The sequence below is a fragment of the Ruditapes philippinarum genome, unplaced genomic scaffold, assembly GCF_026571515.1.
Source record: "Ruditapes philippinarum isolate M1 unplaced genomic scaffold, ASM2657151v2 ctg105_1_1_1_1, whole genome shotgun sequence".
Taxonomy (NCBI): domain Eukaryota; kingdom Metazoa; phylum Mollusca; class Bivalvia; order Venerida; family Veneridae; genus Ruditapes; species Ruditapes philippinarum.
In genome coordinates this window covers 122,091-183,038 of record NW_026866838.1, presented here as the reverse complement: position 1 = coordinate 183,038, position 60,948 = coordinate 122,091, and the positions used below count along the sequence as shown (strand labels likewise).

The following is a 60,948-nucleotide window of genomic DNA, read 5'->3' as shown; positions in this document are numbered from 1 at the left end:
ACAATATTGATAATGTTAACTCTCTTTTTTTTGCTGCAGGTGATTATAATAATGCATGTATTTTTTATCATGTTGACAATACTAATGTCAGAAACACTGCCATTTATTGTGAAAGATTTGTGATCAGTTTTTGTATGGATTTTGTTTTTTAAGTTCTTGATTTAAACATGTTTCTGTGGATTCATTGTATATGCATGTATATTAAAAGATGACAGGTAATGTTTTTAAATCCTTCTGACCAAATTCCCTGTCATTTCTCCATAGAAGAACGTTAAAATCCCAAAGTTTAAACAAAACACCTTTTCCATAATAATAGCCATAAAACAGCTACTTTAAGCACGTGTTTAATGTATAAAAACACGAGAAGCGTAACAAATAATGAGCACGCATGCGCATTATGTAAATAGGCGGAGTCCATCAAATCGGCTCATTTAACGTATAAATTTAATACATGCAGTTGAGTTACAGCACTGTATGGAAAACACTTTAGCAAAATTTAAACAAAAAGTGCGATTTCATTGGCAGACAGACTTAGGCGAACTGTAAAGGTAGGAATGAGTTTGTACACAAATGCCTTTTTCCGTATTAAAAATTTAATTTGTTTTTGATATTTTTTTATCTATAACATTTTAGCGATTTAGATTTATTTTATTTTCTACTCTACTCTAATGGATTTATTTTTTCGGAAAATTTGATAATTGAATCTATATTTATTTAAGAAAAACTTTGCTTTAGTGCTATTGTTAACTGATGAAGTTTCATGGAGGGCACTGTAAGAATTTTTGACATTCTTAAAATTAAATTTAGTTAAAAATAACCACTTTTTGGCGCTAAAACGTCTTCGGTCACGCAAACGTCGCCGCCGTTTGGCGAAGTAATGGAAGTTACATTAAAAAAAAAACATAAAAAATCAGTAAATTGTTTTAGGTAGGAGAAAAGCAGTATTCGTTATTTCAATATAATATGTCTATTAATGTATTTCTATGCGCCGTTTATACAACTAAGCATGACATATAAAATGTTAATTTATAAATTCATGCAAAAATGAAAATACAGACTCTAGTTTGTAAACACAAACTTACGAATGAATCTACAGTCAATATAATATGCTCACAATTCAAATATGTATATTAAAGGATTAGCTGTAAAAGTGTTGGCTCAGGGTCTTCTGTTTGACAGACCCTGGTTGTCTTTACTAACATAAATTTGCAATACCGTTATTGCAGAAATTCTTTATAATTCAAACACTGATTCCAAGCGGAACGGAAAATCTTACTTAAGCGGAAATAGTACTTACAGCTTAGGAGTCGATATTTTTATTAATATGTCTTGTAGTTTGTAGAATATCAAGAAATGATTGTGGGTAAAATAAAATGAATTAACTAGAAATCGAAAGAAAAACGATCTTAAAAATGAGCATGAAATCAACTCTAAAATTAGGGATCTGGTAAAAGAAATTGAGTTAAAAACGAATAACAATATTTTAATGGAAAATCTTAAATCTGAGAAGGCAAAACTTTATAATATTATTGACAAAAGAATTAAAGGTATCTTGCTAAGGGATGTTTGTTTTTTGTTTGTTTTGGGTTTTACGTCACATCGACACAGTATAGTTCATATCGCGACGTTCCAGCTTTACTGGTGGAGAAAGACCTCAGGTGCCCTTCTGTGCATTATTTCAGGCACGAACGGGCACCTGAGTAGAACCACCGACGTTCCGTAAGCTAGCTGGATAGGCTAAGGGATGGAAAGTCAGAGAAAAACACAAACTGTTTTGCAACCTTGTAAAGATAAAGGCAGAAAAAAACTAATAAGCCAATTTAAAGATTATATAAATAACCGGTTTAAACTGCCCGGCAGTACTTACGCAGCTGACTGTTCCACGGTGGCGCCCCTCTGTGTTCCTCAGAAGTATGTCTTTGTTGTTTCATACTGTTTCAGTGACACCATTGTTTGTATCCGCTGTTGTTTCCTCGTCTACGGTAAGTATCTTCCCTTTTGCCCCTAGTTTTTGCACCTTTTTTTCCCGTACTTTAAATCCCCTTTCCCTGTGCGCTTTTACTTTGTGGGCCTATTAATTAATCAATTGCTTTTGATTTCTTTGTCGGTTACTATTATTTCCTTTTATGTAAAGATAACCCTGCCCGTGACCTGGTTTGTGCCATGACTTGTTTAGGTTTGGGGTCCTCCTGTGCTCTTGGCCGCTGGTTATGTTGCTAGGTCGTGTTTGGGTTACGTTCAATAAACGCCACTTTTCCTTGTTGGTATTAACCATATTTTATTTGAAACAAATCAAGTCTCTTAACTACTCTGATGATAACAGAAATCTTACGGAATTTCAAAAACAAAGTATAATTACTTTACAACCAAAGGTAGACAAAGACACTCTTTCATATATAATTTCGAGTCCGTTTTGTTTAATTAATGTAGACTACACAATAGCGTCAAAAGCCATTGCAAATAAAATAAAAACCAATTATTATTATTTGTCCGGAGCAAATAGATTTTTTATTAAAGGTAGATATATCGGGGAAATGTTAGAAATTAACAAAGACTAATGCATATCAATAATAAGAAATAGTCTCAGTCCGTCTGTCCTCTTCCGTCCGTCCATCCGTCCCACATTTTTGTCCGGAGCATATCTCAAAAAGTATTTGAGGTATCAATTTGAAATTTGTAAGGTGGATAGATGATATTCAGGAGGAGTGCATTGCATAAGAATAATAACACTACCGTGCATAATTTTTCAGTTATTGCCCTTTTTTCAAACATAATAATTGTCCAAAGCATAACTCAAAAAGCCTATTAGATATCATTATGAAACTTCATAAGTGCATAGATCTCACTCAGGAGGTGTGCAGTGCACAAGAATAATAACTCTTCCCATCATAATTTTTAAGCTATAGCTCTTTGTTATTTTTCATATTTATCTTTACACCTGAGTGGAGCATAACTTAAAAATCTGAGAGATGTCAACATGAAACTTCATATGTTGATAGATCTTATTAAGGAGGAATGCTGTGAGCAAGAATGATAACTCTACCCTGCATATCTTTTTAGTTATTGTCCTTTGTTATTTTTCATACTTTTTGTCCGGAGCTTATCTCAAAAAGTGTTTCAACTTGAAACTTCATAGGTGGATACATTTCATTGGGTAGGAGTGCAGCACACAAGAATGATAACATACCCTGCATTATTTTTCAAGTATTGCCCTTGTTATTTTTCATACTTAATTATTTAGCATTACCTAAAAGCCTTTGAGATATCAACATGAAACTTCATAGGTGGATAGATCTCATTCAGGAGGTGTGCAGTGCAGAAGAATAATAACTCTACCCATCATAATTTTTGAGTTATTGACCTTTGTTATTTTTCATACTTATTTTTTGCCTGAAAAACTCTATATAATAAAATATAAAAATAAAATTTTGCATCATTTACTAAAATTTCATTAAAAAAGAGATGTTTATTTTCCAAAAAATATATTAATTTGTACGAAATGATACACGCAGTTGAAAATAAAATCTGATCCGACGCAGTTGTATTTTTGGCAGTCTTTTCAACAGAGATAATTTTGGCAATATATGTCTATTTTACCGAATAAACACTTGCACTAAATAAAAAAAAACATCAGATAATTAGCGGTTTATAGCAATGTTCTGATGCTTTTGATTATTTAGAATGCATTGTGTCATGTCAAATATATCATTTAATTTGAACGTTTAGTACTGGTGTAGTTCTCCAGGAACGATTGTTAGGAAACTACCCGCCTATAGACCCTTTCATCAATTTGTCGCCCTTGGATGACGTCTTCGGGGGATACGATGGACAATGACGATACGATTAATAAGTACAATAATAGAGGGATATAAAGATCTTAATCCTTTCTCTTGTAAGATTGGCAGATTGAAATTGCCTAATTTTGTGTAATTGAATAAGATATTACATAAAAAGAATGGTGAAATGAATAAAAATGTTTGCTATAAAAAGGTTAACGATTTGTTTTAATAGTAGATCATATTCCTGGGTAACTGATCATGATTACAATTTTCGTTAGATTCTTAATAATGAAAATTTTATCAGGCAGTTAAATTGTACTAACTTGCTTATACTAGAGATATAGATAATATATCTATGTCTCTGCTAATATACAATACCAAAAAGATATTTTGAGTTTCAAAAATGTAAAGGTTCTGTAGCTTCGCAAAACGGCTGCGTAATATTTAATTGCAAGATAATGGTTTATCAAAAATCATTTTGATTTAAGCATTACTAAGACAATGAAAAACAACAATATAAATATACGTTATTTCAAAAAAAAATGTAACGGCATAAAAAGTAAAAGTTATTTTGAATGTACATGACTGTATACTATTTGTGTCGGCAAAAAATGCACTCTCAAAAAATCGTATATCACACCAATTTAAGCTGGTAAAGTAACATTTTCAACTTTTCAATTCATACTCTGCTTATCAAATATTTAAAAAAATCACACACAAAAAAAAAACAAGTTGTGAAACACGTTCACAGAAATTCGTGATAAACTGAATTATAATTTTCAGTATTTTTGTCTGTGCCAGTTTGTAGGACTCTGGATCGAGTATCAAATCAGTTAGGCATGACCAATAAAGTCCCTAGAATGATCCATAACAAAATTCGGACAATAAATATTTGGACAACTAACAAAAGTGACGTTATCTGATGTAATGTTATAACTCTAAAAAATGCACCCTGTTAATTAATATGTTACTACCAGTGACGCTTATATATACACATCTATTTATCTATGAAATAAGTTACTGGGAAAAGGTCTTTATTTTTATAATCATAAGAATAGATTTTTAATATGAAAATTATCTTATTATCGTCTGTTTCGAATCTAAAATAATAAAAGTCAATGCCACATGGTTTTCGTTCTTTCCGGAATATTTATAAAATTATATCCTTCACTGGTTCTTTGAAATATTTTTATACGGCATAATGAAAAAGAATCAGTAAGTATTGTCACAGAGTGCATTCTGTTATTGTTCTGTTAAAGCTTGAAAAACCATCATAAAAGACATTGGCAATCTTATTTTCATGTTTGTCACAAATACGCCAGAAGTTTGTAAATGACAGAAAATAACACAAAAATGGCCATTTAAATTTTATAATAGGCAGTTTCAGTGTGTATGGGTGTTTACAAAATATAAAAAATTTGATTTACTTATTAGCTTTTTATTCAAGAATTAGAAAACCTAGAATCTAGAAAATCTAGATCTAATAAATATATTCACTTTGAAATTTCGCTGTTTCACTCCGTAGCGAGAATTTATCTCTATCTTTGTTTTTGTATTTTTTTCTATTGTCTTGCTATTGAAATTATGTATGCATAAATTATTACGTTATATTCATAATTGAACGATCAGTATTTACGCATTTAACTTTCAATAAGCTAACATTCTATGCGACCTGCCTAGTTTTATCCCCAATTTACGTCACATCCGGCAAGGGAAGAAACTCTTCCCTGACTGCTATCGCTTAAATGAAAGGGTCTATATGACTGAAATACTGTTGGAAAAAGTCGTAAAATGAAACAAACAAACATACAAACAGTTAAACATGTTACTTTATTTATCATAATATCTGAACTAATATCCTATTTTTTCCTGTATGTTGAATATTATCCATATTTTTTGCAAAAATAATATAGAAGTCTATGAACTTGATTCACAAAATTCATTTTGGAAAGCTACGCTATTAGTAAACTGTGGTCTGAATGTTCTAGGTAATTAATGCTTTTTTTGTGGTATTCTCTACACTTTAGCTTTACTTGGGATAAGGACCTCAGGTGCGCCTTTGTGTATTATTTCAGGCAAAAGTTGCGCCTGCAGAGAACCATCGACAATTTAAAACTAGCTAGATAGGTTTTCCACACTCAAGAATCAAAAGTCCCTGGGGGTTTTCAAATTCACAGCAGTTCAGTGCAAGTGATTTGTAAACATCCTGGCCTCGGTTGGACACACCTGTCTGATTTAAACAATTTAAAACTAGCTAGATAGGTTTTCCACACTCAAGAATCAAAAGTCCCTGGGGGGTTTTCAAATTCACAGCAGTTCAGTGCAAGTGATTTGTAAAAATCCTGGCCTCGGTTGGACACACCTGTCTGATTTAAACAATTTAAAACTAGCTAGATAGGTTTTCCACACTCAAGAATCAAAAGTCCCTGGGGGGTTTTCAAATTCACAGCAGTTCAGTGCAAGTGATTTGTAAACATCCTGGCCTCGGTTGGACACACCTGTCTGATTTTTTTTAACATAATTTGTTAACCTAGCTGTACAAATCAGTAGTTTTTTTATAAACTACTGGCATGAAGTTTTAAGGTAACACATATTTTATTCAATTATAAAGAGAATAACATTTAAATTTCTTGTTGAAATGAAATATTTCCTTACTCTCTAAGATCAGTTTAACTTTGATATTTCGTTCATAAAGTCACATTAAGTGGTGTGCCAGAGAAGTTTAAAGTGTAAACAGGTGGTAATACTCTTTGATGTCATTTTCTGCAATTTTTTGTTTTGACCTTTGCTCTCGACTAAAATTGTATACAAGGTAAAATGTGCGCATTCATAATGATAAAGAAATCGCAATAGGCGTTACTATCATTCTTAATGCATAATTAAATAGCTGAACCAATATGCTGCCGGCAGCGAAAATACAACTACGTCGTGTCATTTTTTATTTTCAACTGCGTCGTATCATTTCGTATAAATTAATATTTTCTGGGGGAAAATAAACATCTCTTTTTAATAAAATATTAGTAAATTATGCAAACTTATATTTTGAAGTTTATGGTAAACTGTGAAAAAAATCTATATATAATTTCAAGGACCCAAACAAAAAAAGATAGGAATGAATCAGTATCATAAATGATAAACAAATTTACCATTTATTCACAATTTATTATAGATGGAAATGACATGCAAATTCAAATTCAAAACAGTCATGTGAGGCAATAACATGATTTATATATTGTCAAGAAAATAGAACAGTTATACACACAATTATTTCAGAAATATTTTATGTTTGTAAGTCAATATAATAATATTCTAGTCTGAATTAAGAAAATGTATTCTTTCTTTTGTAGCAAAATACAAATACATAGCAAGTTCTCTAATGACTATGCCTAAGCTTGGTTAAGAACATCCCTATTCTGGCACGGTATACTTCTACATCTATACCCATTGCTTAACCTGACAGTCAAAACTAGCCAAATAAGCCAATGCATTATAAATAAATTGTAAATAAATCAGTGAACTGGTAATGAATTGGGTCCATTTACAAACTTATTATAAATTGTTAATAAATCAGGTTAACAAATGGGTAATGAATTGGGTCATTTTCTTGACTTAGTCAATGATTTGTCAACAAATCAGGCGAATCAATTGGCAATAAATTAGGTTCGCTAACCAATTGATTCATTAATGAATTGCAAATAAATTGTTAATGAATCACTAATAAATTGTATTCTTTCCTCTTCCATAAACCGAACTTCATTGTATTAACGAATCATTAACAAATCAGACTTGATTGCGAATATTCATCTAATGGATTTTGTGTCAATTCCGGAGAAAAATAAGATGATAATAATAATAATATATCTTGATAAATTTTATTTGTTTTTTTTTTATTTTTTTACAAACAAAAGCTGACTAAATAAATAAAGAACAAACAACAAGAAAAAATGCTATGCCACCACATCATAACATTGAAAACTCTAAATCATAATGTGCATAGATCATTACATAAATATATCCCTGCAAATAAAACAGGTAATGACCTCATATCATTTTATAAATATCTCTACATTTCGAATTTCATTATTTAGCTACGATCATGACCTTCTGGAGCAGGGCAAATTTTAAAAGATATAAAAACAAATATGTTACGAGTTTGTCATATTATAATGATATGGGAGTTGATATGAAACTTAAAATTTAAGTTTGGAATGAATCCTTCTAAAATTAAAAAAATCCAATTTTTTCGAAACAAATATGAGCCAAAAGGGGAATAATTCTGGAAATATTCGTGCTAGTGTTAGGAATATATTCTTAGTTTTAGAAACTAGGGCTTTATGTCAGTCTGAAATCATCTTTGCCTTCCTTTTCAGTGTCTGTCTGGACCTATACACTTTTATTCCTATAATCATTAAATATTTGAATGTCTATACTGAGGCAATGAATGTCATGCTCTGAAATAGAAAATAAAATTCTCATAAAGAGTGACATATTTATAAATAAAGAATCAAAATTTTAACTTAGACTTCTGACATATCACTCTGCAAAAAAGAACAATATATTTTTGTTCTATTTGCAATACAATCTGAATACAAATTTCAACTCAGCCATTGTAATCAAATACACTAAAGGACTCAAACACTTTGGACTGTGCATGTTCTTTTGAAAAAAAAACCAGCAGTATATTTCACACAGTCTGATGACAGATAAATAATTGTTCATAAAACAAACGGGTGAATGTTCGATTTTATTTTCAACAGAGGAATGAACAAATATTTTGTAGCAAGCCCACAGTTTTTACAATGTGCTTCAATTGAATTTAAAACGAAATTGAAAGGCTATGACATTGAATTACTAAATGTACATAGACAAAATTCAGAATGAGAAGTATTATTATTTATCATTTACTTAATATTTAAAAATTAAAAATGATTAATATATATGCATGTAGCCCTATACTTACGCTTCAAAGACTGATAAATGTAATTTCCTTGGAACGTCCCATAACTAATAGCCAACTCTTCAGGATCAAAGAAGCCGTCCATCTGCATTTTATTATCTCCCGTTCATCTGCTTTTTATCATCTCATCAAAGATGCTGATTTTTACGTTCTGTCCTTTCTTTGCTGCTATTTTCAGTTTTCTGCGAGATAACTAAGTAAAAGAAAAATAGTCTTCTGAAGCTACTTTAAATAAAAAAAGAACATCTCGTTTCATCGCATTCAAATGTGCAGATGAGCTCAGTGTGAAACAATGCAGATTTATGTTTTTTAAAATGGGCTGTACATAGATTTCCTCATAAAAAATTCATGTACATGCGTGCATATTATAAAACTTGTATCTTGTATCATAAATATTTTTCAATCCAAATCAAATGAATAATGACGTGATGCCATTAGGGCGTGGGACGAATCGTCACTAAAATGGGGCGAGTCGTTATGGGGCGAATCAATCGTTATCCTAATCTGCACCTCCAGTAAATTTTATTTCTTTGTCACCTAACATATGATATAGATCTATATAGAAGGTTAAAACGCTGTGTAGAACAAAAAGAATATTCTGAACTTACCGTCTATCAGTAGTCTAGATGCCTCGATTGTTTTGTATCCATATTTTTGTGTAACTCCACAAGTTTTCACCTTCCAAAATAACCGCCTTTTTGCTATGCATAGAATTAATGCAAGGAAATGTTATTCCTAGCTACTATAGTATTGTATAAAGTTCCTAATTTTGCAGCTGCAATGACAAAATCTGTTGTAAGTTATTTTGTTTCTGACATTAGTTATATCCAAAAGAAAGAAAACTGTTTGTATGGTAAGATATCTTTTTTCTGAAATGGCACAAAATTTCGTTTCCTATCAATCTTGTTACGTTGTCGGCTGATAGGGGAAGCTTGGTAGGCTGCAGTTCCCTGCAAGATCTTATCGTTCAATCGCGCGGCTTGGAGCCATGCTGTTCAAAAACAGATGTAAAGTCCGAGAATATTAAAGGAATAGGAATGGATGGATTGATGTCTGTCTAATATAAATATTCATCATTTAAAAAGAGGTACCATGACAGTTTTTCTGTTGACATCAACCCTATAAGTGAGAAATTCGTGTTTTAAGACACTATTTTTTACTTGAGAAATAAGTTCATGGGCGCCGCCATTTTGGCTTTCTGTCATTCTCGCGAGACAGACGAGACCGAGATTGTGACGTGTAACACCCACTTCCGGTATAGGTGTACACGCTGGTACAACTGAAATATATCTTGATGAAGAACTTATTAATCTTATTGCGTACATTATATATTATTTATGAAAACATCATATGGAACTGAATTGCTTTAATTAATTAATTGAAGACGCCGCGACATTAATTATCATTTGTCCGATTTTCAAGCTTGCTGATGATCCCACCACATGATTTAAGCAATGACTGCTTAGTTTTCAAAGATAAACCATCAATTTCATTTGGGTACTATGAGAAACTTCTTCAAATTGACGATATATCCTTTTATTTTGTACTTAATTTTCGCTAGACAAGCTGTCCGAATAGGGTACATCGCCGGTCATATGTATCTTTTTTTCAGCGTAAAATATCAACTTAATCCAATATGCAGAGATCTGCCATTGACGCTAAAAATGAGAATGGCGCAGGAAAATCGGCAGCCAGACTAATATCGTATGAAAAAAAACTGTCCGTTAGGTTATTAAGGCACCCAGTCAGAACTGGTACCAACAGCAACAGGTTGACCATTCCCCTGTAATTACGCATATTCTCGGGTTAACTTATCCAGTTCCCTATAGCTTTTTTCCACGTTATCTACTTACTCAATCCCTTTCCCACACAGATACGCATTTCTACTACCGTAAATCTAATCCAATAAAACAAAAAAATCATAAATCTACTTAATATTTAAAATGATTATTGGTAACTGAAAAAAAATGTGTTACTTTTTTATGAAATGCTGTAGTTTGACAGGTGTGGAACTTAATTTCCCCTAAGGTCATTCAGTTCACTGATGAAGCGTAAAAAAATAGATGTCTATTTCGTCATTAGAATATTTGACAAGGGTGATTAACCAATCAGGGCAACATTGTGCATGATCAAAAGGTCTGTCGGCACAGAGGCATACAAGGAGCAATAAAAATCGTCAGTACACAGTGTGACAGGAACATTTGGTGCAAATTAGGAACAATTAAAATGGATAATGCACAGTATTAGACATAAGTAGTAAGAACCAGCAATTGTGTGAATAAATTATGCAAATTAGATTTTTGAGCAGCCAATAAAAATGTTTTGCCTGCAGTTAATATTAGGCTACGATTACGATGTAAATAAATACCACGCAGCATCATACGTTGACAGACATGTTAACAATTTACTTTTCAAAAGAGTTGCTTATATTTTTGAAATGTGTACATCAATTATAACATATTTTCACACCTTTTAATTTGAAAGTCAGAATCAAACTGCAAAAATTAATTACATGTACTATTAAGAACACGTTTTAGTAGGATTTTTATAATAATGATAATTATCGCCGTTCAATAATTAACAGGCAATTATTCGTTGGTGCGTTTGTTTATTTAATTGCATTATTTGATTGTGAAACTTTGTTAAATGATAACATGTGCATTTATTAAGTCTGTGAAATATTGTTTAATTACATTAAGATGAGACTTTAATGAACATAGCATTGTTTGGAGTAACGGGCATCACTGGCCTGAAGTACGTGGTGCGACCGGTACACGTTGATTTTTTATTTGTTTCTTTATTATTTTTTTTGATATTGTTACGTATTTTGAACCATAAAAAAATCTCCTCTACACCTCCTGTGAAAATTAAATTGTCTGGTCAATACTTAATTATATTAATATTTCGCTACGATTCAACTAGATTTATCATAAATCTAAAGATGTGGGGAAATGACATCACGCGCACCTGTTTTGTTACGGGCAATACACAAACATGGCCGCGCCTACTGATTTTTAGAAATCGGTGATTTAGCGATTTAAATTTTGTTATCATTCGTTTAATATTATTATTTGGCGGCAGAAAAATTGCAGATTTATTATTTATAGTATTCTTTTTCTGAAATCAAGTTTTTATTCTAACCTTGTCTTTCCCTTTAAGTCTCTTTTTTACGACATTTTACCTTTTTACGCATATACGTTAATCCATTCGACAGGTTTTTTTTTACTGATAAGGATAGGTCTAATCATAAAAAAGCCGTGGGTATGGATATGTTTTTCAGATTAATTATATAGCATGTTGCGTATTAACAATAAGAAAGACAAAAACTGATCTTGGTCACTCAAAATTAAATCTAGCGCTACGCATGGAATTAATAATATGTTGATGTTTAAAATAAGAGACTTGAAAAAAAGGTTGAAAAAAAAACATATATTTTTTCCAGTGACTGATTAAAAACAAGTACGGTAATGAGTAAAGGAAAATTTAAAAAAAAATGATTTGTATAGAGCGTTGAGAGGGGGTTTAGTTGTTATGAACAGTAAAACAAAAGTACATACATCAATGAAAATTTCTGCTATAAGCAAATTATGAACATCTGAAGTACAATGAATATGTTATGAATTGTATTGAATTAATCCTGGAAAATCTCTGTTTTAATGAATTATGAACAACTTGTGAATATCTCAGAACTTTAAAGTGTAATGAATTTGTAATAAATGGTATTAAATGCAGTCGGGAAAAGTTCGATTTCCAATAAATCATGAATAAATTATACATGCATATATATTCCAGTACAAGTGTAATGAATTTGCAATAAATTGTATTGAATATATTTCATGTTTGTAATCAATGGTTAATAAATCTGACTTTTGTAATTAATCTATAATAAATGAGGTCTTTACTTTCTAGTAAAAGCACAATTTATCTATGATTCATTTAATGAATCATGAACAAAATTTCATTGTATTAACAAATCAGGAAAACATATTTTATTTCAGATTTATTCACAATTTTGATATAATTTGTTGATGTATTTTTTTGTTTGGGGAAAAAGGATGTATAAAGCAATATGAACTGCGTCACATCCACAAAATTTCATAAAAATTCTGCTCTGCTTCGAGTTGCAAGTTCGCTAAAACTTTTGTTATACAAAATAGTTGTGCAAGCAACATTAACAGAACGAAGCGGAAAATAGTGGAGCGTGTTAATACATATATTTGGTTTTCATTCATTTTCAACAAAAAGAATTATAAACAAAACATACCTTTTTTCTAAGATGGCGGCGTTTGTTTACATTTTGTAGGATACGACACAGTTTTGATTCCCCGCCCATGTGCTATTAAGGTGTTTTTAGTATACAATCACTGCTTATTAATTGCGTCACGTTATCTAGTTGTCAAGTCAGGCGCTCTCGCCGCTATTTTGATATAATTCCAATGTCTACATTGAATCATGAATAACCCAACATGAAGCTAATGCTATATATAATAGATATGACATTTTTATGGGTTATGATAAGGTCCCTGAATTTAAGTGTTGTTGTTGTTGTTGTTTTTGCAGTTACACTGTACCAAACATTTTTTAAGATGAACTTTAGGAGCAGAATATTGTTGATATAGCTTCAGGAATTTGAACGTAAAGATTCTTTTAACCTTCCTGTATATGCGAGGAATTTGTTTAGTTACCTCTTTTAATTGGTTTACTTTTGAGACGTTTCCTTCAGACATCACATCTTACACACTTGCTATACGTAACATGTAAACATTTTGTTCACCATCGACACACAAAGCATTTTTGATGATTTTGATATGATGCGCTTTTGTTTTCTGTTCCATCTATATGAGTGTCGGCAGAATATTGTACCACAGATGTAAAGAAACATGTAGCTTGTCAAAGTATCCATTTATAAGCAATCCGAAATCAATCATGTTTAATAAAATCTTGGATAATTGCCACTATATCTGTTAATTGATGAGCGTTCACTAAAGCGAGTTCTTAAATATCGTAAGTGAATATGACGAAATATGTTATAAGTATTTTAATTCTACATTGTTTTTATTATATATTTGCATGCTATTATATAGAGGATATTTGTTTGTTTTGCATGTAAGATTGAAATATAATTTCACTGAGTAGACACCAGATGCAATATTTTCACGAGTGGCGTAGTCATTCTGGTGTTCATGAATGAAATATATTTCAATCTTATATGTAAAACAAATCAATTTTCTTTTTATTTCATGCTTTTTAAGTGATTTTATCTATTCTTTACTGAATTTGCCGCGTAACGTCGCGCGTTCTCCTTTTTTGACGTCATCACATTATGACGTCACATCATCAATTTTGAAATATAGTTCTGTTAAATTCCTCTAACTTTGTTACGTTTTTAAACATGATTTATCACACACCCGTGCCGATTTTGCGACTCCGTCAATATGGTATTGATATCAAAAATAAGCCACGCCCATTTTTAACGGACTTTTTTCAATTGCTTATATTCTCATTTTCATCAACATGTGAATTTTACAATGTAGTCTCATACCTTTACAAGTCTTGAATCAAGATGCGATATTTATTTATTTATTATTTCGATTTCAATTACGAATAAATTAGACAGCGAATAGTTTTAACACCAACTAAATGAGTGACGTCATAATTTATATTGCAAATGACATCATCAATGTTCACGTCATACTATACATGTAAACATAACAAACAGACTTGACGATTTTCTTTGAGAACTTGTAAATGTTTGCTTTATTTTGCCGGATTATTATTTAACAAGTGAACAAATTGTTTCGTTTAAAAAATAAGACGCATGTTTGTGTAGCTTGTGTTTGATTGAAGATTTGACTTTTGTTTGATTGAAATTATCGTGAACTTTTGAATTTGACAATTCAAGACGAAAAGTGCAGTAATAAAACACTGGAAAGCATGAAATAAAAAAAAGATTATATACAGAACGTTCATAGTTATGTCAATCAGGGGATCAAATTGTTTGATAGTAAGATCAAAATAACTAAAAATCAAGGTAACATATAGGTTATATGTCCTGTAGCGTGTTCAAATTTAAATAAGTGGCATAACACAAGGAAAACAGGATGCCATGATGCATTCCCAGCAAACACATGACGTTAAAATAACGTCGGATTAACGTTAGATTTTGGTCACGACATCGGCGACCAAAATACGACGTAAATCTGACGTCCAAAAACCGATGTCTATTAGACGTTTCTTTTTGATGTCGTACTAACGTCAGGTTCTAGTCGGTGTCCTGACGGTAGGTAAAATATTAACAAAAAATAATCCTAATTCGCTGTTGTAATCATTTAAACTTTTTTTCGAATGTTATTTTGGTAACAAATTAAGTGTTTATTTATAATACTGCACGTTTGTAACGTCGCTTTTCATTGGATAGTCGTGACGTTTATATAGTTTTATATACACGGCTGTTGTCGTTTCATGAAGAAATCTTTATTTTTTTGTCTAAAAAATGATGTTTGCTGTATTATAAATTCGTTATAAAGATTGTTGACAGGTTATATGGCCATATATATAAACGGTTATCATGAAACTGTTACACAGATGTACCAAATGTTTGTATGTTATCATTAGTTTTAAAGATATATTCTTTTTTGCATTAAACAGTTGCCTTGTACAATAAAGTCATCTGTTTTATTAAACATCAAATGATCACTTGAGTGAGCAAGAAACACATTTTCTTTTGATATATAATGAATCTGACGCTATATAGGCGTTCGCATTATGATCTATGCTTATTTTTGCCTACAAAATATCAATCTATTTTGTATAAATTAGGCACTTCATACATTTTAATAAATTTGGCAGTTTTATATCAATACAAGCATTTGCATTTTAAACGTATAAATAAGCAATATTTTTTATCATATAGTCAGGGTAGTTTTTGATAAGACAACTTTTAGCAGTTACCACTCAGTATATTTGAATATGGGCTTCTCAAGTAGTCTGATATATGTGATAGATCATTGTTATTAGTCTAAAGTAAGTTTGCATACAGATAAAAAAACAACAACTGTTTCCATGCAAACCAAACAGCTCTCAAGAGTATTTTTGATTGCAGACCAAATCTCAGTATATCTGCATACACGTCAAACAGAACCTAGTATGTTTTTTCTGTATGTCTACATATGGACACCATATCTCTCACTTTGTCTACATATGGACACAATAACCCTCAGTAAATGTTATCTACATTATGGACACAATAGCCTTCAGTAAATGTATGTCTACATTATGGACACAATAGCACTCAGTAAATGTATGTCTACATTATGGACACAACAGCTCTCAATTTGTCTACATATAGAGACAATAGCACTCAGTAAATGTATGTCTACATTATGGACACAATAGCCCTCAGTAAATGTATGTCTACATATGGGCACAACAGCTCTCAATTTGTCTACATATAGAGACAATAGCACTCAGTAAATGTATGTCTACATTATGGACACAATAGCACTCAGTAAATGTATGTCTACATATGGACACAATAGCCCTCAGTAAATGTATGTCTACATTATGGACACAATAGCCCTCCGTAAATGTATGTCTACATATGGGCACAATAGCCAAAGGCAAACTGTTGGTCTGCATATTGTCACCATAGCCCTCAATATGTCTGCATAATGTCCCAATAACTATATCTGAACATGGACCTAAAGTCACTTAGCATGTCTGCTCTCAGACTAAATAGCTATGACGTTACACAAACGTTTGTTGCTCTCGATTAAAGGGTCCAATTCAAACAATCATCAAACACAAAGAGAGTGTGCTTGACTATCATCTTTCAAATGCAAACTCAAAGTGTAATTAAAACTTATTCATACATTAGGACTAGGAAACTGCAAGTTCTACATACACGGCTTCGCGTTAAATGTATATTTCTTACTAGGAAACATTACTCAATAATAACTCTATTGTTGTTGTTATCTTTCTATAACTACATACCATTTCTTTTTCTTTTGAACACTTTATAATGATTTAAGAGAACGTTTCATAAACATCATATCAAGCTAAACTTTATCGATGCAAATATTACTATATGACGATTGTATATTAGTATGATGTAATATTTTCCTTACTGTTTAAGATTTCATTCACATATATACTTGTTTAAATACTGAACTAAAATTATATTTTTAATCTCCTTTTCCTCAGATCTAGATTAGATGACTTTTCCTCAGATCTAGATAAGATGGCGGAAATCATGAAAATGATGTTTCTTGTGGCATTTTTACTTTTGCATGCTGAATCTGTAGAAGGTATTTTTTTTTTATCTCATAGAATGTAACCAATAAACTTCCAGTATTTACACCATGTGATGTTCCAGTATTTACACCATGTGATGTTCCAGTAGAAAGCATTATTAGATCCAATCATAGTTCAGCTTCTTTTTCATTTCCAGAGTCAGATAAGCCACATCAAATCTATATTGTACGCCAAACAGCTTTGAGTCCAAAGTAACAAAGTTCTGTTAAAAAATTTACTGCTTTGTTATCGTTTAATTGATTTCAATATTGTACTCAACAATGAATATTCAATATTGTACTCAACAATGAATATTCAATTTTGTACTCAACAATGTATAAGAATCAGCGGGTTACATATCTAATTATTTGAACTTAAATATTAACGATATCAATCGTTAAAGACATCTATTTAAGCTGATTTTATAATTTAGGCTATGAATTTCGACTGTCGAAACCCACTTCACAAGACCCAGAGGGTTTTGTAGAAATATTTTACGATGGTTCGTGGGGATTAATAGGAAACCCAGAATTTCGATTTTCTGACGACACAGCTTCACTTTTATGTAGAAAATTCAAGTTAAGGTATGTTGTTGTAATCTGCACAACTATTGATTTGAAGCAATACGTAAATATTATATACATTATTCAAACTTCCTTTAATATATAAACACAGCAGTTATATTTACGAGTAGGCATTTTCGGCAACATCGTTTTTCTACATGTAACGTTGAATATAACATGTAGGTAGGTGATCAACCGAAAATGTTATAAAATCTCACATTATCTTTTCTTCTGACAATGTTTTAGGAATTTAAACATAACAATTTTAACAAAACCACCTTTAATATTATTTGTTTGTTGTGGTTAAGTCCCCTTTCCTCCCAACTTTAAGGTTTAGAAATATTGTCGGCGAAAAATTCATTAAAGCGAGATAATTTATAAAGACAAAAAAGACGAATATTTGTTTAAATGATCGTGTACGTATAATGTTGTAGAGACAAATACTTATTAGAAAGACCAATTTGGTTAAAATCACTTCTTTAAGATGATAAGGAAAAAGAAACTACCTGGAAACAAAAACAAAAATATATACTTACATGGCTAATGCTTTTTTTTGTGTGTTTTTTTTTTAAATTTATAATATGTAGTATGTTTGGATATGGTGCCCGCAATATTTACCAATACGGAAACACGTTCAGTCATTTTTGGTTGCAAAAATTAGAATGCAATGGAAATGAACAAAGTATTGATGAATGTGTCAAAACTGACGACTTTAGACGTACCCAATTTATAAAAGATGAAGGTACATCGCTTCAAGATTATGGCAGCAAGCTATATTGTGTAGGTAAGTAAATACAATTTTACTAAATTGGTCTGCGTACTAGTATTTGTCGTGTTGTTGTCTGTGCAATGAAATTATTTATATGGCAAAACAGTATCTGCTTTCGGATTGAAGTTTGAAAGAACGATTGTCCCCAATTTTTAAATGAAAAAGAATTGCACTATATTCCTCTACGCTGGTTAAAGGATGTTTTTCATTTCGCAACGTTCCTCGCATACGAGTTAAAAAGTAAGTTTAGTATGCTATCTGGACCGGGTTGTTCAACATTGATAAGTGATAACCAACGGATAAAAACATTATCCACTGGCTAAAATTTGTCTTTTGGATAAATCTGTTGCTTAAAAGTTATCTTACGGATAAAATGCGTTATCCAGTGGTTAACTTTAACCAGTCTATGGCCATCGAAAAATGCCCTTAACCATTGGTTAGCCATCATCATTATAAAAGTAAAACTCATAAAAACTGTTTTGACATTAGTTTTTTCTTACAAATATGTTTATTGTTTCTAAACTAGAAAATTCCTATGAAATGCATATGATTAAATTGAAACATTTCTTTTTGGTACCCTTTTTCAATTGAATTTCTTGTTGTTTCTCCGAAAATTCATTTCTACAGGCATAACTTTCTTTGACAATGAAACATATAAGTCGTCGCAAACTTATAGTTAAAAAGTTATACATGTTTTGATTTATTTGATAATTTGCAATTTCATAATCTTTTATAGCAAAGTTAAATTGAACTACTTTACATTTGAATATGCTCCTGATTTTGTTAAAGTAATAAGAAAACTCCTTAAAATGTATTATTTCATTGTAAACTCATTTCTATTTTTCCCGCCGCATGCTTTATATGCTTTTCTTGTTTATTTTCCCGCCTTTTATTAGTATATAAGGTTAGATGATTTAGCATACAAGTCAGAAAATTCTTTAGGTTCTTAGTGTGTAAGGTCTTCTTGAAACTACTTTTGGATTAAAATTAAAGTGCTATATTTTGGATATTTAAAATTATTTAGTTTCTGTGGTTACATTTAAAAATAAAAAAAAGAGTTTTATATTGAGCATAGTAAAATTGATGTTTGTTAATAAATCATGAAAGTTAGGCATCATATTAAACTGTTAAACGTTTCTTGTGTTTAGTTCTATTTTCTAATATTACTAAGTAATTGTTATGACAAATAGTTATAACAGATACTTAGTAGTAAAAAACATAATACAAAGGGTGAAATAAATTCAAACACTGTTTCAGTGTGGTATAAAGATTTCAGTCTATGAAACATAAGTTAAAAGAAAAAGAAAGTCTACAACATAAGTGTCAGTACTTATATTTATTTTGAATATAATCTCTCTTTTGTTTAATTCCAAAAATTTGAAAGCATGAAACATGAAAAATTAATTATTTTGAAACTTCCTGATTCTTAAACAATAAATCGGCCAATTTATATTAAGAATCGCTAACCGGCCATGTTTCATTGTTGCATTTTACCAGTTAATAAATACGCAATCCTCTGGTTATGTTTTTATCCAATGGATAGCTGGTCAGACACTCACATTGATATTTCCATAGACTTACATTATAAGAAATGGTCCCTAATCCTACCTTAAAATTAATTTTCATGCTAAAGAGCAAATTTTTCTAGCAGAATGAAATGCCTGACACATAAAAATGTTCCTGTTATATAGGGGTAGCCAACCAAATTTTTCGCAAAATGACTTCAAAGAGGATTACCCCGATTTCATTGAAATTTTCTGCTGATTTTTAAATTAGTATTTTTTACTTAAAAATACCCTACTTTCATCCAATCACCTCATATAAATTGACTCATACGGTTTTTTTCAGCCAATCGCTGGCTATGTTACAATGCAATACCCTGACCAGCTGGTCGCTAGTTAGTGGATAAGGGGGCAGGGGACATATTCGAATGATGGCCCCGGTCAAATTTTTTAATAACTCAGACATGGTGTTTTAAAGGTACTGATAACTTCTGATATTTCTCAGTCATTGTAATTCTTTCTTGTTTGTGTGTAGGAAATGAGATATATTTTTGGGTTTTTACCCGAAACTAAGCATTTTGGTAGCTTTGTATGTATTTCTGACTCTCCGAATGGAGGTGAAAAAGTTAAAAATCAAGCTTTGACAGTTGGCGCCAAACAAGTAAGAAATTTCAGATAAATTTTGTGAAAAATCTAAACGTATGACAGACACTTTATTTATCATTTCTGAAAATGCCATAGCTTGCACTGCGTGTTACTGATATTTTTTAAGGAATCGGGCGGATTCTGGAGTATGCTGCATCTTCATGAAGATTGCCTATATTGGTATATTTTAGGTGTGATTTTGGCTGGGTGGGGGTAAATATAAATTGCCGTCAGTCATTTTTTGAAGGAGCAATGCATGCAAACTATTATTTTCTTCAATGTATGTCATTTATCATTGAATAATGCTGTGCAACTGGTTATCTGCCTGTGAAACAGATTTTGAAATATTTGGAATTGTGTTTCTGGTCACACTGAAATACAAAATTTTCCATTTTTAGGTCCCCTGCCCCCTAAGTTGTCTACCTCTAATGCACTACCTCCACTTTGAAGAGTATTCAAATAGGCTACAATCACTGTCAAGTGTATTGAAACTGAGGGTCGTGGGTTTAAACCCAAGGGGCAACTTTTTTCTTTCTTTTTTGTTTCTTTTTTAACATTTTTCATGAATCTCATAGATCCCTAATGGAAGAAAAAAGCGTTTCATTTTAATTATATAATTACTGTAGGTATTTATTTGCTAAATAATGCCAAATTTAATGGCAAATATGATACCAGATATTTTCAAAGTTAAATAAAATAAAAAATGCACGGTAAAAGTATTTCATATTTATATTTTAGACCAACAGATACATTTAAAAAAAACTTTAGGCAACTTTGAAAACACCCCTCATTGTGGAAAATTTTAGGGATAATTTATGAATAAGGCTTTTTACATAAGGAAATGGTCAAATTAGTGTTTAAAGTGGGTGGGGTAGGGTTACATTTTATACATATTAAAACATTTCGTCATTATTTGTTTCCTAACAATTAGCAATAGGAAAACATTTTTTTATAATGATGACATTATAGATTATCTAGAGTTTCCTCATTTCTGAAAAAAATCCCTTCTAATGGCAAAGTTTTAGTTTAAAAATGTTCATTACTCATAAACAGCACGGTAAATTTTGTTTAAATTTTGCATACGGGTGACATTTAAGGCATATAACTGTCCTATGTTGTCAATTTTACAGTTCCTTATAGTGCCCATTAGGGATGTTCTACCTTAATCAATGTTTTGAACAACCCGGTCCAGCAGGTGGTTTGAGAGTTTATCTATCTGTATAATAGAATAGATATAATGATCTTTTCTTTTTATAATCTTTATAATTAGTTGATGTATCCGGTCTTCATTATATTGCACTCAGGGGACATTTTTGGAAGCTTAAATATCTTAACTACGACTCCCCTTTTGTTTCTAATTATTTCAACCAATTTCTGCCTTTGTTCTATGATTCAAGAATGCTTATGTCTGAATCTATATCTAAGATGGATGATATCATTTTCAATGCATTGTTGACTTCTATTAATCCGTATCTACACCTTAGAGAAATTTCGTTGTTTATCTGTGATTCTAATATCATGTTAAGAATATTTATTAATCAGAGATGTTATCATTCTGATCTTTGTAGGTCAATCACCAAGAGATAATATTTGTGTTCGAGATAATATTCTTTAAATCAATTTTGACATTATTGAATTTCAATATCCCAACATAAATATGAAGCACTTAATTAATCAATGTTCTTGCTTTTTTTAAGTAAACACGCATTATGTTCTAACTTTGGAACGTATGGACATATCTGCTCTAATTTACACAAATTTGTATTTTAATGTTTAGAATTTTATTCATTTGGAGCTTAGGGATCCTTGCGGTAGCGAGTATATTAGCATGCATACCAACTATAAATTGACATAATGAACCAGGCAGCGAAGTTTCCATCTTGGTCGTTATGGATGATCTTCGCTGTTTCCACTTTTCTCTAAATAGATTACAGACTGATGGGAGGACTGTCACCAAATACAGGCATGCTTCTAGCGGCGTTTTCCGGCACAGAACATTCAATGTGTTACCAAGGTTTTGACAGCAGTGCAGGAGACGTGGTGTGTAAGCATTTACGATATAAGTAAGTAGATATAGTGTTCTACCTTCTATTTTTGTAAACAAGTGTAAAGAAATACTTCATATTCATATGAAAATAAGACAAGTAATTACATTCTTAAACTAAAAAACATTAACATTTAGGTTAAAATATTTGTTTATGCAGCAAAATCTTGATCCATTATCACTGTTCTATAGATATAGCATAATCATCTGCATGTTCAGCCAGCTTAACCTTTTAAAAAGGGGCATGATGAATGTTACCTTGCATTTAATTAACACTAGCGTCCTTAAACGGGCTTAGTCAAACCAAGCCTGCAAATATGTTATAAAAGTTTGCCTTTTATCTTTCTTTTTTTTTAATAATTTTGATGAATTTGTTATTTCATACATACAGTATAGAGAATGAAATAAACAAAACAAGTAGAGACGGAAATAGATATATAACTTATAACAATTATTTAATTGTTATTAGCGGTTTGGTAGCTTTTACCGAAGGTGATCCCGGCTCAATACCATTATTTAACAATACACTAACATGCACGGGAAACGAGAGCTCTCTAAATGAGTGCACAATGTCTAATGCTGTCATCGAGAATTGTACAAGAGCTGTTTATATAACATGCAAAGGTGAGTAACACATTCGAAAACATAAAAAAAAAATTTTGGACAGTTGCTGAAACATTTCTTTAATTACGCTTTTATATTTGCTGACGTAGAAAACATGAAAGCATATTTTTCAAGTGAATGGACATGGTTTTATTTTTTTGTGGTAGAAATTTATTTGTATTATTTTTGTGTATGACTTATATATATTTGAAAAACGGTGTCAAGCAGCAAACTAACCTCCGTAAAATAGTTTACCGCCGTCATCATTTCTTTTTTTTTAAATATAAACTGCCCGGTTAAACATTTTTATTTCTCAGAATATATATACATGTTTCAATTTACAATATACATTGTACACAAGACATTTCAAATATTCTTTAAAAAAAAACAGGATTGGTGATTGTTAAATCTAGTGTTTGATCGATTATATGACAGCACAAACATAATGTCCACTATGGAAAAAATCAGATTTTTTAGCATTGACAAATTTACTGTAAGATTAGTTAAATACAAAAACCTTAAAAGTTTTAATCTTATTCAGCTGTTAGATTGACTACATGGAACGAGCATAACGATGAAGGTACTGTAGAGATATTTTACAACGGTTCTTGGGGATATCTTAGTTCTTGGGAACCTAGATATGGATTCAATGACGTAACTGCACAATTTCTTTGCGAAACGTTTGGTTTTCGGTTTGTTTGTTTGTTATTTTATTTAAACATGAATGGTTACTCCTGAAATCAAAACAAATAGAAGCATTTAGTTAAGTATTTCATGAGCATTTATGAATAGATCTTCGGCCTGTTGAATGTTGCCGTTTATAACCTGTTTTTTATCATTATTTAACGTTCATACAAACAATATCTTATTATAGTGGGAATCGTATAAAATGATGCAATGATGCATGTTAAATAATTATTTCTTAATTTTACTCTGAATTTAGACGTTAGACGGGTCCGCCTGGGCTCCTTGCCACTGGTTCTTGTTGCTTGGTCATATGGGGGTTGCGTTCATTGAGCGCCGCCTTTCCTTGTTGATCTTGTTTATCATATTTTAGACAAACTTAAAAATGTCCACATTTCTCTATATTTAGTTTGTTTGTTTGTTTGATTTGGGTTTTACGTCACATTGACACAATTTAGGTCATATTGCGACTTTCCAGCTTTACTGGTGGAGGAAGACCGAACGGCACGAACAGGCACCTGAATAGAACTACCGATGTTTCGTAAGCGCTCTATATTTAGTAAACACATGAAGGTAAAAACCAACACTTTTTACTGTAATAGATTCTGTGTAATCAGAGAAAACGAATTTTACATTAGAAATGTAGGTTTTAGTTCGGGGAACCACTTATTAGGGGAGGCATATATCAACAAAAATGCTTGGTCGGGATATTTGTCGTGCAATGGTACGGAAGCAGACATCATGCAGTGCGAAAAACCTTCAAGCTTTAGATTTGTACCGTACGTTCGGAGTGAAACTGATATTGGAACCTGGCTTTATTGTTTTGGTAAGTCTAATAATAATTGAATTCATTTATTTTTTCATTGATATTCCGGAAACTCTATAATTTAATTTATATGTCAGGCGAAAAACTATTTTCTATTCTAAAAAAATAAATATTATAATGAAACAAAATATAAAATAATTGTAATGAAAAATAATATCTCAGATCTTGTTGATTTTTTGTTAGCTAACATATACGGGGGCTTTTCGATAAATTTGAGGAATTTTGCAGTTACTATATTTTTTCTAATATTTTCTCTTTATATTTACCGTTATTCTGTATTAACGTAATACGTATACATTGTGTAAAGACCAAAGAACATTCTCTATAAACGCTCTATAAATTCTCGTAACCATAGTAACTCATGTCTTGCTTGTTGCCGGGCTCCATTTTCCTACAATTTTAGTGCAAAAAAGCATCATTTTCGGAATAGAAAAATGACGTTCAAAAGTCGGGGGTTGATCAGCGCGATACTGTGTTCCACAACGATATGCTCCCGCTCATCGCGCTGCATTTATCATACTTGACATAAGTCTGGAATTTGAAGTGTTAGAATATTTGCCATATTCTCCCATTCTTGCTCCTATGGATATCGATATCAGTTTCGCCGCGCCACCGACGCTATTCGGACATTGTCCTTTGAGTGTTGCATTACGACGGTCAACATATGGGTGTATAGACATCAGATTATATGAGAAATGTGTAAGCATTAACCGCGATTGCGTTGAGAAAGTGCGATGCTCACTTGACTTATGAATGACATTGACGCACGGAAATGTATGTTTCTTGGTGTTTATTAAATGAATGTAACTTTTTATGTATTTATATATTTGAATGAAAATTAACGAGTCCGATGCGAAAGTGTCTTGTGAAAAAAAAAAAATCGGTCTAGATCTATTTCTTACATTTCTACGATAAAATTCCACGAAACTAACGAACAGTACATATATCAGCTATACTTCTGCAGCATTGTTCTACACAATAACAGCGTTACTTTGATGTGAAAACGCCGCTATTGTCAACAGCCAAATCACGTATTTTTATCAATAAATTGGTCTGTAATGTTATCAATTTTCGTTTTTATTTGATAATGACCAGAATGTATTTCTTTAAACTAATGTATTTCAATTATATTTGCTTATTATGTTGTGATTAAGGTAAAAAATCCCTCTATTGGGCACTATAAGGAACTGTAAAATTTAAAACATCGGTTTCTTATATGCCTTGATGGACACATGTATGCAAACATACAGACAACAAAGTTTACCGTATGGTTAACGAGTTATGGACATTTTTATGAACATTTTTATGAACTAAAGCTAGGTTATTAGAAAGGGCTCTTTTTCAGAAATAAAGAAACCTTAAACAATCTATGATATCATCTTTATGAAAAATGTTTTCAATTTTATTATTGTTATCAAACAAATAATAACATTCAGCTAACAATCCACAAAAGCAAAACGATTGTTTATACTCAAAATTAATGAAATATACACACAAATGTTACAATTGTTTTGATATACATGATATATAGGAAAGCTAATAATAAAATTTATACGTTAAAAACACGGCATGTAAATAAATATTAGAAAATTTGTAACACTGATCACATTTATCCATTTTAAATTTATAATATTCTAGCGTAATTGTTTGTTCTTTTTTAGTTTTTGTGGGCGGGGGGGTCAAAGTACTAAGATATGTTTTATTGTTTATGTTGTCGAAAAAATGTAATTATCCGTAGTAAACGTCAATCACATTTAACCGTTTTATTATTTCTTAGATTTTAATATCACATCAATGCGATTAGTTAATGGACTAAATTCAAACGAAGGCGTTGTAGAGCTACAAATTGGTGGTCGTTGGGGATCAATTTTGATGCCAGACCATATAGATACGTCTGAATTTGAAACTGGTGTTTGTCAATTCCTAGGATATGTGTAAGTATTTACATGAAGATAATATAGCATTAATGAATTGTTAATCAGCAGATCTAATAAACACATTGAACAAACGTGTAAATTTATAGTATTTAGCTATTCTGTATGTCACTTTACTTTAATCTGTATTATTATATATTATACAGGGATGATTCCAAAATATTGGATTCTTTTGTTACGGATTATTTAAAGCATACCTGGAGGACGAATTTTGTTTGCTATAGTTTTACGGATTGTATTTTTACAACGGATGGATTTAGATATCCTAAACTTACTGTTAAGTGCAAAGGTATGTTCTCTCAACAAGTTTGATTAGGTAGAGTAATTTTAAAGATCCTGTATGTTGAGATTAAAGTGGTTAACCACATTAGGTAAAATTATATATATATATAATGTGTGTGTATATATTATGCTAACATCAAAGAATATGTAAAAAATGTACTGCAAATATTTGTGCATATTATATGTAATCATTAAAATATATGCATTCATTTCTTATATGAAAATTTGACAAAAAAAATTTATTGAACATCAATTTCTAATTACCTTCCTTTATTTACATGAAATTTTAAATTCAGTAATATTTCTATAAATAATGCCTTTTGGAACCTACAATATTGAAAAATCTTAATTTGATCATCATATTTATGATTTAAAACCATCTTTAAATGTGTATTACTAAATTTGTGACATATGATTTACTATGATATTTGAAAATTCAATATCATTTGTATTTGAAATTTTCCCGAAACTAAATTGTTGTCTTGTCAGAGAGAAACACTTTGTCATTTCATATGAGTTTGCACTTTCTATCCCGTCTATAACGCCGTCTATACACAGTGTAGATCAATACTGTCTAGGCTGTCTGGTACATATTCTGCTGTAAACAAGATTTCAAGATTTTCAAGTTTTTATTAAAGCACAAACATAATGTTTTTTGCCATAAACAATAATGGCGTACATACATACATAAACATATAAACAAATACATCAAACATCTAATTACGAGAAAATCAATATTACATATACAATATGATGGTTATAAAATAAATGCTAAGAATATACAAATAATGTTTGAAATTAGTTGGAATAAGCTTCCAGTTGTTTATCTAGCTAGATTTGCATAGTAAATAAATTAAGACAATTTCTATAAAACATTCTGTTGCGAGCTATCCATTAACATTTTAAACTTGTATATTTGGCCAAGAGCAGTAGTATTTTGGTAAATGTTCTCTTCGTAGATCAATGTTATACGGGAAAGGAAGTAAAAATGATATACATTTTCCAGTACATTCATATTTCATTTTAAATGAAATCGTTGATTTCTTTCAATATTTCTTCATCTTCCTTCTTCAATCATTAACTTATGAGCAGAACATCTTAAACGTGAAAGGGCTAGATCAAGATTCTTCTCTTTTTCAAACGTACTTTTAATTAAACTATACGTATCGAGTTCAGAAAACCATTGTTGTAAATATTGATCATATATACGTTGGATAACAGCTTTAAGAAAAATAGAATGAGGCTTATCGAATAAATAAGAAAACCCTAAGTCTTGTAAAAGACATTTAACATCGTTAGTCCATTTATTAACAAACTGATTGTTATTATATGTCATCATCATAAGTTTATACGAAAAAGAAATTGGATTCTTAGCAGTTATAACAAAAAGCTTTTCAATGCTTATCTTAAGTAAAACAAGAAGGGCAACTCTCTCTAGTTCAGCATATTCGGTGGCAATACTTGTTTGTTGTCTGATATTTTTGCCTCTGTCAATCTTTTATCTATATTTACTTTAAACGACATTCTTTACCAATATTTCTTCTACAGCCTACACAGGTAAATATGCACCACATGTTTGCTGTATGTTTGGTACCCCATATGTTTACCATATGTAAAACATCTGTGTTTCATGTGTTTTGAAAAACATGTGTTTAAGAACATGTGTTTTTCATATGTAAGATTAACATATGTAAACAGGACCATATGAAAAACATGTGTCAACAAACATATGTTAAACTCATGGTTATCACATGTTTTTCATATGAATAAGTTTTCATATGTTAAATATATGTGAACTTTCATGTGTTTTTCATATGATAAATCTATGTATCATATATTCTGCAAGCTTTACACTTTTTACAGTCTCTATTAGATTCTAAATGATTGTACATAAATTCTTAAAAGATTCTTGGTTCATGCATATATGTGCAACTTATGGTTATGGGGAGAATAGTCTGCCATTTATTTTTATTCATGAATTTTTCTTCCTTTGTATATATGAGTGTTTATTTAGTGAAATTTTAACAATGAAGAACCCAAATTGAAGTGACCCGTAGGGAGTGACCATCATATCATAAATATGATGCTCAAATGAAGATTTATCAATTTAATAAGTTCCAAAACGATACCGATTTTTACATTTCATGTAAATAAAGGGAGGTAATAAAAAGTTTATTTTCTATAAAGTCTGAGTCAAATTTTTCAATAAGAAATGAATGCATATATTTTAATAATTACATTTTATATGTACAAATATTTGCAATACATATTTTACATATTCTACAATGTTTGAAAATTGTTTTACAAGCATAATTATATACATATATATATTTTCACTTACGTGTAGTGTTGAACAATTAACATTTGTTAAATTCTTATGAATTATCAAGTTCCAGCAAACCAAACTCTGGAACACAATTTACCATTTGTAATGAAAAACATGATTCATGTGAATCCATATGTGAAAAACAAAGTCTATACCATAAATGTAACATACAGTTTCCTTTTCTTGGAGAAACACTGTTTCCTACCATATGAAAAACACATGTTATTCATGTGTATACAAATGAAAAACATGTGTTTGCACCATATGTAAAACATATGGGGTACTTTTCTTGAGAAACCATATGTTTCTACCATATGTAAAACATGTGTGTCACATACGTTTAACATGTGGTGCATATTTAGCAACAAAATAATATATTTATGAAAAAGTTAATGTAATGAATGCATTGTGTTAATAAACCGTGTGTAAAAATATGAATGTTATTGATTGATTAGATGTTTGATTAAGGCTTTACAAAATGTTGATTATTTATTAGGTTGATTGTTTACATGATTATATAAATATAGTAAAACTTGTTTGTACTAATCTTTCTATTCAATTGTAAATGTGGCTAAAATGATTTTTGATTTCATGTACAAAGATACGGACCAATGTCAATCAAATCCCTGTTTGAATAATGGCACATGCGTTGATGGTGACAGGTCCTATACTTGTAATTGTACTGAAAGATGGAGTGGTATCAACTGTGAAATAGGTACAGTATACATTTATATGCATTTTATTTCAATTTATATTATTTCAATTTAAATTTGATTTCCTTTAATTTTGAATATTGATGGTCTTTCTATTTAAATAAGTTTCTTAAACGTACAACGTTAATAAAATCTATCAAAACAACATCAATATCACCAGCACGTCATGACCACTGTTTATTTTTATGATTGGGATACTTGTATCACAATTAATCGAACACATATGTAAAAAATGTGCACTCTTGATTTGTTATGCAGTGAACAACCTTTTTAAATTTATTGACAAAAGACATACTATTAGGACGAATGTTTGTCGGACCCATGCATTCTGCCTAAGCCGGTGCTAGATGGCTTTAACGGTAATTTGCACTTTTTACAATCATTGCTCAGTACTGACTGGTTCCATGAACGAATTCGGGAAAGCTTTTATAAACTTATAGCTTCATAAACAATCGAAGTCAAATAGATTATGAATAAAGTACAATATATTTACAATGCAAAAAAACATGGAAAAATGTAAAAATTTAGAAACTGATAATTATTTTCCTATTCTTGTAACTACATCAAGAGTTGGATGTAATACTTGAAAAACTCCAGTGTGTATTTTATATTATCTTTGGGATGCATATAAATATGTATATAATTATGCTAATAAAACAATTTTCAAACATCAAAGAATATGTAAAATATGTACTGCAAATATTTGTGCATACTACATATTATCATTAAAATATATGCATTCATTTCATATTGGAAAATTTGACTTAAACTTTATAGGATTTTAATTACCTCCCTATATTTACATGAAATGTTAAATTCGGTAATATTTTTTATAAATAATGCTTTTTTTGGAACCTACAATATTGATAAATCTGAATTTGAGCATCATATTTATGATTTAAAACCATAAAATTTGTGTTACAGGATCTTTAAAAAGTGTATTACTTAATTTTTGACATATGATTAACTATGATATTTGGAAATTCAATATCATTTGTTATTTAAAATGTTCGCGAAACTCAATTGTTGTCTTGTCAGAGAAAAACACTTTGTCATTTCATATTAGTTTGCACTTTCTATCCCGTTTAACGCCGTCTATACACAGTGTAGATCGATACTGTCTAGGCTATCTGGTACATATTCTGCTGTAAACAAGATTTCAAGATTTTCAAGATTTTATTAAAGCACAAACATACATACACATATAAACAAAAACAACAAACATCTAATTACGAGAAAATTAATTTTTCATATATTATATCATAGTTATAAAATAAATGCTAAGAATATACAATATAATGTTTGAAATTAGTTGGAATAAGCTTCCAGTTGTGTATCTAGCTAGATTTGTATAGTGAATAAATTAAGGCAATTTCTATATAACATTCTGTTGCGAGCTATCCATTAACATTTTAAACTTGTATATTTGGCCAAGAGCAGTATTATTTTGGTAAATATTCTCTTCGTAGATCAATGTAATACGGAAAATGAAGTAAAAATGGTAATTTTTTTCCGCTACATTTATATTTCATTTTAAATGAAATCGTTAATTTCTTTCAATATTTCATTATCTTCCTTCTTCAATCATTAACTTATGAGCATAATATCTTAAATGTGAAAGGGCTAGATCAAGATTCTTCTCTTTTTCAAACGTACTTTTAATTAAACTATACGTATTTGTATATATATTTATAAAGATACCGACCCATGTCAATCAAATCCCTGTTTGAATAATGGCATATGCGTTGATGGTGACAGGTCCTACACCTGTAATTGTACTGAAAGATGGCGTGGTATCAACTGTGAGATAGGTACAGTATACATTTATATGCATTTTAGTTTAATTTGCAATAAAATGAGGTTAGATTTTTATGCCCCCGACATATAATGGCTGAGGCATATAGTGTTACCCTGTTCCGTCATTCTATCATTCCGTCATTATCAGTTTCCGTTCATTATCTTAGTAACGGTTGTTATTTTTGGCAGAGTTATGACCCTTTTACTTTGAAAATAATATGAAATTTTATAGTTTCCGTTCATTATCTCCCCAACAGTATTACACATTCAACTCAAACTTGACAAATGGATATGTCATGAGATAATACAGGTCAAGTTCGAATTTGGTCATGGTTTGATGATTTTTGGCAGAGTTATGCCACTTTTACTTTGAAAATAATATAAAATTTTCAGTTTCCGTTCATTATCTCCCCAACGGTATTACACATTCAACTCAAACTTAACTTATGGATATGTCAAAGGCATGCGCATGTCAAGTTTGAATTTGGTCATTGTTGGATAATTTTTGGCAGAGTTATGTCCCTTTTACTTTGAAAATAATATGAAATTTTCAGTTACCGTTCATTATCTCCCCAACGGTATTACACATTCAACTCAAACTTGACATCTGGATATGTCAAAGGAATGCGCAGGTCAAGTTCGAATTTGGTTATGGTTTCATTATTTTTGGCAGAGTTGTGCCCATTTCACTTTGAAAACAATATGAAATTTTCAGTTTCCGTTCATTATCTCCCCAACAGTATTACACATTCAACTCAAATTTTACATATTGATACGTTAATTGATACGTTACCTTTTGTAACCATGACAACTGTTAGAATTTCACTTGGCGGGGATTAATTTTATTTACACTGTCTCGTTGATAGGAACATGGTGGGGCTAAGAGCGAGGTTTGGTGCACCATTAACCGGTTTAAACTCCCCAGCAGTCATTATTATGCTGCTGACCGTTCCAAGGCGGCGCCCCTCTGTGTTCCTCAGATGTATGTCTATGTTGTTTCATACTGTTTTGGTGACACTTTTGCTTGTGTCCCTTGTTGTTTTCTCGTCTACGGTAAGTATCTTCTCCATTACCTCTAGTTTTTATTTCTTTGATTACCCCCCCCCCCCTCCTCCTTCCCCCGGTCTCCTGTCCCTTCCCCTCTGTGGGCCTATTATTCTTTTCTTTGAATTCCTAATCAGTTACAAATTATTTGTCATTTAATGATTAACCTGTCCGTGCTCTTTCTTTGCCCTGTCCTGTTTTTGTTTTGGGTCCGCCTGGGCTCCTTGCCACTAGTTCTTATTGCTGGGTCATATGGGGGTTGCGTTCATTGAACGCCGCCTTTCCTTCTTGATCTTGTTTATCATATTTTAAAAGAATGTGCAGGCCAAGTTTGAATTGGGTTATGGTTCAATGATTTTTGGCAGAGAAATGCCCCTTTCACTTTGAAAATAATAGTGGGACGGGAAATTGAGAAAATAGTGCAAATTGTGATACAAGCATGAAACTTTCAGGAAATCATCTTTAGACCATGTAGATTTCAAAAGTGAAGTGGGCCCAAAAATATCTCTGCTCATTCAAGATGGCCGCCATTTTCAAAATGGCCGCCATATAAATTTGAGTACATTCTAGCTCATTCATTCCAATTTTTTGTACAGACCTTTAACTCACATCAAAAGCATGCATATAATTTCTCCTTTTCAAAAATTTAAATCTCACAAAATTTCTCTTTCATACTTCTTCCAAATCCAAGATGGCGTCCAATATGGCCGTCGATTTTGTGCAAAACTGTTATATCATTTTTATAGTATAATTTGTTGCACAAATTATGTTTATTATGATAAAAAAAAGTGTTTAAACATATCAGAGATAATCAAATTATATGTAAATCTCAATAAAAGTAAACATTTAAAAAGTTTTTGTCTAAAAATATCTTTAAAAAAGATCAAGAAAAAATTCCATTTTTTTCATATTTTTCAAATTTGATTTTCTAAAGTAATGTACAAAGTTAAAAAAGTTACTTTATATCTTAAACTGTATTTGACATTCCATTAATATTATATGTTTATTGTAAAGAATGTAAAAAAAGCATTAAATCTGTAGGTTTTATATTTTGTGAAAGTGGGTGGGGTAGTTTTATATGATAATTGTTAAAGAAAAAACAACAGAAAATCTACATAGCTAAGTTCATTCTACTTCTTTGCCTTTTTACTTTTCTATGAATTCTTATGCCAATGTTCCAACTTAAAAAGTACTTTTTATTAGATTAAAGTATTTTTGTCTTCCTTCCGGCCATTTGGTGGGTGAGCAAGAAATGCACATACAAACATGTGTATACATTCAGTTATTAAATTTGGTTGCATGATAATTCTTGTTTCAATATATTTGATATCATATATTAATTGTTAATCGTAAAGACATATAAGAAGACAATAAATCAACTAAACGTGCTTAAAATAGCAAACATGTACTTGAATGTAAGGTATAAAGGTAGTCTATAAACGCATATTTTTGACTCCTCCACAATTTTATATTTATAATATAAACATGGCTTAAAAGCCAACAAAATGTATGTGATGTGAAACATATATATCAATGATATGGCCTGGCCTGCATGCAACTTTTTGAAAAGTTAAGATACAAACGTTTACTAAGTGTACTAGTATTTCCTAAAGTAATCATATCTTTTTTTTTTCTTTCAATAAGAGGGTAATGATGACCCTGGATCACTCACCTAAGATCATTGTTGGAAAAAAGGTAACAAGATCATTTTGGGAGTGTCAATTATGTCATAACACACATGATTTGTGTCATAATTGAATCCGGTTGCTTTTAAAGAAACATGCTCAATATCTGCTTTCAATTTTTTATTTCACACGAGAGAACTTTAATAACCATATCTATATACGAGTCCATATAAACTTAGTGACCTTTTGTGTTCGGTAAATTTGGACCATGTTGTCCATGATATATCATTATTATAACATAATTATGATGATATATGATTAATGTATATGCGTCGGATAGTGTAGGTTAAGAGAAAACATATTTATTACAGTAGTCTTTGTAAATTAAGTGATACCATTGCAAAACCATTTTAGACTGCAGTAGCATCATACAAATTTATGCATGTTATATCAGTCTACATCCCAAATATCTTATTTCAAGTCAATGAAGTTTAACACTAGATGTTTTTAATGTGTTTTCCTATACAAGTCTGTGAACCAAGGTGGCTCTATGAGCATGATTCATTAAATGTGTAGACTCAAGGTGGTGATACATGCCAGCTTAGTACCAGTGCTCTGTGCATTTTGATTTTTGAGAAGATTTTTTTATTGCATGTACACTTAATGATACAAAAGTGTTTTATGTAACTTTTAAAGAGGTCTTCTTTATTTGGCAAGGTTATATTTTGACTATCTAAGCTCTAGGCATTACAGTTTGTTTGTTTGTTGATTTTTTTTAATAACATCAACAACAAAATAACTTCAATGCGATTCCCTACACAAGTCTTTAAAAACTGTGTTCCTCGTGAGGGCCTTTAAATCATGTTCCTGCAGTCCAAAATGGCTTTCCCTGTCACTTAGTTTACATTGACTTATATATTAAAATTCTTCTCCGAAACTATTTGCACAGAGAAGAGAAAATATCGTATATCATAACATTGTGATGCTATATAAAGATTATAAACAATTGGCATAGGGTCAAAATCACTTAGTTGACATGGACTCTTACTGGAATATAGTTATATGAGTCTTCTTGTAGTTCTGAGAGCCTAGTTATTGGACATGATTCTTTAAATCATGCTGGCGAAAAAAAGATACTCCTTATATGATTTTAGCATTCTTCAGTATAAAAGAATTATAGACCTTTTGCAGCAGTGGGTCTTAGGCGCGTGATCTAGGGTCAACAATGCTCTCTTGTTTTATGGGAAAAATAAAGTAGGAACACATTTAGTTTATATTCCAAAGTATAAGCTATGTTTGTTATGTGAGTCAAGCGGTTTTATTGATACCTATTTTAGCACACCTAGTTATTAGATAATATGATGTATCAGTCGCCTAAATTTTTGTTTCTTTTGAAAATATCATGTCTACATAAGTTATTAGAAATGGACGGTACTTATTCAATTATACTTGGTTACAATGATGTGCAAGTAAATTTAACTTTGAATCATTCTGTTACAAGCTTTTAGCAAGACTAAATTGTGCAGGAAATAATTGTATTCATAAATAGACAACATTTCACTAAGGTCCAGGCATGATTTTATCTAACATATGGTTCGTTAATGAATATTCAGTCTTCTTTCTGTACAATTATCAAGTTATATTATGACTATTGAAACAACTTATATCATGCAAATACATTTAATAACTGAATGTATACATATGATTGTACCTGTATTTATTGATATTTTAGTACAGCCTCTAGACCTGAAGGAAAACAAAAATACCTTAATACAATAAAATACTTTTACAGTGAATATTTGCATAAGAATTCTTAAAAACGTTATTTTGTACTACAATTGACTGATAGATTTACCCCACCCACTTTTAATAAGTATATAACCTTCACATTTTTGTTTGTTTTTGTTACAATTATACAATAAAACATAGTGTTGATTGAATATCAAATACACTTTAAGAAACTATGTAACTTTTGGAATTTTGTACATAGACCTAGAAAACCATGTTAGAGAAAAATGAAAAAATGGCACTTTTTCTTTGATTTGTTTAAAGATTTTTTTTGTACAAAAAACTAAAAACATGACTAACAATGTGGTTAACCTAAAATTTGATATTTTTTCTAATATAGTTAACAATTTTATATGGAAATACGCATACCGTGTGCAAAAAATTATACTACAAAAGAGATATATCAGTTTTCATTCAAATTGGCAGCCATATTGGACGCCATCTTGGATTCTGAAGAAATATGCAAGAGAAATTGCTTAAAGATTTAAATTTTTGAAAAGGGGAAACTATATGCATGCTTTGTTGTAAGTTTCAGGTCTGTACAAAAAATTGGAATGAATGATCTATTATGTACATCAAATTTATATGGCGGCCATCTTGAAAATAGCGGCCATCTTGAATGAGCAGAGATATTTTTGGGCCCACTTCACTTTTGAAATCTACATGGTCTAAAGATAATTTCCTGAAAGTTTCATGCTTGTATCACAATTTGCACTATTTTGACAGCAGAGACCTTATTTCCCGCCCCACTATAATATGAATTTTCAGTTTCTGTTCATTATCTCACCAATAGTGTTACATATTCAACTCAATTTTGACATCTGGATATTTCAAAGGCATGCGCAGGTCAAGTTCGAATTTGGTAATGGTTCCATGGTTTTTAGCAGAGTTATGCCCCTGTCACTTTGAAAACAATATGAAATTTTCAGTTTCCGTTCATTATCTCCCCAACAGTATTAAACATTCAACTCAAATTTTACATATTGATACGTTAAAAGAATGTGCCGGCCAAGTTTGAATTGGGTTATGGTTCAATAATTTTTGGCAGAGTAATGCCCCTTTCACTTTGAAAATAATATGAAATTTTCAGTTTCTGTTCATTATCTCCCCAACAGTGTTGTATATTCAACTCAAATTTTACATATGGATATGTCAAAGGAATGCACAGGTAAAGATCGAATTTGGTCATGGTTCGATGCTTTTTGGCAGAGTAATGCTCCTTTAACTTTGAAAAAAGGTAATTTTTAGTTCATATTCATTATCTCCCCAACAGTTGTACATATTCAGCAACAAATTAAAAACATGGATATGTCATAAGAAAACATTTGTCAAGATTGAATTTCGACATGGTTTGATGATAGCTGACACAGTTATCCCTCTTTAAAAAAAAGTCATAAATTTTAAGTTTCCGTTCATTATCTCCCCAATAGTTGTACACATTCAACTCAAATTTGACATATAGATACATCTTAGGAATAAGCAGTTCAAGTTTGAATTTGGTCGTGGTTCAATGATTTTGGACAAAGTTATCTTTCTTGAATGTTGGAAAAAATTTGAATTTTCAGTTTCAGCACTCATACCTTTGTGGAAATGTATGTGCCCATTATTTTGGCTACAGATATGCATCATATGTAATTTACAAAAAGGTTAATACTGAATAGTTTCAGTGCCTTGAACTTTGTATAAAAAATGGGTAGTGTTAACATTAAATAGTTTTAAGGGCTTTGAACTTAAAATGAAAAAAATAATTTGTGCAAACGAATTTGGAACTAAATATTATTGGAACTAAATATTAAACATCTGAAATTTTTGGCATCTGTGGCATGATGACACATTTCTAGTGTCATTTGATTTTTAGGCCCAATGAGATTATCATAAATATTCCAGAAAAGCAACTGAAATTATCTTCCTATTTTTTTTGAAAACAGACGTCCGTGAGACGTGAAAACTTTTATGCATTTTTAAAAGATGTTATTTTCGGTAACTTTCACTTTTTACAATAAATGCTCAGTACTGACTGCTTCCAGGAACGGATTCGGGAAAGCTTATAAACTTATAGCTTCATAAACAATCGGACTCAAATAGATTATAAATAAAGTACAACAGATTTACAATGCAAATAAAATATGGGAAAAATGTTAACATTTAGAAAACGATAATTATTTTACTATAGTTGTAATTACATCAAGAGTTGGATGTAATACATGTACTTGAAAAATTCAAGTGTTTTTTAAATGTTATCTTCGGGGTGCATATAATTTACCATTTTGGCACATATGTGTACTTTGGCTCCCCTTCTATGTACTTTATTTTCATATACCTGTATACTTCTTTTATATATATATTCTATGCATATATCAAATACGACCCGACCTAAAGCTGTATTATACTTTTATTTATGCCGTTTCTGATGTTTCCGCAATCACGTTATGGTTGATAATGGTTTAAGACTCAATCAAACCAAGTCTGCAATTTTTAGTGTAATTTTGTTGTGATTAATGTTTCCGAGGGATCACTTTGTTTCCAGATTTAAATACGACCAGGTCCTATACTCTGGAACGTGTATTTGGCTCTCGTGGATATTACTAGGTCGGATCACACTAGGTGCGCTACACCACCTTTTAGGATCCTATCCTATTAAAATTCACTCGAGCCCAGAATAAAATACTCCCCTGTTATAACTCAATTATGCATTAGAGAAAATATTGTTTTAGATTTTAAAAGATTATTTTCTACGTTCATTGTTCAGCGTTCTTTTAAATTACATTTCAAATATTAAATATCAAAGATTTCATGGTGAAGTGAGTTGTTCTTGCACGCGCAATTTCATCTAAGGATGTTCTTGATACTTTATGACGAAAGTTTAATTATCAGTGACTCCTGATATAAATAATAATATTGAAACATATGTTCGTTTTTATATATAGATATAGACGAATGTTTGTATCAGCCATGTGAGAACAATGGTGAGTGTGTAAACGAAATCAATGGATTCGTATGTTTTTGTGCTGATGGATACGAGGGATATAGATGTCAGAATGGTATGGTTATAACAACATATACAAACTATACAAACTTTAAAGATTTTATTGATGTAATTTTCATACAAATCCATGACCCTTGGAAAAACTAATTCTTATTGGAATGAGTGGCCAGAATAAAATACTCCCCTATTATAACTCAGTTATGTAGAGAAAACAATGCTTTAGATTTTAAGAGATTATTTTCTACGTTCATTGCTCAGCGTTCTTTTAAATTACATTTCAAATATTAAATATTAAAAATTTCATGGTGAAGTTGTTCTTGAACGCGCAATTTCATCTAAGGATTTCTTGATACTTTATCACGAAAGTTTAATTATCAGTGACTCATGATATAAATGATAATATGGAAACATATTTTTGTTTTTCATATAGATATAGACGAATGTTTGAATCAGCCATGCGAGAACAATGGTGCGTGTTTAAACGCAATGAATGGATTCGTATGTTTTTGTGCTGATGGATACGAGGGATATAGATGTCAGTATGGTATGGTTATAACAACATATACAAACTATACAAACTTTAAAGATTTTGTTGATGTAATTTTCATACAAATTCATGACCCTTGGAAAAACTAATTCTTATTGGAATGAGTGGCCAGAATAAAATACTCCCCTATTATAACTCAGTTATGTAGAAAAAACAATGCTTTAGATTTTAAGAGATTATTTTCTACGTTCATTGCTCAGCGTTCTTTTAAATTACATTTCAAATATTAAATATAAAAGATTTCATGGTGAAGTTCTTCTTGCATCTTCTTGCACGCGCAATTTCATCTAAAGCCGTGTCTACACCTATTCAAGTTTCTTACATGTCACATTTAGATAAGCTAAATAAATGGCCCTTTCAACATTTTTTCAGGCACAATTTTTACTGAAATGTCTCATTAAGATAGCCCAGGATTTATACCTTTGTCTTTGCAAGACTATCATGTTTCTGTAAAATATGTGAAAAAAAAGCGGGAAAATGATGCAATTAGCTAAAACAGAATGGAGTTAATGAAATCCGTTCATTCTTTTTTAAAATTGAAAATATGTGACAAAAAATTATTTTGATGCAAATTCTTAATTTGAGGAAAGTTATTCACTAAATGAACAAGATCATTTTAAATCCATTTTGACTTTACTTGAAAAAGAGCTCTTTTTTATTTTTTTACAATGTAAATTATTTTTATTTATTTATTTATTTATTTTTTTGCTCTTCTGTGTATCAGCGTATTGGTTTGTTCCTTTGACCAAGACATTGTAATCATTTACTGAAATTCAAAGGGCATGTACACTGAATCAACAACAAAAAGTCAGAAAATAATAAAAATAACAGCACTATCAAACCTCCGGGCACATGTTTTGTGTCAAACCGGTGTTATCAGTGTCTTGACAGCCAAAAACTTGTAGAAAAATAGAACGTGTTCTAACTTTCTTGCAAGGAATTATCTTCTTGGATGTCACATAATTTCTCTTTAAAACTCTCTCAAGTAGGGTGTCTACACTATCCAATACAAGAGAATATTATACTTGCTTTCAAGACTTGGATAGGTGTAGACGGGCTCTAAGGGATTTCTTGATACTTTATCACGAAAGTTTAATTATCAGTGACTGATGATATAAATGATAATATTGAACATATTTTTGTTTTTCATATAGATATAGACGAATGTTTGAATCAGCCATGCGAGAACAATGGTGCGTGTTTAAACGAAATCAATGGATTCGTATGTTTTTGTGCTGATGGATACGAGGGGTATAGATGTCAGTATGGTATGGTTATAACAACATATACAAACTATACAAACTTTAAAGATTTTATTGATGTAATTTCCATACAAATTCATGACCCTTGAAAATACTAATTCTTATTTGAATGAGTCAAAAATGTTTGAAAGGATTTTCACTACAGAGGTAATGTCTGATTAAAACTTTTTTGTGTTTCCAGAAGTTGGAGATCAACAACAAGTTGGAGATCAAACAACATTGATAGTTGTACTGATATCTTTAATTTGCGTTTTATCAATTGTTGTTCTCGCTACTGTATGCTGCTGTTTAAGGTATAGAAGAAAACATAAAAAGACTAGTAAGTTGTCATTTAACAATCAAAATATGCATTAAAAACAAACTGTCCTCTTACTTAAATTCTCTTTTCTAAGGTTTGCATTTTAATGTCAAAGATAACATGATTCCAGCGAATAATTCTATGCACCGAGTTCAAAGACTTAAGAATTGCCTTTAATGGTTTTGCCATATGGATATTCAAAGAAATAACACATTTCTTGTAAATCATGTGATGATAAACAATGAAATTGATAAATTATTTTAATACATTTCTAACGATAAGTCCAAAACAAAATATATTCAAGTATTTGATACCATATCTGTAGATAAATTATTTCTTGTAGTAACACATATTCTAACGAATTCGTTGATGTCTTTCAGAATCGGACGCTTCGAATGTACTGTAAGTAATTTTACAATTCATATTTTATTAGAAAAATAAAAAAAACATACTTTGATAATTGATTTTGCTATAAACATTTATAAACAGAATGTTCAACTTTTCGATGTAACTGTTAATTATGTACCAAATCTTCTATTCTAGTAATAGTGGTAAAGGAGGTTTGCAAAACACTAAAGAAGTTGAAGCCGTACAAACAGAAATGGAAGAAGGGCAATACATCGAGGATGTTTACGATGGAATTAAGGAAAATACCATGACTGACGTTGCTGATTACATAAATCCGGTTAACGATGTTGAACTACCTAGAGATGCTGATGGTTATGTTAAATTTGCTGACAATGATCAGAGTGTTGGTTATTACAAATTGAAGCACACGAAAACTGAAGATTATTCCAAATTTTCTGGATACAAATTTTGAAAAGAACAATTTACTCATTTATCGTTTTACAAGTATATTTTTCAGATAACATTGCCTAGACTATTAAATCATATATATTGAATATAAACAAGAATTAAAAAAAATCTTTATATAATTTATATTTTTATATATCATGACTTAAAAGTCTTTATACTGTAGATAAAATGATTGGGTAAAAAGGTAAAAGAGCGTGGATTATTTTTGTATTTCAGTTGTTTTTTGTTCTATGGTGAGGTATGATGTCGTTTTTATCTTAATTCTTGTACTCTTGTACAGCGATACGTTGTTAGACGTTTATTGTACGTATTGTGATAAAAAATTACTATATATGCTTTCCAAACTGAAGCTGCTCGTTATGTAGGTAAACTATCTACTTTATTCATTTCTAATGTCAATCCTTATGAATTTTGGGGGAATATTTACTTCAAGTTAGGGGAGACACTGTGGGAGCGTATAGCGTTTTACATTTGAGCAGTGAATATTATTGTATTGAAGGGAGTTTTGTAGCTTTATTATGATCCTTTGCTTATTTGCTTCTTTACTGTGATCTAAACTATTATTTTCGTGGTGGTGATATTGCTGGACGTACTTGATTTGTTGAATATAATTATTTGCGTGATTTTTGTCAAGATGGTCTTAGATGATGCTTTGTTTTTTAAAAATGTGCTTTGTTTGGTTTGTTTATAATATGTGTAGAACCGTGGCGTATTGCATATACGTGAAAAGATATTCTGTATATATTTTTATTGAAAAAAATGGTGTTTGATTGTTTTGGCTGTAAACAGTGGTCAGATATGTTTGCTTTTTTATGTACATTTTAAGGTATAAGAAATTTAAAAATAGTGTTTTCTATAAAGAATAATGTGATAGTTATGCATGTGTATATTAATAGTTCAACTCATAAAGACTGGCGTTGCAGCTCTGCATCGAAATTCCGACAAATTGGCTGTCAAAATCAGACCCGCCCATAGACCAGTTAATATGAAAGCAAGTCATTCTCCTTGGAATCAAATTATAAACCATTTTAAGTTTTTTTTTCTAATTTCCCCATCTATCCATAATCACATAAAACAGCTTGTGAAAAAAAAACTATTTTAGGAATAAGGAAGGTTAACTATTTGAATTAGTTTGTATATTACTTACTTTGTACATAGCCTAAACTAAATCATATTCTTCTATTGTTTAATTATGTCAAATATTATTTCATCATTCCGTGTAAAAATGTTATACAAACAGTAAGTGAATTTTCCCGTGACGCTTTTGCGAAATAAAATGGTAAAAATGCACGGCCGTGCATATATTTTGATATTACGTCATTTGCGTTAAACAAACATATTGTGAAGACGCGCTAAATATTAGCGTTACACTATAAATGCGTCAATGAAATATGATTCTTTTTCACTTTAAACAGTATTTTAGTTCTGTCATGAAAAGGATATATTATATTCGTGTAGGTGCATTACTAAATTTATTGAACTCGTTAAATAAAATAATATTCGGCTTGCCAGAGGCCTGCATTATATAATTTTATTCAACTCGTTCAATAAATTCAGTATTGAACTGACACTCATTCAATATTCTCTAAATATTAAATTATTGTATAATTGGAATTGTTACGACGGCATTCGTTTTTTTATTAATGAACTGTTTTGTTAAGTCACGTTTTGTATTAATCTTCATACCATTTTCATGTAGTATTTTCTTCTAGGAGCAATCTTGCGAAATTATATAGAAATTGTATATCTGCATTTTGTGATAATAGTTTATCTCTTTTCATACGCTTAACAATCATATTTTACTTTTTCCAAATAAATGCTACAGCTTGGTAAATGTAAAAAAATGTATAGCTATTAGCTAATAAAAACAAAATAAAGAGTTGTCTCTCTTTTGTTGATTTTGTATAATAATATCAGCTATCGTAAAGATTTGATAAAACCTGGTAGATAATCGACCTATTCGAATATTACGAAACATAACTTACATGTATTATAAACTATCGAACAAAAGTTAGGCTAAGAGCAAACGTAAAAGAAATAATAAAAGTATCCTAAATTTCATATCGAAGACACATCTCTATGTCGACTAATTCCACTAAAAAAAACCTTTTGAAACTTGTGAAAATGGTGGTATTTCTATTTTTAAAATGTTATCTCTAGCCACACTTTCGTAGTTGCAAGTAGCATATTTATTATGACCACTGTAGATAACAATAAGTTTCAACACTAACTATAGAAAGTTAAATACTGAAGCAAGATGCAGGCCAATCGACATGCTACGTTTTCATTCCTGTTTTTCATTGGAAGCCTTCTGGTTTCCATGGTTATAGTACCAGGTGTTTTAGAAGTTTCTGGAGCACAACAAAGTAAATCGTTACAAACGAAAGACGACAAATCAGGTAAATGATTTTTTTTATTTTCAGTTTAATGTGTTAGATGTATTTAAATATTGTCATTAAACAACATATTTTAGTATTGAATACATTTATGTGAGTTGTCATTTGATAAAAATACTACTTGTTATTTTAAACGTTTAAGATTAATTAATGTTTTAAGAATAAGTTTTCAAAAATGTATAAATAGAGAATAACATGCTACTGTCTTTTGATATCAATTTTATCAGGCGAGGCTGATATGGGCTAGAAAGGGCGAGGCTTGCCGAGCCCTTTCTGCCCATATCAGCCGAGCCTGATAAAATTGATATCAAAAGACAGTAGCATGTTTTTCTATTTATCATGTAACACATAAAAACTGTCAAAATAACAAAATAATCTACTTTTAAATAGCGAATTTCGTAAAAAAGGGGATTTTTGTTCAAAGAAATAATTCTTGAAAACAAATTCCTCCGCCCCTGAAACTTAGAATTTGTAAATAAAATGGCGGCCATTTTTTCTTTCGACTCCGATAAAAGATAAAACAGAATGTAGGTCTAACATGATAAAATTCTTACCTTTAATTAAAACAGTGATCCAAAAAATCCCTTAGAATCACATAAACTTTACTCAAATTACTGCACTTTTTGTCTTAAATTGTAAAATTCAAAAGTTCACGATAATTTCAATCAAACAAAAGTCCAATTTGCAATCAAACACAAGCTTCACAAAGATGCGTCTTATTTTTTTAAACGAAACAATTTGTTCACTTATTTAATAATCCGGCAAAATAAAGTAAACAATCACAAGTTCTCAAAGAAAATCGTCAAGCCTGTTTGTTATGTTTACATGTATAGTATGACGTGAACTTTGATGATGTCATTTGCAATATAAATTATGACGTCACTTCATTTAGTTGGTGTTAAACCTATTCGTTATCTAATTTATTCGTAATTGAAATCGAAATAATAAATAAATATCGCATCTTGATTTAAGACTTGTAAGGGTATGCAATGACATTGTAGATTCACATGCTGATGAAAATGAGAATATAAGCAATTGAAAAAAGTCCGTTAGAAATGGGCGGGGCTTATTTTTGATATCAGGTTACTGACCTGATATCAAAAATAATTATCAGGCAAGTGTTATCGGGCATTTACCATAACAGTTGCATGATAAAACATACAGTAGGGACATTGAATGAGCGTACATTCAATACTTAATTTATTTCACGAGTTTGATAAAAACATATATTATTCGAGTATTTGGCTAATCCAAAATGACATCAGGAAAATTACTTCTACGCTTAATGGAGTTCAACATATTTTCTCAATCATGTTAGAATGGATTTTGTTCTTGCGTTGTATTTTCATACTGCCTGGTTTAACGTTCAAATGCTTTGTTATTAATATTCCTGCACATATAAACTCAAACAGTGCGTTATTGTACGGCAACGCAATCAATATTGATATATTTTTTCCTAAATATATACAATACCGTTTACAGGTCGTAAAAGCAACACAGGTATATGAATAAATAATTTTTATACAATGCATGATGAATCATAAGATGGCACATGATTTCTTTTATTGTGTTTTTCCCTGCTTTTCAATGACGTCATTATAATCCAGATTTTTCTGTCAATTGTACTTTTTACAATTTGAGTGCTATCATTTAGCTAAATTATTTTTCATTTACCTGAACACCTTATTATACTATTAATATAGTCAGCATTTTGTTTATTCTGTTATCATATCATTGTAAGATCTTTTCAGTAAATATATATATTATTCCTTTCTTTTTTAAAACAGTGTCAGTAGTTTCGCAAAATCTAAACGAAAATTTGCTCGTCTCAATCAACAAAAGACTTCTCAACGACCTCGTGAGTGCAAGTTACAGGTTCCTTTACATGGTAAGTTGACATAACATTGTAGCGCCTTTGAAGATTCTATTTACCATGATTTACATTTAATAATAACTTATTGTTTACCACATTATCGTTATTTAATCTTATAATAAATGTAATATGCAGCTCTGTATTTATCATTCTCTTGTTAACAAACGCTTCTTTTTCTTAACAATGATATTTTTGTAATGAAAATATGGCTTAAGACATTTACATTGTTCCTTTTTCTTCAATTAAAAAAAATGAAAAAATGCTGTTATGCTGTGCTTTAACTATTTGCTCTAATGTCGAATGTAGCGGTTATGCCTTTAAAACAACAGAAGAAATAAAAGTCATTGTTTGCTTTTTTCAGTCTACTTACTTTGGAAGAGCTGATGTAGCGTTACCAGGGTTTTCAAAATATTTCCGCAAGTTGTCGGAAAGAGAGCTTGAACATGCCAATTTCCTCATGGCATACCTCAACAAAAGAGGTGGATATGTGGAATTTAGAAACGTTGAGGTAATTAAAACATTTACAATACTGGGTGATTTATCATTTCAGGGTATTAAACAACTATATATCTATTTTAAAATTAGGAATTGTATAATATTTTAGTCGATTAAACATTGTTGTAGTGACTCAGATCTATATTTCATAAGCCTTGGGCGTTTTTTAGGTATTCATTTTGCTTGTACTGTGGTTTGTATTTATTCTGATTATGATTTGTTAATTAATACAATTTTATAATGTTATAAATGCTTGCGAAGTATACAAATATCAAAATTGTGAGACATGTAATTAATTATAAAAAATTATAAAAAAAACTTTCTTCATAATAAAATTGTTAATATTTTTATAATATATCATAATTATTTTTACTATTTTGTACTATTCTGTGGTATTTAACATTATATTTTATGTTAAAATGACACAACTGCAATGTGAGTACATGATTTACAATATTAACAGCTACATGACGGAAGTATATGTTCGTATCATATTGAGCTCAATCTGGGAATGTTCTATCAAAAATTCTGAAACTCGTGCAAAAGTAACAAATGTGGCATTATCCCCGCATATATAATTTGAAATTTCGGCAAATATGATCGTTATCATAAGAATAATAAAAACATTAAAAATGTCTTGCATTTTGTCATGAAAATGAACAAGCTTTTAAGTTGAGTTAAAACATGGAATAGTTTTCATTGTAAACATTGCCACGTGACCGCTTTTATATCAAAAAGAGGAGAGAACATCAAATGCTACGTGACACACATAGGTAGCATTACTAATTTTTCATTCATTTTCATGACCCAGGCCCATTTGTTATTTATAGAATGTAGTTGGGCGGAGTCAGGACCCTTGGGTTCCAACTTTGTAGCACCAGCTGTCTATACAATTGGTTGAAATGTTAAAACGCTACATTTGGTATATAAATTTAATTGTAGAAATGTATTCCGCTCTTATACTCAAACAAACAAATGTTTCAATATACATAATATCTATATTTTAGGGACCAACAAAAACACATTGGCTTGACGGTCTAGATGCGATGTATTCTGCATTTGAAATTGAAAAGTCGTTAACTGATAGATTATTAAGTCTACATAGAAAGGCTTCGAAATATGATGATCCTCATGTAAGTGGAAAGTTACAAATATCTGAGCAAATTTTGCATTTTGGTTACAAGAATTGATATAATCAAAGTAGGTTTTGGTGTCCTTGCCAATGGTCGTGTGTTGCTGGAACTTATTAAGAGATATTTTCATCAAATGCATCAAATTGCAACCACCGTTTAACCCTGTGTGATTGTAAAAGGCGACTAAATAGGTCCTTATTATTGGAATCTATGCATCTCTTAGCTCCAGCAGATGAGGTGGTTTAATTTTGTAACATCTGAAGTTAGCCAAAATCATCTTTCTTGTTTCGGTGCCATATTAACTAAATTGTCTTGAATTGAAAAAAAAACACAAAAACTTCATTTATATATGAATATCTTTTTTTCCAGATGACACATATAATTGAGGACAAATATTTGGATCCACAAGTTGATATCATCAAAGAAATATCCGACCATATAGCGAATCTGTCTAAAATGATGGGGGAGAACTACGGATTGGGAGAATATGTGTTTGATAATGACTTGTAAAACAAACAAAAATGAACAAGATACAATGAAATAGTATAAACTATCTCTGGTGTAATTCGCAGGGATTTTAATCTGTTAACAAAACTCTAGTGTATCTAAATATTCTTTAAACGTTTCGACCTTACGGTCTGTATCAAAATAACATAATTAGCATAATTTTAGTACTACCTTGTGCTGTTCTAATAAATTAAATAGTATAAGTTTCATTATTGCTAGTAATAGTATTAGAACGATATCTAAAACGAAAAAAAAACTATTTTGAGGAGACTTTAACGTTTGTTTAAATGTTCAGCTCATTCATGTAAGACGAATAGTTATGTTTTTCCTTACAGCTACATAATAAAGAAATGATGTTTTTATTGAGTATCAATGTTTCTTTCTCTACTTTTACCTGACTCTGTGAAATATTCAGCCGTACATTATTAACATCCACTTTAAATCTATACGTAAGTTATTGTGAAAATATAATGTTTTCAATGAAAACTTCGAAGTATCTGTGTTGTTGTTGTTGTTGTTGTTGTTGTTTTGTATTAAATTATTGTCCTCATAAACCGGTATCCAAACGGGAGTAATAGTATTTGCCAATCATATTTAAAGATCCTGTAACACATTTTTTTCATGGTTTTATTTCATAAATATGATGCTCAGGTTAAGATTTGTCAATATTGTAAGTTCAATAAACATTTTTTATAAAAATATTTCCCAATTTAGCATTTCATGTAAATAAAGGGAGGTAATTAGAAATTAATTTTCTTTAAGTTCTAAGTCAAATTTTCCAATAAGAAATAAATGCATGTAATTTATTGATTAAATATATTGTGCACAAATATTTGCAGTACACATTTTACATATTCTTCAATGTTTGAAAATTGTTTTATTTGCATAATTATATACATATATAATCGTTGCAAGTGTGGTATACACACAGTAACAATATCAATCACAAAACATACAGGATCTTTAAAAACATATAATCCCCTTTAAGGCAATCTGCTGTGAAACAAAGTTTAGCATTTGATATCGCAAAATGATATTTACAGTAGTGGAATCGTATCAAATACAGACAGGTACTTACATTCACGTTAATCAAAAAAACAGAAAAACAAAAGAATTAAACACTGTTTAAACAACGTTATCACATATCATTTATATACAAAAAAGTCACAGAAATATTCATTTAAAGGTAACAATTACAAGTCCTGGCACCGGTTATAAAGATTGTTAGATATTTTATAAAGGTCATAAAATCATTGACTGAAGCTTAACTAAAATACAAGCTATTTCAGATCACTGCTATTTCGACAAAGCTTTCTCATCAGCAACTTCAATACCTCTGGGAGTAGTTGTTAACAACTTTTCAAATTCCTTTTTATTTAAACTGTGGACATAAGTATGTTTAGTACCCATTGATGGTGTGTTCGCCGGTGTTATGACATACTTTTTCAAAGACTTGCGTATCCTTTTAATCAAAACATTGTCGGTCTCAGTCTCTTTAACTACTTTATCTGTATTCTTAAACAGAACATGACCATGCATACCAACCCACTCTCGGGTCCACTTTGAAAGACGTTGAAGTTGCATTGCTTGCAGCTCATTCATTCTCTCCGCTTGTGTTTTTCCGCCGGAACGTGATTGTTGCATCACAGCGAGGTATTTATCTTTAGCGGAAGGTAATGTGCTCTGGTACGCCAGGACGGCCTCTGATAAATTACTTACAGTTTTAATCCCTTCCTTGTCGCCGTCATTTATAAGTTTGGCGGGCAGCACAGTATAGTCCCACGTGTATGGTTTTTTGTCAGCGTTTGGTTTGTTTGTGCCGATATAATTACGCTGATTCCGTTTAATCCACCCTTAAATAGACATAAAATAACATTTTCATTAGAGAAGCTGGCTGACACTGATTTAAAACAAAAATAGCAACGGTCTTCAATACAAATGAATATGTTACGAGCATAAGGAAGGTTTCACTAACACATGTAGTTACAACTGTCATTAGCCTGTTTGCACTAAAACGGGAGATATGCAATGCTATCTGTCGTAATTAGTTAAAAATTAGTTAATTCTTTTAGATTAAATTTTGTTTAGAAAAAATGCATCAAAAAAAAAACAAGGAAATTTATAATTGTTTTGCAAAATAAAATTGTTTTGCAAACACGCATGTACAATAATAATACTTTATTATTAAGATGTGTACATTCTAAAATGGTCTTTCTTTATGTAAGTGATAATAACTGTAGGTATATAATAGAATGTAGACTAATAATGTAGCCAAAATGCAATTGCTGAACAGATACATAGACAATACCTTGAGCATGATTATTGTCTGTATTCCTTGATAGTGTCCCCCTGTTGACGTGTTTTCCCCAGTATGGATAGGCCTGTGGTACAAGTGTCCTCGGTGACAACTTTTTTCCTTTTACTTTCATTTCCTTTTCGTCATTTTGAGTGTCCGTACTTTTCATAAGTTTGCTGTTACTGTATAAAAGTAGTGAACCCGATTTAGTGATATACGTTTTCGGGAGTATTACTTCAAAAGGTCTAGGCGACATTTTGCCTTCTTTTAAAGTACATGCAGGTGTGTTCGCCGCGCTGGTCCCAATGGTAACGCTGACCACATGAGATGTTATTTGTTCTTGCAATTCGGAGAATTCAGAGTCATCAATGTGTAATTCCAGCGTTTCTGTGTCATTCGATTTTCTAATTCGTCCAGATCCTAGCATTAAGTGAGACCCTCTGGACAAGATATTGCTTCTGTCAACACATCTAGGTGAATTCATTAGCAATCCATTTTCAGGATATATAGAACAGTCTGTTTTTGTTGTGTTACTTTGTTCGGTTTGTATCTCCTTTATTGGTGTTAGAATATCATCAAATGTAGAAGTATTTACTAATGGAATTGCAATTCGATTTCCTTTCACAACTTCTTCTTCGATGTTATAGAAATTATCTGCTTCTTCTCTTATTTTTGATTCGTCGGTTTTATAAACTGCAGAATTACTTCTTTGTTTGTTTGCTGCAGAACTCTTGCGAGAAGCGGATAAACATCTTGTACTTGAGCTACCGCGACTTTGTGAGCGGATATTAGCTGAGGAACTACTTCTAGGCGTAATAATCAAACTTGCAGAATCAATTCTCTTTTGAGCATCATTTGGTTTATTTTCGGCTATAAAACGTTGTGGATCTAATTTTACTGGTGGACACTGTCTAGAGTTTGGTCGACTTAACGGAGTTGCATTTCGAGAAGATAGGAATCTGTTGTAAATCTCAGAATATCTATCAGATTTGTATTCTGTTGACCGGTCGTCGAAGCTATCCATCCTAGATGAGTGTGTATCATTCTAAATCTCCAAAAGATTTTATGTGCGTCATTCACAAACACCTCTTAATCATATTGAAATCCAGATGATTGTAACAAAAATATTTTGTAACTAAATGAAAAGTCTAGCAGAAAATGTCAGCTCCATCTGAATATTACAGACAAGATTCTAATATAGATCTTCATAACACAACAGATTGATTCACAACGACAATTTCCATCCTCAGAATTATAGAAAAAAAATGTTAAAATTATTGTCAGCAAATATATATATATCAATATAAACTTATGTTTGTGAACTTACTTTTCTCAAACTACTGTGCCAAAATGTATAAATTTTATACAAATGAAAAGGAAAAAAACAGACTATATAATTACGGCACAGTTGGTAATTGCTATTGTGTTTATAATGTGGGTATTTTTACCTTGTTACCTCTTTCGGATAAATTAGAAAATTGTTTCTTTTGAACAAAAGAAAAACCTGTAATTGGAAAAGTAATTGTTTTATTGCCCAACTCACCTGTTGTAAATTTTATAAATATTTGAAATACAATAGTACAGTCAATTTGGATTGAACGCGGTATGGTCTTTTGAATTCTTTATAATTAAGTTTATCAATAACTCCCAAATAATCATACATGTATAATTGGTTGACTTTAAACCAAACAATTCAATGAACTAGGGGGTTGGATAAAATTATGTGGTCGTGTGAAAGTGTTTATTGACAGGTATAAACAATTATACTTTGCATAGTGTTTTAAACTTACTTATTGTACGTTTTCATTTGGAAATGTTTTGTATACTGTCAACGTAAACTCCAGCATTAATCTATATATCTATTATAAATAAATGCATGTGTTGAAATGGGTCAAGAAATTAGTTTCAAAAATCAAAATTGATATTCCTGTTTATAAAAATTGAAATTTGATATTGTCAATTACTTACTGTTACAAGCATACGAATTAGTTACATATAAGGGATTTCATTTTAATAATTTCATCACAAAATACATTGTTTGTTTCCTCTTTTTAACCGGCCTTACTTTCATGCGGCAAACATTATTCAATATAGAAACCTTTAAGATCGTCAATAGAACATATTTCAATCTCGGCTTTATAGAGCTACCGTCTACAGAATATCAATGTGACAATTTTGTATCATGTTATGAAAATCAGCATCATAGTTTCTAAAAACTTAAAAGATTGTAAAACTATTTAAAATATATAATATCGGTCTCAGTCGTGTTTATTGTCTATTTAACACCGGTTTGGAGTTTGATGAGTAGAAATTGACCACGAGAGCCCTGGGCTTTGTTAACCATCAGAGAAAAAAGCAGCCGCATATTGATATTTTACAAATGTATGCTAACATGTAATATATGTTATATGACTGTGTGATTTTTATCTATGTATACAAAATCCGAATGAAATAAACAGGACTACGTGTTATAAAATTATATAGAAAACAAGGTCAATAAATAGAAACCAGCGTTATATAATTATTTACATGTAACGATGCAATGATATGATTAAAATCACTGATAACAGGTTGATTACACTCATTTTATAGATAATTTATTATCGGAATATATACGTGGTGCGATTTTAAGGTCAAAGGAATCCGTTGACCTCAGTTTTCATTCTAGCTTGATTTTGTACTAACTTGAAATACTTTTACTTAAGTATTATCATTATTTCGTGATGTCATCTGTTTAATCTAGATATCAACTCTTTGTTTCTACTTCAAGGATTCTATATCCTGCTTTTTCGCCCTTTTTAAAAGTGTATAAAGCTATACATGTCTGTAGTTTACAAAGTATTGTTTTATTTTCTAAAAAGAATAATTCTAGATTATCTGTATAGAAAATTTCCTTAAGAGCGAATGGCGCATGCACGAAACGATACAAAACCCTCATACTATTTTGTTCCTGGACATCATATTCTGTTCAAATTAATTATGGAAACTACATAATTCTACTGTTCATAATTATTAAAGAAATAGTTTATGTCAATGATTTACGTTTTCTTTGATTGTCGCCCATTCGCTTATACTTGTTTTTCACATTTAAAACAAAACGATTCGCTGGTTGCAGTGTTCTTTCTACAATATTTTCATACATGAACCGATGAGGGATAAACTCCGATTATCTTATTTCGAACTGATACACTTTTGATGATAAAAATTTCATCTAATAGGTACATGAAATATTTAATGTTGTTCAATGATAATATAGGACGGGCTTGATAAAGGACAACTTCTATATAGGACAAGTGTCGTTGACATTTAATGATATAATAATATTATAAGGGGTGCTCTTCTGTCCGTTACAAAAGAAAGGCATTTTTAAAAGTGTCTATATAATAATTATTTCGTAAGAATTTAAATATATATTTAAGAGACACATTTTTCTTTGTGTGTTACGAAATAAAGTCTTTCTTTTCTTATTGTCTTGATTTCATATTATCTATCACAGACAGTAACATATATTCGGGATATGATGATATAAGTTTAACAATGGTCCAGATTGATAATAATGACCTAGATTGAGGAGACTTAGATACCTCGAGGTAAACCTTTACCTTGCGAACCTAAATAGAGAGGGTACGCCATCAAAGCCCTTATAACATATTTTATCGTTTAGGAATCTCAGAAAATACAAACGGTATGATACATTATGCATATACCGGTATCTAAAATGCGTCGGTGGTCTTAATTTAAGCTCAGAATAAAACCAAGGATGATGTTTTTTTCTAATTTACAATTTTTTATTCATTCTGCTCTCTTTTTAAATGATGTATATGCATGTACAATTATTATGGACATAACATGGCATTAAACAGCGAAATCTTAGAATTTTTAGATTATGATTGGTTTCAGGAAAGATACTTACAATAATTATTCAAATTGCCATACTAATACATGTATTAAAGATGGCCTGTATTCAAAACTTTTCCACTTTACATCAAAATGTTTTGGCCATCTATAACCTACGTACGCTGTATGAATCAATAAAGAAGCATATTCTGTACTGTGAATTCAAGATTCAAAAATAAAATAGCACGTGTATTTGAAATCTTGAAATGAAAAAATACAGGCAAATGGTCTGTATTACATAAAATTAATTAAATTTATTCTCAATACAAGATAAGCATTATTTTTTCTTAAGACTATTGGGTCAATTAAATAAGGAAACAACGAGTCAGTCGCTCAACGCAAATCTTTAACATTACCGGTGTTTCACCTCAGATCAGGTTTGCGACTACCGTTGCTGCTGTTGTGTTCGAAATTTCTGAAAATTCAATGTAGGCGGTTCTCTTTTCTGATGATTTATATAATTTGTATTATATATTTTCTAAAGTGAAAACCGTTGCTCGACTTTACTAACATGATAACACGTGTATTCATTTTTCCAACTTCTTAGAGGAGTAAAATCAAATATCTTGGACTTTTTTCGCCGAAAACAGTCTGTATCTTGATAAAAAAAAATGTTTCATTTTATATATTAGTATCAGTCATTTTACCTCTTTGATCAAATTATACTTGTATTGATTACCGACAGGTACTATGGTAAAACATAACAGTGTCAAAGAATAAATACTTTTATCCAGTATTGGGCTTTGAAACGAGCTTTTGTACAAAATTAAGACAACAACGAACGTAAGATGTCATTGCACATATATTTTGCATGCTCCATTTTTATTATTATTCGTTTTTGTATTACACTGTTCTTTGCTAATAATTACTATCAATTTATAACAATTCGGCAAATGACTGTTTTTATCCTCGTATTTCTACCGGGATGTCTGTCGTAAACATTGTTTTTGTATTTGCTACAAATCTGTGTTTTATGTTTCATACTAAATAAAATTTTGTATATGTATTGTGAATCTAATTGTGAGTTGTTTGACAAGTTGTGTAAGGAACTTAAAATTGCACAAAAGCACCGTAAATATTTCATTAACCCGTTCAGTAAAAAATCTACAGCGATCTATCAGCACCTTTATATACTTATACATTGAATAATAACTTTAAGTAACTTTATTAAAAATGACATATTCTTGGTTATATCCATGTTTTTGTTCATAAAAAGACCAGATAAAATACAAATAGAACGTTAAAAATATCATTTAAACTGGTAATGACATTTAATATATGTTTATATAAGGTTATTGGATATTTCTTATGTTTCACATTGAATTGTTTTATTATGTTGTTTGAAAAATGCATGTCTTCTGCCTATAGTAATGTTGCTACTTACTACAACATATATTGTATGTTAAATGCAATAGAACTATTTGAGTTGAGTTTGAAAATTTTAGTAAAGTATATACCTCCATGTTTATCATAAGCAAATACCTCTACAGGTACAAAAAGTAGACAGCAAAATACAAAACCAACAGTAGTTATATATCAATAATTTTTATTGTAAAAAACAACGCATTTTACAGATTTGAGCTGATATTCACATTCAAGGCAAGCAAAATGTCACAGAAATATACGTTTTAACATTTTGTTTTATTTCATCACGTGACGTTGTTCTGTTGTCTCTTTTGTATTTCTTTCGTAATTTTCAGTCAAAAATAAGAAAGTCAGTTACAAATTTATTCCAAACTTTTATCGAAGAGATATTCACCGAGACCATCGTCTCCAACACGTTCAAGTTGTCGGATGTAATTAGCGACTTGACTAATACTGTTTACCTGCTCGTCAAGGTAATCATGCTCCAGAATATGTGACAGCTGTGAAACAATATAAAATATATTTTAAAAAAATAAGATCAACATAACATTTATTAGGCATTAAATGTTATTACATTCATAGCTAAATCATATCATATATTATACAAGAATCATATCACATTTTATACAAGCAAATAATACGTTAACTCTAACGTTAACCTTAATTATATCAATGAATCAAAATTGATAACGAAACCATAATGTGTACGAAGGAATATAATAGTCATCGGCTTTAGTTTTAATAGTAGCCATTTAATTCTTTTTGGCACCTGTTATTTACATAACATCATAAAAATATCAGATTTCACATTGCAACCTAGTTTACAATACCCGCTTTCTTTTTCGGTTCTTACCCTTTTAATTGAAGGGGTATATTTCTTACAGAATGTGTTACTATTTTACATAAACATATGGCCATGTATTTATCTTTAAGATACTTACATGAGGATCTTTCTTCACACCTGCTGTTGTATGAAGTTTCAATAGCTCATCATTCACAAATCTTTCCAGGGCCAATGTGTCTTGCATTGCCCATAAACCATTTTGCCATGTGCTGCGTGCCTACACATAAATGTGGGATAAAAACATTTTGAATGGGCATAGAAATATTACTGCTAATTGGATTAGCCATCTGTTAAATCAATATGTGTAAACTTTGAATCAATATTTGTTGTCATCTCTTTTAAATCGATATTTATAGTCATCTCTTTTAAATCGATATTTATAGTCGTCTCTTTTAAATCGATATTTATAGTCGTCTCTTTTAAATCGATATTTATAGTCGTCTCTTTTAAATCGATATTTATAGTCGTCTCATTTAAATCGATATTTATAGTCGTCTCTTTTAAATCGATATTTATAGTCGTCTCTTTTAAATCGATATTTATAGTCGTCTCTTTTAAATCGATATTTATAGTCGTCTCTTTTAAATCGATATTTATAGTCGTCTCTAAAATCAATATTTTTAAATATTTTTTTCAAATAAAACATATATTCTTTTTAGTATACATCAACAAGACTTTTACTTTTCCTAGTAATTACACCATTTTATTGTTTTGTAAACTATATGAATAGATGAATAGGGTTGCACTACGAATATTTTTTCTTCCCTGTAAGTCTGTGTCTTATTTTGCAAAGAATTTATATATAACAACAATACAAAATGATAGAGAATTATGACAGGTTGCATTCCCAATATATTTCATATCATTTTATGATTGTAATATGAGGTGATCACTGATAAAAGTTACTGGTCAATTACCTGTGTCTATGAACTTTTTATACTGGTTCTTATCAGCTCATTATCGTTGTTAAGTTAATTTTCGTGATGAAATTTAACGCTCCCTTAACGGTAATTATATACATGTACATACTTCTTAAGTGTATATATTGAAGGTTTACAATCATCAATAAATAGCTTACAGAGTTACTGCGAAAAGTGGAACTTAACTGTAAATATCCAAAAAACTAAAATTATGGTCTTTAGAAAAGGAGGCATTATAGCTGCAAATGAAAGATGGCATTACGGCAATGAAGAAATAGAGATAGTGAATAGTTTCAACTATTTAGGTCTAGTGTTTACATCCGGAGGTTCCTTTAGAACAGCAACAATGACGCTAGCGGCAAAAGGACTCAAAGCGGTCGGGTCGTTATTCTCATTGGTAAAAAATATGCAAGTACCAACAAACATCATGTTTAATTTATTTGACTCTTTTGTGAGCTCAATTCTGACATATTCTGGTGAAATATGGGGCCTGTCAAGTGCGGAGTGCATAGAACGGGTGCATAGAAAATTTATTAAATGGACACTAGGTGTAAAAATGTCTACTAGTAATGTGCGGGTTTATGGTGAGTCTGGCCGTTTCCCTTTGATAATCGATCGAAAAGTAAAAGCAGTTAAATATTTTATAAAACTGAGCAGTAGAAAAAGTAATTGTATTTTAAATACTTTGCTTGATAGATTGTTAAATTTGACTGAAAATGCTATTGACAATTGGTTATTAAAAGTGAGAGATTTATTAAATGCAATTGGTTTTGGTGAAATATGGGTTTTCCCAGCATCTGTTTGTATAGAAAGATTTACGCCTGTTCTGAAACAGAGACTAAGAGACTTTTACATAGCAGAATGGTATATAGATATTAACACTAGTCCTTCGTTATATTTATACAAGGAAATCAAACAAACTTTTGAAATTCCCCCATATCTCATAATATTGAATAACTTGAAATACAGACGAGCAATTGCAAAGATACGTATGGGATCGCATGATTTAATGATAGAAAAGGCAAGACACTTTGAAAATGCAGTGCCTAGAGATCAGCGAAAGTGTATGCTATGTGACATGAATGACATTGAAGACGAATTCCACTTCGTTTTAACATGTAAATTATATAGAGACATCAGAAAGAAGTATATAAGTGACTATTATTGTAATCATGCAAGTGTTTACAAGTTCATTGAACTTTTAAATTCGACCAATAAAAATGTACTTATCAAGCTAGCATTATATATTCTTAAGGCTTTTAGAATCAGACAATCATTTTTTAGAGAGACCAATTAGTGTTCGAACAGTGAATGTGTAGTTTTCAACATAATAGTGTCATAATAGATGACGTATTTACCAAGCTTTCTATTTTCGTAAAAAATATATGAATTCTCGCTGTTTATTATTGTGTGTAGCCGTTGTGTTTTGTGTTTTGTGTATAATGTATGTGTTTTTCTATTTCTGTAAATATGATTATAATTATTACGCATGCTACAAATACGTGTCATATTGTATGTAAATGTCGATGAGCTGTTAATGTGCTTAAGACTAATAAAATATATGTTATGTTATGTTATGTTATGTTATGTTATAAAAATACATTGTTCTTTTTAAAAAAGTATTGAAATTTGTTCAAGTGAAAATGAAACTGTCTTCTTTACTTACTGGACAAGGTGGGAGTGACTTTTCGCTTGGCGATATCTCCTTCTGACTTGACATAAAAGTGCAAATCTGTATAAATCAATGTAAGACATAAAGGTGCAAATCTGTATAAAGCAATGTGAAACACGACTTTAAATGTCTGAAAACTATTATATACATCTGTAATGTGTATTTTTCATTTCTGATGCCGCTGATTTACAACGCTTTGTATAGTTACAAATATAAAATCATCATATCTTTATTTGAACTATTACATATAATCTAATACCATTGTTTAATATTAAATGTAATGCTTATTTCACATATTGTACAAAAAAGGTGTTCACTAATTCCCTTTCTAAAACTGCTAGTGCAAAAAATGGAGGCAACACAGTTCCTCTTCATTTGTTATGTATATTCTTCGCATTGTACAGTTACACATAGAAAATTATCATATCTTTATTTGAACTATTATGTATAATCTAATACCATTGTTTAATATTTGATATAGATATAATGTAAATTCACGTAGTGTACAAAAAAATGTTCACTAATTCGATTTCTAAAATTGCTTGTGAAAACAATGGAGGCAACATGGTACCTCTTCATTTGTTTTGTACTCTATGAATAGCAGCACGCACCCTATCGAAAATCCCAGGCATTATGGTACTTTTCTTATTTGATTAGTGTTCTATAAAAAAGGCTACTTACACATGCATGTCCCCTTTCGAATTCTTTCATTTTTGAAAGTTCTTGTGAGACGGTTGTGCACATATTGTTAAACTGAAAATAGAACCGAACTAGATTAAAGACGAAACTTCCAATTTCTTGATAAAAGAAAAAAAGCAATTATTACTTCGAGTAAATATTAAAAGCTAAATTTCAGAAATGTTCCAATTTTTTTATACAAAATTGTAATTATTTGCGGGAAAGTTAATATGACATTATGGCCATCCAAGAGTAAATGGTGAGTGTTCAGGTAAAATTAAAATAACTGTTTTCGCTTAAAATGTTTCTATTATCATATTCTAACAACGTGCCAGTTTTAATTTTGCCTACATGTCTGTATGAAAACTCCCGAAAACGTCCTTAATGTTAACAATAACGTCATGTTTACGTTAACGCGTATACTACTTACGTTAAGATTGTTGAGAGAGACGGTACCACCACGTTTGTTTATGTACTCAATCAGTCCAGTAGCGTGCTGGCGTTCTTCCAATGATGCTTTCTCGAACCATTTAGCGAACCCTGGCAATGCTACATCAGCCCGTCCGAAATAATGACTCTGTAAAATGTATATTACATGTTATATTTCATAAAGAGTGCGTTAGTCGTGTTGAAAATAACGGTTCATTATATTTAATGTCTATATTTTTTGTTAAAACTTTGTTGTAATGCAGAAATATGTATTTGATCGCAAACAAAATGCCATATTTCCATGTAATATGACACATTTTCAGGGACATTTAATGAAGTCCAGTGGCTTGTCATTTGAACG

General features: G+C 30.6%; 6 protein-coding genes across 8 annotated transcripts in view; 4 read left to right on the top strand and 2 right to left on the bottom strand.

Moving 5' to 3' along the window:
• Window positions 1-412: 412 nt before the first annotated feature.
• Window positions 413-24,024, top strand: LOC132733889 (neurotrypsin-like). Of its 2 annotated transcripts, none has more exons than XM_060720615.1 (7): window positions 413-548; window positions 16,939-17,042; window positions 17,462-17,612; window positions 18,179-18,375; window positions 22,435-22,570; window positions 23,021-23,175; window positions 23,696-24,024. In XM_060720615.1, the coding sequence occupies exons 2-7, from the start codon at window positions 16,976-16,978 to the stop codon at window positions 23,890-23,892; spliced, it is 903 nt and encodes a 300-aa protein (XP_060576598.1). In that variant the 5' UTR covers window positions 413-548; window positions 16,939-16,975; the 3' UTR covers window positions 23,893-24,024. The 2 variants fall into 2 exon arrangements, with proteins under 2 accessions (XP_060576598.1, XP_060576599.1); XM_060720616.1 differs by having other exon boundaries at window positions 427-548; window positions 16,965-17,042.
• Window positions 24,025-24,172: 148 nt separating this feature from the next.
• On the top strand, window positions 24,173-26,910 carry LOC132733894 (uncharacterized). Its single transcript, XM_060720623.1, has 3 exons — window positions 24,173-24,664; window positions 26,442-26,598; window positions 26,745-26,910. Exons 1-3 carry the CDS (start codon window positions 24,373-24,375, stop codon window positions 26,908-26,910), a joined length of 615 nt encoding a protein of 204 aa, XP_060576606.1. The 5' UTR covers window positions 24,173-24,372.
• Window positions 26,911-29,548: 2,638 nt separating this feature from the next.
• LOC132733879 (fibropellin-1-like) lies at window positions 29,549-43,964 on the top strand. 2 transcript variants are annotated; one of them, XM_060720604.1, is made up of 6 exons: window positions 29,549-29,921; window positions 31,617-31,730; window positions 39,101-39,214; window positions 41,150-41,287; window positions 41,647-41,668; window positions 41,810-43,964. In XM_060720604.1, the coding sequence occupies exons 1-6, from the start codon at window positions 29,783-29,785 to the stop codon at window positions 42,084-42,086; spliced, it is 804 nt and encodes a 267-aa protein (XP_060576587.1). In that variant the 5' UTR covers window positions 29,549-29,782; the 3' UTR covers window positions 42,087-43,964. The 2 variants fall into 2 exon arrangements, with proteins under 2 accessions (XP_060576587.1, XP_060576588.1); XM_060720605.1 differs by lacking the exon at window positions 31,617-31,730 and having other exon boundaries at window positions 29,551-29,921.
• Window positions 43,965-44,175: 211 nt separating this feature from the next.
• On the top strand, window positions 44,176-48,984 carry LOC132733880 (soma ferritin-like). Its single transcript, XM_060720607.1, has 5 exons — window positions 44,176-44,481; window positions 46,266-46,366; window positions 46,713-46,859; window positions 47,854-47,979; window positions 48,349-48,984. The coding sequence occupies exons 1-5, from the start codon at window positions 44,340-44,342 to the stop codon at window positions 48,487-48,489; spliced, it is 657 nt and encodes a 218-aa protein (XP_060576590.1). The 5' UTR covers window positions 44,176-44,339; the 3' UTR covers window positions 48,490-48,984.
• A 94-nt stretch (window positions 48,985-49,078) lies between these two features.
• Window positions 49,079-52,594, bottom strand: LOC132733878 (uncharacterized). The gene is made up of 2 exons (XM_060720603.1): window positions 50,795-52,594; window positions 49,079-50,339 (listed from the first exon to the last, which is right to left on the bottom strand). The coding sequence occupies exons 1-2, from the start codon at window positions 51,804-51,806 to the stop codon at window positions 49,783-49,785; spliced, it is 1,569 nt and encodes a 522-aa protein (XP_060576586.1). The 5' UTR covers window positions 51,807-52,594; the 3' UTR covers window positions 49,079-49,782.
• Window positions 52,595-56,208: 3,614 nt separating this feature from the next.
• The window catches only part of LOC132733885 (yolk ferritin-like), a 6,005-nt gene continuing 1,265 nt past the window's right edge, over window positions 56,209-60,948 (bottom strand). The window contains exons 3-7 of the mRNA XM_060720612.1: window positions 60,589-60,735; window positions 60,162-60,233; window positions 59,475-59,540; window positions 56,986-57,105; window positions 56,209-56,544 (exon numbers count right to left, since the gene is read on the bottom strand). Coding sequence (XP_060576595.1) covers window positions 56,407-56,544; window positions 56,986-57,105; window positions 59,475-59,540; window positions 60,162-60,233; window positions 60,589-60,735 — 543 coding nt within the window. The 3' untranslated portion in view covers window positions 56,209-56,406. The remainder of the gene's footprint in view (window positions 56,545-56,985; window positions 57,106-59,474; window positions 59,541-60,161; window positions 60,234-60,588; window positions 60,736-60,948) is intronic.

Excerpts from the sequence above, each read along its gene's own strand:
- LOC132733880 (XM_060720607.1), top strand. The coding sequence starts at position 44,340 with ATGCAGGCCAATCGACATGCTACGTTTTCATTCCTGTTTTTCATTGGA. Across the intron at positions 44,482-46,265 it reads AACGAAAGACGACAAATCAG|TGTCAGTAGTTTCGCAAAAT; the intron begins GTAAATGATTTT and ends TTTTTAAAACAG. Across the intron at positions 47,980-48,348 it reads CGAAATATGATGATCCTCAT|ATGACACATATAATTGAGGA; the intron begins GTAAGTGGAAAG and ends CTTTTTTTCCAG.
- LOC132733878 (XM_060720603.1), bottom strand. The coding sequence starts at position 51,806 with ATGGATAGCTTCGACGACCGGTCAACAGAATACAAATCTGATAGATAT. Across the intron at positions 50,340-50,794 it reads AGACAATAATCATGCTCAAG|GGTGGATTAAACGGAATCAG; the intron begins GTATTGTCTATG and ends TGTCTATTTAAG.
- LOC132733894 (XM_060720623.1), top strand. The coding sequence starts at position 24,373 with ATGTTTCGTAAGCGCTCTATATTTAGTAAACACATGAAGGTAAAAACC. Across the intron at positions 24,665-26,441 it reads AACCTGGCTTTATTGTTTTG|ATTTTAATATCACATCAATG; the intron begins GTAAGTCTAATA and ends ATTATTTCTTAG. Across the intron at positions 26,599-26,744 it reads TGTCAATTCCTAGGATATGT|GGATGATTCCAAAATATTGG; the intron begins GTAAGTATTTAC and ends TATATTATACAG.
- LOC132733889 (XM_060720615.1), top strand. The coding sequence starts at position 16,976 with ATGGCGGAAATCATGAAAATGATGTTTCTTGTGGCATTTTTACTTTTG. Across the intron at positions 17,043-17,461 it reads GCATGCTGAATCTGTAGAAG|GCTATGAATTTCGACTGTCG; the intron begins GTATTTTTTTTT and ends TTTATAATTTAG. Across the intron at positions 22,571-23,020 it reads TGTAAGCATTTACGATATAA|CGGTTTGGTAGCTTTTACCG; the intron begins GTAAGTAGATAT and ends AATTGTTATTAG.
- LOC132733879 (XM_060720604.1), top strand. The coding sequence starts at position 29,783 with ATGATTTTTGATTTCATGTACAAAGATACGGACCAATGTCAATCAAAT. Across the intron at positions 41,288-41,646 it reads AAGAAAACATAAAAAGACTA|AATCGGACGCTTCGAATGTA; the intron begins GTAAGTTGTCAT and ends GATGTCTTTCAG. Across the intron at positions 41,669-41,809 it reads TCGGACGCTTCGAATGTACT|TAATAGTGGTAAAGGAGGTT; the intron begins GTAAGTAATTTT and ends CTTCTATTCTAG.